This window comes from Oryctolagus cuniculus, chromosome 4 (genome assembly GCF_964237555.1).
Source record: "Oryctolagus cuniculus chromosome 4, mOryCun1.1, whole genome shotgun sequence".
Lineage (NCBI taxonomy): Eukaryota > Metazoa > Chordata > Mammalia > Lagomorpha > Leporidae > Oryctolagus > Oryctolagus cuniculus.
The window spans coordinates 24,535,722-24,607,810 of record NC_091435.1 but is presented as its reverse complement, the minus strand read 5'-3'; positions in this window follow the sequence as shown (position 1 = coordinate 24,607,810).

The window sequence follows — 72,089 nt, the reverse complement described above, 5'->3', positions numbered from 1 at the left end:
ATTAAGGCATTTCTCTTTTATTTTATATTTGTCTAGCATAAATTAACCTTTCAATGGATTTGCTACTATCCTTCTTAAGTCAATTTAGTTTCCAGATTTTGGTGGGCAAGTTATTACCGAATGAAAGTTATTTTGGGCATTTTTTTGAGGGGGGGAGTTCTTTTTGTGTTTTTGTTTGTTTGTTTTTAGATTTTTGTTTTTTTTTTTCTCTTTTCTTTTTCTATGCACATGCATTCATATAATGTATATTTTGCAGCATAATTATGGTTTTCCTCACTATACTAGAAGGAGCTTATGCAGTTGTGTCAGAGTTCCAGTCCTTAGAGGATACTGACACAGAGCATCCAGTGTAGGTGCATGCACGACTGCAGTATGCTTCATTCCACTTCATTGAGTGTCAGCTTTCTAGACCGAAACCCAGCCAGAACATCCACATCTACTTCTTTCAAAATAGGAAACCACTGTCATAGCTTGACTTCAAAAATCACAAAATATTACTCTTTGGGGATTTCTTTTCATCCCTGGGATCCCTAAAGAGGCCCCCTTTCCTTCTTTCACAGCTTGCTTGTTCCCAGGATCTGAAAGTAGCAGGTTGCATATTTAAACCTGATCAGAGCTTTGTGTTTGTATGCTGTTTGGCCGTGGATGTTTTTAGTGAACTTAGATTGCTCCTGAGTAATCTATTTTTATTTTTCTAATATTGTTGCTTAGGATGTGGTGAATGGGTGGTGGAGCTCCAATCATAACCCTTGATTCATTATTATTGACCGTTTTCTTTCTAAGTGAATAGCACATATATTGTGGGGAGCAACTGGGAGCAACTTGGACTAGACTAAGTTACTGGAATTAAGACTTATTCTATGCATCTGCTCTCCCACAATATGGCGCTGGGAGAGGAGTAAACAGCTTCTACACAGCTGCCTCCAGTTCAACCAATAAACAGCAGGACCTGCTCCTGATTGGAGGAGAGCAGCGTACTTGGCGTGTGGGTAGCAGAGTTGGGATTGGTGGAAGAGGACTATAAAGGAGGAGAGAGACAACATGCACCAGGAACATCTATCTGAAGGAACACCTGTGCAGCCCCCGAGAGAGCCGGCCGGCGGTGTGCCGCTCCCCCGAGGAAGTGGGGAAAGTGGCAAGGGGCACCGCCCTTCCACGGAGGTGGAGGGATGGCAGCCAACCCGGGAAGAACCAGCAGCAAACCCGGGAAGGGCAGAGCAGACGAAAGAACAGCGCAGGGTCCTGTGTCGTTCCTCCACGAAGAGGGGGAGCGACATATATGTGTGTGTACATATATAAATATGTATGTATATACATGTAATAGGCATATATAAATAGTTGTGTATAAAATAAAATTAAATGTCAGGCAACTTATGGAGAGAATTTGCTTTATTTTATAAATTTATTCAAAAAGCAGAGAGAGAGAGAGAGAGAGGAGAGAGATTAATTCCCCACCTGCTAGCTCATTCCCCAAAGACCCAAAATAGCCGAGGCTGGATCAGGAAAAAGCTAGCTGCACAGAACTCAGTCTGGTTCCCCGTGTGGGTGGCAGAGATCCAAGTACTTGAACCATCATATGCTGCCTCCTAAAGTGCACATTAGCAGGAAGCTGGAATAGCGAAAAGAACTGGGACTGATACTCCACTGCTCTGAAGTGGAAGTTACGAATGCTCCCATAAATTCTTAAGCTTCTTGCTTTAATTATTGCCATCATTCTGCCGATATTTCTAGAGATGAGCTGCTAAAGTGTGTCAGTGTTACTCTTAAATGTGTTTCATCAATAATTTAGCATAATATTCCAGGTGAGCATAACCAGGACATAATATGGCCCACTTATTATCTCCCTTGTTCTATATATTCAAATTTGTTTTAAAAATGGAGATTTTTAAACATTTCCTACTGTGAGGATTCAGAATTTTCATCACTTGTTTTCCCAAGTAACTGATATTAAGTTATGGAATATTGGATATGATCAGAATGACGCTGTATATAGTTCAGAGAGTAAAGCTTCTTTGAAACATGCAGTCCTTTTTCACATTTTTAGTTGGCTTCCCATATTGTCTCATAGATATTTGAAATAAGTTTAATGAACTCATCTTGGAGTTTGTTCAGTGCCTGAGATGTCATTTGTCTGAACCAGGAGTCTTAAGCACATGTAGTAAACTAGTCTACCTACAGCTGTTCTCAACACATTTGATTCATTGTGTTAATTTTTCTTATCAATTGACTTTAATCTCATTCCCAAATTACAGAGAAAATGGGAGTAAATCAATTGAGAACCTTATCTTGCTTCAGTTCGGTTTTGGGCCATCTCTTTCAATTTCTACCTCAAGATAGCCTATTCCTTCCCTCTGCACTTTTTTAAGGAGGAATTATATTTTCAACTTAAAACTTTAGGTCTTTGGGGTGGGAATTTGGTCTCACAATGGAGACACCACTTGGGACACCTGCCTCTCATTTTGGAGTGCCTGGAATAAATTCCCAACGCTAGCGCACAATTCCAGGTTCTTGCTATTTTGCAACATTGGAGGCAGTAGATGACGGCTCAAAGAGGTGGGTATCTGCCACCCACTTGGGAAAGCTGGTTTGACTTCCAGGCTCCTGACTTCAGTGCGGTACAGTTCGGGCTGTTGCAGGTATTTGAGGATTGAATCAGTGGACGGGAGCTCTTGGTTTGCCTGTCCCTCTAATTTTTAAATAAATAATTAGAAACAAACCTTAGGGCCCTGTATTAAAGCATTTTTCTCTTTTTCCATTAGGTTGTACTGCTAATTCTAATATTCTGTCTCTCCCCTGCCCCGGTCTCTGCACTTCCCAGATACCTATTTGTGGGAGCATAATTGTTTTGGGGAGATGATAAGGAGACTGAAGGATGGGGGACACAAATCTGCATCTAACAGAATTAACATCCTTGGATTTCTGTTTTCTATCATTTTTATTTTTCTGCTTAAGTATCATCTGCTCAATCTTCAGTATTGTATCTAACACAATTTTTAAATTCATTGTAAGTTTTGTTTATTTACTTTGATTTTCTTGGTCGACAGCCATAATTTCATTCAAGACCTGTAGAATGGCAGATGCTGTTTCCTAGTGTGTTTCAGGTTCCAAAGGAATGAAGAGACATACAGTCTCCATAAAACCTTGCTTATGACTGGATGTAGACTCTAGCATGTTATGGCAATGCTTGGAAGATCATATCTTCCACTTAAAAATTAATTTTATTCTACATATTAATTAATTTTTAACTTTTATTTAATGAATATAAATTTCCAAAGTACAGTTTATGGATCACAATGGCGACCCCCATAACTTCCCTCCCACCAGCAACCCTCCCCTTTCCCACTCCCTCTCCCCTTTCATTCACATAAAGATTCATTTTCAATTCTCTATATACAGAAGATCAGTTTAGCATATAGTAAGTAAAGATTTCAACAGTTTGCACCCACACAGAAACACAAAGTGAAAAATACTATTTGAGTACTAGTTATAGCATTAAATCTCAATGGACAGCACATTAAGGACAAAGATCCTACATGAGGAGTAAGTGCACAGTGACTCCTGTTGTTGACTTAACAAATGGACACTCTTGTTTATGGCATCAGTAATCACCCTAGGCTCTTGTTATGAGTTGCCAAGGCTATGGAAGCCCCCTGAGTTCACCAGCTCTGATAATATTTAGACAAGGCCATGGTCAAAGTGGAAGTTCTCTCCTCCCTTCAGAGAAAGGTACCTCCTTCTTTGATGACCTGATCTTTCCACTGAGATCTCACTCACAGAGATCTTTCATTTAGGTCTTCTTCTTTTTTTTTTTTTTTTTTTTTGCCACAGTGTCTTGGCTTTCCATGCCTGAAATACTCTCATGGGCTTTTCAGCCAGATCTGAATGCCTTAAGGGCTGATTCTGAGGCCAGAGTGCTGTTTAGGACATCTGCCATTCTATGGGTCTGCTGTGTATCCCACTTCCCATGTTGGATCGTTCTCTCCCTTTTTGATTCTATCAGCTAGTATTTTTAGACACTATTCTTGTTTATGTGTTCCCTTTGGCTCTTAGTCCTATCATTATGATCAGTTGTGAACAGATTGATCACTGGGACTAGTGAGATGGCATTGGTATATGACACCTTGATGGGATTGAATTGGAGTCCCCTGGTATGTTTCTAACTCTACCGTTTGGGGCAAGTCAGCTTCAGCATGTCCCGAACTGCACATCTCTTCCCTCTCTTATTCCCACTCTTATATTTAACAGATATCACTTTACAGTTAACTTTCAACACTTAAGAATAACTGTGTATTAATTACAGTATTCAACCAAAAGTATAAAGTAGAACAAACAAAAAAATACTAAGAGGGATAACATATTAAGTTGTTCATCAACAGTCAGGGCAAGGGCTGATCAAGTCACTGATTCTCATAGTGTTCATTTCACTTCAACAGTTTTCCTTTTTGGTGCTCAGATGGTTGTCACCGATCAGGGAGAACATATCATATTTGTCCCTTTGGGATTGGCTTACTTCACTCAGCATAATGTTTTCCAAATACCTAACAGGGATCACTTTTCAGTTAAAATTTAAACCCCTAAGAATAATTGTGTGTTAATTACAGAGTTCAACCAATAATACAAGAACAAAAAAATACTAAAGTGGATAAAGTATTACATTGTACATCAACCGTCAGGACAAGAGCTGATCAAGTCACTGCTTCTCATAGTGTCCATTTAACTTCAACAGGTTTCCTTTTTGGTACTCAGTTAGTTGTCGCCAATCAGGGAGAACATATGATATTTGTCCCTTTGGGACTGGCTTAATTCATTCAGCATGATGTTTTCCAAATTCCTCCATCTTGTTGCAAATGACGGGGTTTCATTGTTTTTGACTGCTGTATAGTATTCTATAGAGTACATGTCCCATAATTTCTTTATCCAGTCTACTTGATAGGCATTTGGGTTGGTTCGAAATCCTAGCTATGGTGAATTGAGCTGCAATAAACATTAATGTGCAGACAGCTTGTTTGTTTGCCTATTTAATTTCCTTTGGGTAAATTCCAAGGAGTGGGATGGCTGGGTTGAATGGTAAGGTTATCTTCAGGTTTCTGAGGAATCTCCAGACTGACTTCCATAGTGGCTTTACCAGCTTGCATTCCCACAAACAGTGGGTTAGTGTCCCTTTTTCCCCACATCCTCGCCAGCATCTGTTGTTGGTAGATTTCTGAATGTGAGCCATTCTAACTGGGGTGAGGTGAAACCTCATTGTGGTTTTGATTTGCATTTCCCTGATTGCTAGTCATCTTGAACATTTGTTCATGTGTCTGTTGGCCATTTGGATTTCCTCTTTGGAAAAATGTCTATTGAGGTCCTTGGCCCATCTATTAAGTGGGTTGTTTGTTTTGATGTTTGGAGTTTCTTGATTTCTTTGTAGATTCTCGATATCAACCCTTTATCTGTTACATAGTTTGCAAATATTTTTCCCATTCTGTCGGTTGCCTCTTCACTTTCCTGACTGTTTCTTTTGAAGTACAGAAACTTCTCAATTTGATGCAATCCCAAATGTTAATTTTGGCTTTGACTGCCTGTGCTTCTGGGGTATTTTCAAAGAAGTCTTTGCTGGTACCTATATCTTTCAGGGTTTTTCCAATGCTCTCTAATAATTTGATGGTGTCAGGTCGTAGATTTAAGTCTTTAATCCATGTTGAGTGGACTTTTGTGTAAGGTGAAAGGTAGGGGTCTTGCTTCATGATTCTGCACGTGGAAATCCAATTTTCCCAGCACCATTTATTGAATAGACTGTCCTTACTCCAGGGATTGGTTTTGTATCCTTGATCAAGTATAAGTTGGTTGTAGATGTTTGGATTGATTTCTGGTGTTTCAATTCTGTTCCATTGGTCTATCCATCTGTTTCTGTACCAATACCATGCTGTTTTGATTACAACTGCCCTGTAGTATGTCCTGAAATCTGATATTGTGATGCCTCCAGCTTTTTTTTTGTCGTACAAGATTGCTTTAGCTATTCGAGGTCTCCTGTGTCTCCATATGAATTTCAGCATCATATTTTCCATATCTGAGAAAAAGGTCTTTAGTATCCTGATTGGTATTGCATTGATTGTATAAATTGCTTTTGAGAGAATGGACATTTTGATGATATTGATTCTTCCAATCCATGAGCATGGAAGATTTTTCCATTTCTTGGTATCCTCTTCTATTTCTTTCTTTAAGATTTTGTAATTTTCATCGTAGAGATCTTTAACGTCCTTGGTTAAGTTTATTCCAAGGTATTTGATTGTTTTTGTAGCTATTGTGAATGGGATTGATCTTAGAAGTTCTTCCTCAGCCGTGGCATTGTCTGTGTATACAAAGGCTGTTGATTTTTGTGCATTGATTTTATACCCTGCTACTTTGCCAAACTCTTCTATGAGTTCCAATAGTCTGTTAGTAGAATTCTTTGGGTCCCCTAAGTAAAGAATCACATCATCTGCACAGAGGGATAGTTTGAGTTCTTCCTTCCCAATTTGTATCCCTTTAATTTCTTTTTCTTGCCTAATAGCTCTGGCTAGAACTTCCAGAACTATCTTGAATAGCAGTGGTGAGAGTGGACATCCCTGTCTGGTCCCAGATCTCAGTGGAAATGCTTCCAACTTTTCCCCATTCAATAGGATGTTGGCCGTGGGTTTTTCATAAATTGCTTTGATTGTACTGAGGAATGTTCCTTCCATACCCAGTTTGCTTAGAGTTTTCATCATGAAAGGGTGTTGTATTTTATCAAATGCTTTTTCTGCATCTATTGAGATAATCGCATGGTTCTTCTTCTGCAGTCTGTTAATGTGGTGTATCACATTGATTGTTTTGCACACATTGAACCGTCCCTGCATACTAGGGATAAATCCAACTTGGTGTGGTGGATGATCTTTCTGATGTATTGTTGCATTCTATTGGTCAGAATTTTATTGAGGATTTTGCATCTATGTTCACCAGGGATATTGGTCTGTAATTCTCTTTCAGTGCTGCATCTTTTTCTGGCTTAGGAATTAAAGTGATGCTGGCTTCATAGAAAGAATTTGGGAGGACTCCCTCTTTTTTGATTGTTCTGAATAGTTTGAGATGAATTGGCGTTAGTTCTTCTTTAAATGTCTGGTAGAATTCAGCAGTGAATCCATCTGGTCCTGGGCTTTTCTTTGTTGGGAGGGCCTTTATTGCTGTTTCAATTTCTGTCTCAGTTATGGGTCTGTTGAGGTTTTCTATGTCTTCCTGTTTCAATTTTGGTAGGTTGCATGTGTCCAGGAATCTATCCATTTCTGATAGGTTTCCCTGTTTGCTGGCATACAAGTCCTTGTAGTAATTTCTGATGATTCTTTTTATTTCTGTAGTGTCTGTTGTTACATTTCCTTTTTCATCTCTGATCTAATTGATTTGGGTCTTCTCTCTTTTTTTTCATTAGTTGGGCCAATGGGGTGTCAATTTTGTTTATTTTTTCAAAAAACCAGCTCCTCGTTTGGCTGATTTTTTGTAAGTTTTTTTTTTTTTTTTGATTCAATCCTGTTGATTTCTTCTCTGATTTTAATTATTTTTCTTCTCCTACTAGATTTGGGTCTGGTTTGCTGCAGATTTTCTAGATCCTTGAGATGCATTGAAAGCTCATCTATTTGGTGCCTTTCCAATTTCTTGATGTAGGCACCTATTGTTATAAACTTTCCTCTTAACATTGCTTTTGCTGTATCCCATAATTTTTTGGTAGGTTGTGCAGTTATCCTCATTTACTTTCAGAAAGTTTTTGATTTCTCTTTTAATTTCTTCTATGACTCATTGTTCGTTCAGGAGCATGTTGTTCAATCTCCATGTGTTTGCATATGCTCTAGGGATTCCTGAGTTGCTAATTTCCAACTTCATTTCCTTATGGTCTGAGAAGCTGCATGGTATGATTCTAATTCTTTTGAATTTGCTGAGACTTGCTTTATGGCCTAGTATGTGGTCAATTCTAGAGAAGGTTCCATGTACTGCTGAGAAGAATGTAAATGTTTTATGTGTAGGATGAAAAGTTCTGTAGATATCTGTTAGATCCATTTGGGCTACAGTGTTGTTTAAATCTACTGCCTCCTTGTTGCTCTTCTGTCTTGTTGATCTGTCAATTTCTGAGTTGGAGTATTGAAGTCCCCCAGTACTATTGTATTGGGGTCTAAGTTTCCCTTTAAGTCCCTTAACAAATCTTTTAAATAAACTGATGCCCTGCAATTAGGTGCATATACATTGATAATGTATATCTTCCTGTTGAATTGATCCCTTAATCATTATATAGTGCCTCTCTTTGTCACTCTTAACAGTTTTTGTGGTAAAGTTGATGTTGTCGGATATTAAGATGGCTACGCCCACTTTTTTTTTTTCATTTCTGTTGGCATGGTATATCTTTTTCCAGCCTTTAACTTTCAGTCTGTATGCATCTTCGTTGGAAAGATGTGTTTCTTGTAAGCAGCAAATAGATGGGTTTTTTTCCTTAAGTCAATTAGCCAATCGGTGTCTTTTAACTGGACAGTTCAGGCCATTAACCTTCAATGTGACTATTGATAAGTAGTAACTTAGCCCTGCCATTTGCCAAAGATATTTTGTAATATATGCTTTGAACTTCCTGTGATCTTTTGCAGTGAGGTTTCCTTCATTTATCTGCTTTCATATTGATAACCGTGTTTCTGTGTTTCTGTGTGCAACACATCTTTAAGCATCTTTTGCAGGGCTGGACATGTGGCGACAAATTTCTGTTTGCTATGAAAGGTCTTTATTAAACCTTCATTTACAAATGAGAGCTTTGCAGGGTATAATATTCCGGGCTGGCAGCTTTTCTCTCTTAGTACCTGGGCTATATCTCGCCATTCCCTCCTAGCTTGTAAGGTTTCTGATGAGAAGTCAGCTGTGAATCTGATTGGAGATCCTCTGAGAGTAATCTGACGTTTCTCTCTTGCACATTTTAGGATCTTTTCTTTATGTTTCACTGTGGTGAGTTTAATTACAATGTGTCTTGGTGAGGATCTCTTTTGGTCATGTTTATTAGGGGTTCTATGAGCTTTCTGTACTAGGATGTCTCTGTCCTTCTCCAATCCTTTCTCCCTCTCCATGCCTTGAGGAACTCCTAGAACTCAAATGTTGGTTTTTTAAATAGTATCCTGAAGATTCCTAACAATATTTTTTAGATTTCTAATTTCCTCTTCTTTTCTTTGGTGTGACTGTATATTTTCCTGTGCGATATTCTCTCTTCTGCTTCACCCATTCTGTTTTTAAGGCTCTCTAATGTGTTTGTCATTTGATCTACTGAATTCTTCATTTCATTATGATTTCTCATCACTATCACAGTTTCATGTTCTGCTAGTTGTTTCATTTCATTTTGATTCCTCCTTAATGTTTCATTTTCACGAGAGAGATTTTCTATCTTGTTCATTAAGGATTTCTGTAGTTCAATAATTTGTTTTTGATACTTCTTAATGTTCTTATCAATTTTTTGAGATGCACTTCTTGCATTTCTTCTATCTCATCATCTTCATAATCTTGAATTTGGGTGTCTATTTCATTTGGGGGTGTCATAGTGTCTTCCTTGTTCTTGTTACCTCGGTTTTTGCATTTGTTGTTTGGCATATTGGAGATATTCTTTGGTTTCTTTGCTGTGGTGTTTTTTTCTCATTATACTGTGACTCTAGATTAAGTGGACTGTCTGCTTTTGATTGTTCTCTTGCTAGCTCTCTCTCTCTCTCTCTCTCTCTTTTCTTTTTTACTCAGTTGGGAAGTGATTCCACACTGCTGAGTGGAATTGAGAGTAGTCTATGTATGAAATCTGGCCCCTGTGGGTATTTGTCTGCTTACTGCTGGGACCACACAAAGAGTTTATGCAGCCCTCAGTGTGGTCTCAAATTTCTCTACAATCTCTCACCGTGTTTCCAAGGTTACCGAGTTTGTGTACTTGGTGAGTTCGCTTGCCCCCCCCCTCAGTTTTTCACAGTCTCAGTTGGTTAGCTCCACACTTTCATTAGATGTTAACCGCCTGATATTTCTCCTCACCATAGTCAGGTTTTTCTGCTTGGCTAATGAGGGGCACCCGCTTTACATATGCAAAATGGGGTGAGCAGCTTTACATAAGTAAAATGGTGCCTGCCCTTTGTCTTGCTCAGCTTTGTAAGGTGAGTGGAGAGAGAGGCTAATGTCAGTGCCATTTCCCCTTATTTATTCGATTTTTTCTCTCCTCCAGTCAGCCTGGTGAACTTTCCCCAGTGGGGTTTCAGGCCTCGTTCTCTGCAGGCTCTTTCTGCCTTTCCCTGCCAATGTCTTTGTCTCACCTCCCCTTCCAGCGCTGGTGTGTAGACTCTGCGGTTCCCTCAGCTTGGCTTCCACGCTATATTAATTTAATAATACTTTATGCACCAATTAGAGCTAAGTATATTATGATCTGGATTGCAATTACTTTCTTTTTACAAATAAATTCAAGGTTTATATTGATGTGATGGAGTGAAGAGACAGAGAGAGGAAGCGACAAGGACATAGCTATCTTTTCTCTCTCTGATATGAACGAAATCTTCCCTGAGAAGGGGGCGTTTCCTAGTATACAGTCCTTCAGTTCTGGTCTCACACCACATCTCTTCAGAGGAAAACACTGTCCTCTGGTTGTCTCTATCTGTTCAAGCACCCTTTAACTTGTTCCTTAGCACAGGTTTTTACTAAAACTTTTCTTGGCAATTCCAGATTATTCAGATTTCCATAACTTTAGGATTAATTTGAAAATTTCTAAAAAGGTAAAATAAAAAAAAAATGGAAATGTTATGGTTAAAGGAATTTGATATAGAACCCCAAAGCAGGGCCCACTCACTGAATGCATACTAAATCAGTCACTGACCAGTGGGTAGTAGAAGAAAATAGGAGACTGATTTGCAATATGCAGAGCAAAGAGTTGATCAGCTAGGTTTCAATTCCTCAAGTTTCCAAGGAATTAATCGTAGTGAATTTTAATCACTCAAGTGGGGATTCCTTTTCATGGCATCATTCTTCTGGTCCTCCCTCTTCAGTCTTCTCTTCTATTGAAGGGTACCCCTTGATTACATTGTATATACATGGATAACCTCATCTCAAGATCAATGGATTAACAATTTTAATTTCATTTGCAACCTCAATTCCCCTTTCCCCATGTGAGGTAACATACTCATATCCTTAGGTGTCAGGGGTTATCATCAGGTAGGTAATTTGCAAGACAAAGTTATTGTTCTATTCAGTATTTCATTCTAAAGTCCTTCATGCTGCTAACCTTACTAGTTTTTATCTGAACACTATAATTACCAAATTATATCAGTTTTTTTTTTTGCCTGGAACTATTTGTTTTATTTTCTATTTTAGCATATCAATATGATTAATTATATTCACTGACTTCAAAAGAAAAACTGAATTTGCATTTCCAAGATACTGATCATGGTGAAATATTTTTTCATGTTTTTGTGTTCTTGTTGCTAAACTTTGTTATACTTTTTTGCATTTATGTTCATAAAAAATGCTGAGATGTAATTTTCTTTGCTTATAATATGTTTGTTTAGATTTGGAGTTAGAGTAATTTCCTAATAGAATGACTGATTGATCTTCTGTAACCTGAGTTTCTATCAAATTATGATTTCTTCCTTAAACGTTTGGAATAATTCTCCAGTGGAGGAATTCAGACAATTTATATAACAGTTATAAAACTAAACTTCTAGTATTTTAACAGATACAAAATATCCAGGCTATTTATTTCTATTTCAGTAAAATTTTGTATTGTGTATTATTCAAATGATTTGATGTTTCAAGGTTAATTTTTTGAATTTTTAAAAATATTTACTTATTTATTTTGAGAATCAGAGTTACAGAGAAAGAGGGAGAAATAGAGAGAGAGGGGTATTCCATCTAGTGAATCACTTTCTGGCTGAAGCCAGGAGTGTCTTCCTGGTTTCCCACTTGGGTGGTGGGGACTGAGGTACTTCAGCCATATTCTGATGCTTTTCCAGGCCATTAGCAGGGAGCTGGATTGGAAGTGGAGTAACTGGGACTTGAACTGGCACCCATATGAGAGGATGGCATTGCACGCAGTTGATTAACCCACTACAACACAACACAGACCCTTGTTGAATTTATTTGAATTAAATTGTTCATGATATTCATGATAGTCTCTAACTGTCTGTAGGGAAGCTAGCTAGAGATTTACTTTTTGATTTGCTTGCTTGGAGGATTTTTAAAATTACTTTTAAAAAAATTGTTTACTTTTTACAATTACTGATTTTAAAATTACTGATTCCGTATAGTGGTGATTTGTGACTTCCGCCTTTTTTCCTGAGAATCCTGGCTTAGAAATTTATGATTCTTTTAAAAAATATTTATTTATTTGAAAGTCAGAGTTGCAGAGAGGAGAGGTAGACACAGAGAGGAAGACATAGATCTTCTATCCACTGATTCACTCCCCATGTGGCCTCAATGGCCAGGGCTGTGCCAGGCCAGAGTCAGCAGCAAGGATCTACATCTGTGTTTCCCAAATGGATGCAGGCGTTCCAAACACTTACGCCATCTTCTGCTGATTTCCTAGGCCATTAGAAGGAAAGTAGATTAGAAGTGGAACAGCTAGGACTTGAACTGGGGCCCATATGGAATGCCAACATTGCAGAAAGCAGCTTTACCTACTACGCCACAGCACTGGCCCCAAGATTTATCAATTTTATTGATTTTAAAAATCAGATTCCACACATTCTATTCAAAATATTTCCAATTTCACTTTTGATTGCTTTGACACATTGGATTACTAAGAATTTGTTACTTTTCTCCATAGATCTTTCTACTATTTGCTTTTAACAATTTTGCTGTAGTCAGAAATACTTCCCATGATTACAATCCTATTCAACTTAATATGAATTGACTTATAAACAAGGAAATGAGGACTCTTTGGGAGTAATACGGCTGAGAAGGCATCCTTATAATGTGGGAATCTTGCTGTCCTTTGAGGTCAAGATCTGCAATGGATTTCAGAGTTGGAGCAGACAGTGAAAAAAACTAATGGAAATTATGGCTGGTGCTATGACTTAGATAAAGCTGACACAAATGAAATAGACTAAGGCAGATACAGCTATGTATCAAAAAATCTGGAACTCTACTTTTATGTATGCTATGTATAATCATTTAATATTCTACATTTCCTAGCTTTTACTTTAATTTCCTGTGTTTTGTGCATTTGTGCAGTACTTTATAGAAGTACATAATTTTAGCTTAGTCTTTCAGTTCATGAATTTTCAATTAAGTTTTGTTTAATGAACTCTTTTACCAATTCACTAACTTTTAGTATCAAATATATAAATATGTACACATATTAATATATGCACAGGCATAGAAATGGATACACACATTTTACCATTTAGATAAAGATTCTAGTTGTAAAGGTGATGTTTCTTTTTTATTTATAGTAAATTACATATTAGTTTTGAGTTGTAGTTTATGCTTGTTTTCAATAGAAAATTATAAATTAAAAATGGCATCTTGTTTTGTTACAAAACATTCCCAAAGCTGGTTGGAGACATTGCTATAGAGCCCATAAAACTGGATTTACTCAACCAACACGCAGCAAGCCAATCAATGATAGTGGGGTGGTGGAAGTAAGTTTTTATTGCAAAGTTCACAGCAAGAAGCTGGGCAACTTCTGCTTAATTCACAGGTTTCTGGAGAGGTTAGGAGTAGATATTCTTAATATCGTGAAGGGGGGCTGAGAAGTTTGGGTTCTACTCATGTTCAAGTTCCTGGTAGGTCTTTAGGACTTGTGGTCCTCCTTTAATTGATCAGTGATACTGGGTTCTTTATGTAACTTTGGTGATGGTAAAGTGGGCTCCAGTCAGTGTAGGGGCTACATGCAGGACATAGCTACTTCTTGCACAGGCCCTAGTGTTCCTTGAAGAGAAACTTCTCAAGAAAAGATTGAACATCAGATGGTTGTCTGTAGTAGAGACAAATGGCATCGTGAGTCTGTGTTCAGCGAAACTATTGGACCAGCTGTACCAGTCCTCAATTCAGTGAGCTAATTTTAGTAAAATGTTAATTTCCTATCATTAAGAGCATGACATGGGGATTTTAAGCTAAGAAAAAAAGTTTGGAAGATCATGGGAGATTGGGGCATAATAGAATTTAACATCTACCTGAATACTCAGTTTCAGTCATACAGTCAGACTTTGGTAAAGAGATCTATGCTTTTATTCATAAAAAATGTTTAAAGATGCATTATCTTATTAAAATGCCCTGATTTTCAATTAATAATTGTGTATTTTATTTATTGACATTGCAATGTTTAGTACATCTGTAAACTTTGAAATTCCTTTCTATTTGACAGAAGGAATAAAGGAGTAGAGTGACATAAACATAGGTTTTTATTTCTTGGGAAACAAAATTAAACAATACTTAAACCAGTAACTTGAATGGAGAATGAATACAAAGTCTTTTTAAGTAAGTAAAATGTTTTTTAAATCAACATGAAATAGTATGACTTGGATAAATTACAAAGTAAGGCTGTATAAATTATATAATGGATTATTCAGCCCTAAAATATCGAGTGGGAATGTGAGAGGGAGGAAGAAGAAAGGTTGGGGCTTGGGCGGGAGGAAGGATGGGGGGGGGAATGTCACTATGTCCCTAAATCTGTATATATGTAAGTCTTGAGACTTGTATAACTTAAATAAAATATAAAAAAAAGAAAAAAAAAAAAAACACTGCCCCATTCTCAAAAAAAAAAAATACAAACACTGAAGAATGTGGATACTCATCTGTATCAGAATATGATTTTTTTTGCCAATTGTTCATTATTCTCATATCTTCCAAAAGAGTTAAGTGCAGTATTTGGTGTGAAGAGTGGCAATGTAAACTATTTTGACTAACAGTCTGTGGATGAGCGTTACAATTTCTACATCTGTGTTAATCCATTTTTTGTTGCTATAATGAAATATCTGAGTTTGGACAATGTATAAAGAAAAGCGATTTATTTAGCTCATAGTTTTCGTAGCCCAAAGTCAACAGTTTGGCCAGTTTACTTGTTTACCCTGTGGTGAAGGTAAAAATCTCATGGTGGAAGGCAGCAGGATGACAGGAGTACATGGGGAGAAAAAAATATCACAAGGACAGCAAGGGGGCCAGAGAGAGCTGTAGAGGTCAGCCTCATTCTTTAATAAGAACTCAGCTTCATAGGACCTAACAGAGGTCCAGGGAGAATAATGTGAACCCCTTCTAAGGGCAATACACCCCAATGATCTAATCACATCCCACTAGGTCCTGCCTCTGTTTAAAAAATAAATTATTCATTGTCAATTTATTTGAAAGACATAGACAGTCATAGATCTTCTACCTGCTGACCCTCTCCTCAGAAGCCAGGGCTGTGTCAGGCCAAAGCCAGGAGCCTGGAACCCAATCTGAATTTCCTACGTGGGTAGTAGCAAGGAACCAACCATCTGAGCCATCACTTCCTGCCACTAAGGGTGCACATTATCAGGAAGCTGCACTGAGAGTAAAGGAGCCAATACTTAAACCAGGTACTGCAACAGGATGGTGGTATCACAGGCAGTTACTTAACCACTGGGCCACATGCCCACTCTGGCCAAGTCTCTTGTGGTTCTTACCACCTCTGAACACGTGAACCTCTGGGGACACACTTAAACAATATTCACATCATAGTAAGATCTAAGCAAAGTGTTTTACAGTTTCATGTGGGATGTCTTGGTTCCTTGAATCTCTGTCATATGCAGAAAGCTGTCTAAGTAGTCACTGCTCTTTATTACTGAATTTTAAAATGAAAAGGACAGAGAATTAGAGCCAAACCCAACTCACAAAATAGATAAAAGCACCCACAAGCAACCAGCGTTAGAAATCCAACATGGTGGATTAGGTATTAAGTGTGGTGGTTGTTTCTGCTCGGGACACCAGCATCCCATATTGGAATGCCTCATTTTAGTCCCAGCTACTCTGCTTCCATTCCAGATCCTTGCTAACACACATCCTGAAAAAGTAGAAGATGATGGCTGAAGGATTTGGGTCTCTGCCACCCGTGTGGGAGACCTGGATTGACTTCCCGGCTCCTGACTTTGGCCTGACACAGCCCTGACCTGTTGTGGGTATTTGAGTAGTGAACCAGCAGAGAGAAAATGAATCTTCTTCCCCTGTCCGTGTCTTTTTCTCTCTCTCTCTTTCTGTCTCTCTGTGTCCCTCACACTCTTACTCTATTTGCCTTTCAAATAAAATGAATAAATAATGTTATAAAAATATATGATGGCAATTTTAGTTAACTGAGACTTTCAGGCTGCTTGTTATGTTATAGTAGCACAACAAGAACTAACCAAAATCTTCTAAAAAACTGTCAAGGGGCCAAGAGACTTTCTTAATTCCAGTTTTATTAGCAAGAGGAAATTTAATGCATGAAAGATGTATCCAACTATTGCATATTAATTTTCTAAAACTTAATTGGTTACTTTTTATGATCTGATCATTAGCAATATACTGAATATTACTTGGCTACTAGAATAGTCTGCATACAATGAGTGATCTGGTTAATGATACACATACAAATATTCTGGCAAATATAAAGTTTTCCTATTTAAGATTAAATAAGTAAAATGACATCCTAACTTGGGTATAGCGTCCCACAATGAAACATTCATCTTCCTTAAGATGTGCATTGCCTCCTAGTGTGCTGATGTTCCTCTTGAGCTCACTATGTACCAAGTAAAGCTCCCTCAAATTATTACAAAATAAGTTATGTGTATTGAGGAAAGTATGACTTCCAGGCAATTATAATATTGAAGTATATATTGTTGCTAATAGTGATTATCTTATTCTCTGAAACTGTTTTTAAATATGTTGTTAACATGTACTATCTTTAAATAGAGTGACTTCAGAGCAAAGAGATCTGAAAGAAACTACTGTGGCTTGGTGATCAAGATTAACACAATCAGGGCTGGCTTTGTGGCACAATGGATTGAGAGGCTGCCTGCATTGCTGGCATCCCACATGGGGACCAGTTCCTGTCCCAGCTACTCCACTTCCAATCCAATTCTCTGCTAATACACCTGGGAAACAATGGAAGATGACCCAATTACTTAGGTCTTTGTATCCATGTAAGAAACTCAGATAAAGTTCCTGGCTCCTTTTGGCCTAGCCCTTTCCTGGCTGTTACCACCGTTTGATTTGAGAAGTCAACGAGTGGATGGACGATCTCTTTATCTCTCTCTCTCTCTCTCTCTCTGTAACTCTGCCTTTAAATTTTTTGTAAATTAACATTTATCTTTGATAAATTTCACTTTATCTGTGATCCCTCTCCCAATTCTGTAATGCCAGTTTAACCTTGAGAAAAAAAATCAATAAAACTAAATAGCTTGAAATTTGACCAAAAAATCAGACGTGCTTACTCAAAGCTGCCATTCTCATCACAAGCAGAGAAAATCTAAGGTATAGCCAAGAGGCTTCTAAAGACAACTAAGAACTAAACATAATGTGCTATCTTGGAATCCTGGAAAGGAAGAAGGACATTATGCTAAAACTATGGCAATAGAATCAGTAGAATAATTTATGAACTTCAGTTAATAAAAATATATTCACGTAGCTTATTAGATGTGACTGATGTACCACATTACAGTAAATGTCAACAGTATGATACGTGTAATCCAGAGTATATGGGAACTGTATATTGGAATTGTCTTTGCAATCTTTATGTAAGTGTAAAAGTATTCAAAATGAAACATTACTATAAACAAAAAATATTTCTAAAGTAGAGAAGTATTTTTCATTTATGTGAAAAGAATATATCCTGTTTTGTATCAAACAATGTTTAAAAAAAAAAGACAGAGATGAACTATCAAGGCATTTACTTAAATAGGAAACAGGTTTGCAAATATGAACTTGGCATTCTTCCAAGCTTAGGATACCTTTCACAGGATAGATAATATTAAAATCAGATAAGTGTGTCTCATTTTCTTTATTTATTAAACTTGTACATGATAAGGACTTTTAGAAGACAAAGGGGGATGATTTCTTTCATTAAACAGGGGGCTAGTCTAATTTTATTGTGCTAGTTAGATAAATAGGAAATTCAAAAAAGTCAGATAAAGCTGAGGGATCATAATTTAATAATCTATGAAAAAGTAACAGATTGATTATGCCATCAGACTCAAAAATCAACCTTGAAAAATTTATTTGTGTACTTTTTTTAAAAGATTTATTTATTTATTTGAAAGTCAGTTACACAGAGAGAGGAGGGGCAGAGAGAGAGGGGTCTTCCATCCGACGGTTCACTTCCCAGTTGGCTGCAACCGCTGGACCTGTGCCAATCCGATGCCAGGAGCCAGGAGCTTCTTCTGGGTCTCCCACATGGGTGCAGAGGCCCAAGGGCTTGATCCATCTTCTACTGCTTTCCCAGGCTATAGCAGAGAGCTAGATCAGAAATGGAGCAACTGGGACCTGAACTGACAACCATATAGGATGCTGGCACTGCATGCAGCAGCTTTACCTGCTATGCCATAGGGCCAGCCCCATTTGTAGACTTTTATATAAAAATTTGAAGTACTAGGAGTAGGCATTTGGTTCAGTGGTGCAGACCCCGGTTGGGATACCAATACCCTACATAAGAGTACCTGAGTCTAGTGCCTGATTCTATTCTTGGTTCCAACTTCCTGCTGATGCAAACATGGTGAGTCAGTAGTGATGGGTGGCTGAGTCTCCATTACCCACATTAGACACCTGGATTGAGTTCCCAGCACAAGGCTTTGGCATAGCCCAGCTTCAGCCATTGTGGGCATTTGAGGACTACACCAGCAGATGGGGGCTCTCCCACTTTCTTACTCTGCGTGTCTTCCCTTTGACTCTCAAAATTAAGATTTTTTTCAAATGTTGAATCTCTGTAAAACACACAAAAATTGTAACATTCAGGTAAACTTGAATATATTTAGGACTAAGGTAGGGCTTTTCAATTATCAGTATACAATATAATACCAGGGGCTGGAGCTGTGGTGTAGTAGGTTAATCCTCTGCCTACAGCACCTGCATCCCATACGGGTGCCCATCTGTTTCCTGGCTGCTCTTCTTCCAATCCAGCTCTCTGTTATGGCCGGGAAAGCAGTAGAAGATGGCCCAAGTCCTTAGGCCCCTGTACTGCATGGGAGACTGAGAAGCTCTTGGCTCCTGACCCGGATTGGCCAAGCTCCAGCCATTGTGGCCATTTGGTGAGTGAACCATCAGATGGAAGACCTTTCTCTCTGTCTCTCCCTCTCTCTGTCTGTAACTCTACCACTCGGATAAATAAATGAAACCTTTATATATATATATATATATATATATATATATATATATATAAAGGAACACAATCCCAGTAATATTCAAGATGTGTACACAGATACTTGAAAGAAAAAAACTGATCAGTTGCATTAAACATTAATCAATCGTTTGGTTTATTTCTTGTTTTTTTGTTTTTTTGGTTTTTTTTTTGTAGAAAACAAAGAATTTTTAAAAAGATTTATTTATTGATTTATTGGAAAGACTGAGTGACAGAGAGTGGAGGTGGGGAGAGAGACAGAAAGAGAAATCATTTCGTCTTCTGGTTTGATCCTCAAATGCCCACAACGACCAGGGCTGAACCAGGCAAAAGACAGGAGCCTGAAACTCCATCAGGGTCTCCATTTCGCTGGCAGGGATCCAGCAAATTGAGCCCATCATCAGCTGCCTCCCAGATGTCTTAGCGGGAAGTTGGAACAGAAGTGAAGGTGGATGTCAATCCCAGGCACTCTGATTTGTGGTGTGAGTGTCCTAACTGGTGCCTTAAACCATTGAGCCACAACATCTGCCTGTAATGTACAATCAGGGTAAATATACTTTTATTTATTTATTCATACATTTAACATTTCTTCATTTTGAAAATGTCCTGAAACCTACCTTTTTTTTTTCAAACAGAAATATGTGGTATGTCATCATTACCTATAGTCAATGCAGCATGTGAGGAAACCCCAGAATTTCTTACTCCTATCTAGCTTTGAATATGGCTACAACCTGCTTTGAATATTACTCCAACCTGCTTTGAATATGGATAAAATTTCCATAAGTACTTTATTAATTGGTGCTTAATAATGTAAACAGTCAGCTTTCAGTTTCGGCACAGAGTTTTCTGTAACAGAGTTTTAAAACACATATATGGTGGATTTAGTTTGAAGTAATGATATAGAAATAAAATGTCTAATATATTTGATAATAATTTCATATAAAAACAAAATAAGTTTGCAAGCCACTTTAAGCAAAAAATGCCAATTATGCAAACAAATTTATTAAATTCTACTCTGTCTTCCTCTCTCTCTCTCTTTCTCTCCCCCTCCCCCATTCTTTCACATAAATAAGTAAATAAAACTAAAGGAAATATAGTTGATATTGTGGCATAGCGGATTAAGACCCCACTTGCTATGCCTGTATCTCATATCCGAACAACTCCACAAGTCTGGCTGTTTCACTTCTAGCCCAGATCCCTGCTAATGTGCCTGAGAATGCAGCAGATGGTGGCCTAATTATCTGGGTCCCTGACACCTTCTTGTGAGACCTGGATGCTGTTCCTATAACCTGATTTTGAAGTACTCCCGCCCCAGCCAACACTGCTGCAGACATTTGAGGTGTGAACCAGGTGAGGGAAGATCCCTCTCTTGCTCATCTTTCCTTGTCTCCGACACTATGGCTTTCAAATAAATAAATCTTAAAAAGTTTATAAAAATATTTTATAAAATTGATTTTGAAAAAATTTGTTGAAGTTGTCAGTAGAAAATTCAGAATGATTATGAAACTATTACATGATAAGAAGCTATAATGAGGTGACAGGGCAGGGTGTGGCAGCTTTGGCAGGGAGCTGTTTGACATATCACAGCCCACAGTGCCTCTCACGCTGGTAGCATGATCATGAGCTTCTTTAGTTTCCTTTTGCTCTGATTCATCCCTGAGCATCCTAAATGTAAGGTATCATCACCATGTTGTCTACTCATTCAGTTTGCTGCTATCTCTTTTCATTGATTGCAATTCTGCCCAAACACAACCTTCTCTTTGGATGGCAGTTGTTAAATGAAACCATGTGGGATCTGAAGTACCATTGCCCCTGAGTAGAAAACATGTTCTGCTATGCTCAGTCATTGAGGTCACAGAATGCATGCCTTCTACATACAAAATCACTTCCTTTGGGCCAGCATTGTGGCAGAGCTGGTTAAGCCAGCATCCCGCATGGGCTCTAATTCGAGCCCTGGCTGCTCCACTTTCAATCCAACTTCCTGCTAATGGTCTGGGAAGGCAGCAGAGAATTATGGCAAACCTGGATAAAGCTCCTGGCTCCTGGATTTGGCCTAGTCCAGCCCTGGCCATGGCAACAGTTTGGGGAATGGGCAACCAGGCCAAAGACCTCCCTCCCTCCCTGTTTCCCTGTCTCCCTCCCTCTCTCTCTCTCTCTCAAATCCTTTTTTTGGTCTCTCTAACTCTGCCTTTCAAATAAATAAAATAAGTCTTTAAAAATTCACTTCCAAATCCAGACCGTCTTCTCTGACAGGGTATTTTGAGCATCAGCTACCTTAGAAGTTCATCCCACCTTGGAATATCCTACTGTACAATGCAGTATTTTTCCTTCACATTTTTTACACTTTGATGGATTATATGCCTACTCAACCTAAACAGGGCTGATTCCACAAGATGTTTACCCACACTTCTGAGATGACAGATGCTGTTCTGCTTGAGAATTCCAGCACTCCTTCCATGAATCTGTGGATATGAGTGTTCCTGCCAGCTCACCACTTGGGAACCAGCAAAGTGCTTAAAAACTGCTGTAAGATAAATAAGACTCCAGTGACACAGACAGGATGAGATGTTCTGAAGGAACATCTGTCCCCATATTTTTATATCCAACTATACTTTGAGGATAAAGTTATTTCTGCCATCTTTGGGAATAAATTATTTTTCTACTCTATAAAAAAGAAGCTACAGTATCATATCAAGAATTACATTTGTTTCTTACATTTTATTTCATTTATAAATGGCATAGCATGATTTTATAAAGGAAACTATTCATTAAGCTACTATTCATTGAAACAATGAATAAAACATAGCCTTGATTTCATACCCTATCATACTGATACAAGATTTTTCTACTTCACAATGTTACAGAATAATTTGGGCTTACAATCTTATTTAGTTACTTATTTTACATCTTCTATCTTGCTTGGTTAATTTCAATTATTGGTTATTCTTGAGTGTTTTGAAATCTTTTGTAAAAGGTGACTTCTTCTTTGGCCTGCATTTTGGCATAGTGGGAAAAACTGCCATTGGTGATGCCTGCCAATAGTATGGGTCCCAGTTCCTATCTCGGCTGCTCCACTTCCTATCCACCTTTCTGTTAACACGTCTGGGAAGGCAGCGGAAGAGAGAGTAATTGCTTTGACCCCACTACCCATATGGAGAACCGCATGATGCTTCGGGCTCCTGGCTTTGACTTGGCCAATTCTGGCTTTCGCAGCCATCTTGGGAGATAATTAATGGGTGGAAAATCTCTCTCTTTCTGTTTCTCCTACTCTCTGTAACTCTGACTTTCAAATAAAGGCATAAATATTTTTTTAAAAATGACATCTTCTCTCAAATTATGTACTAATATAACTGTCAAAACAGCCCATCTAAAACATATTGTGTTTTTTCTCAGAATAATAGCACTAACTCTACAGATTTTGCCTGGGAAATAGGCAGGATTTAGTCATACCATTCCTGCCATTGGCTCTTATTATATCTTCTATCATATTGGAAAGAAGACCCCCAAGATGATAATAGACTATAGCATGATTGGACCTTTACTTGGGTGATACCAAGTTGCCAAGAGAGCTCTGCCTGGGATGTTTTTTCACAAGGTCTGTCGTAAGGCTCATCTCTTTCTTCTGTCCATGTTACTGCTTACGTTTGGTGGTGTCAGCAAACAGGATTTTCCACAGCCATCATCCTAAAATACATATCACACACTCTATCTTTTTCTGTTCCTACCTGCAAATTGTAAAATAACATTTGTTGTTTTAAATTAGAATAAACTCTATTTATTTATATATTTATTATTTATTTTTATATTATTTTTTGACAGGCAGAGTTAGACAGTGAGAGAGAGAGAGAGAGAGAGAGAGAGAGAGAAAGGTCTTCCTTTTCCATTGGCTCACCCCCCAAGTGGCTGCTACAGCTGGTGCATTGCAGCCAGCGTGCTGCGCCGATCCGAAGTCAAGAGCCAGGTGCTTCCTCCTGGTCTCCCATGAGGGTGCAGGGCCCAAGGACCTGGGCCATCCTCTACTGCCTTCCCGGGACACAGCAGAGAGCTGGACTGGAAGAGGAGCAACCGGGACAGAATCCGGCGCCCTAACCGGGACTAGAACCTGGGGTGCCAGCGCCGCAGGTGGAGGATTAGCCTATTGAGCCATGGCACTGGCTATATATTTATTTATTTTTGTTCTTAGTATCAAGATATTTGTCTGGCTTACTTTGAGACCCTGATATTCTTACAAGATAAATGTGCTTTTTTGTTAATGTACATATCTTCAGATTTTAAAACGAAACCACCGCAGAATGGAGAACATCCGTTTGAATTACTTGGAAAACATGGATACATTATTGGGCTGAAAGAACCACCTCAAGATGTTTACTTCCTCAGATTGTTCAAAAGTTCAAAAACTTATCAGGGGCAATTTTGAAAAAAGTAATATAAAGCCAATCTTTCTCTTACAGTGCTGAAGACCTTCCCAAGATAAAGTAAAAACTTCAATTTCAGTTTGTGCTAGATTCACTCAGCAAAAATAAGAGCAAGGGGCAGACAGCATGTCAGAGAGTGAAATGAGAATTTTTGTCTTATCTAAAGAGGTAGCAGTGTTTGGGAAGCAGTACCTGAGTACTATGCAGGAATTTACTCTATTTTAGTTTTGGAAAGAAATTTAAAATACAGATATCAATTAGAGACTCTGAAGATTCAAATTCAGGAAATTCATTCTACATCTTTTAAGTAGGCAAAATACTTTTTGAAAATGACCAAAACCCGCAGGTCATAGGATTTTAGCCATAGAACTATGTGGTCTCATTATTCTATTTAGTTCTTTTAGAATGATTTTTACTCTTGAATACATTTTGAGTAGTATCTGAAGAAGTTTTATTTGACATTCACTTTCGTGCTTATTATTGGGATAAATAACATTGCACATAGCCTTAATGATAGTGAAAAATAATAATTTATGCAGGTCATCACTGGAAAGTCAAGTTGTCAGAGGTAAGAGTTGAAGCAAGGAAATCAGGCTTATTGAAGAGCTAGCAATTGGGAGAGAAGGAGATTTTTTTCTCAGAAGTAACTTTTCCCAATTTGCAAGCTAGTGGACTTTTAAAAAAGTCTTTAAAAGTGGACTTTTCTAAAAATTGCTTTTCTATACTCACACTATTCTCAATGCACGTCTATATGCATAAAGAGTGAAATCTAGCTGTGACAGAAAGTATCTGTTTTTATCATATTTCATGACACTCAGAGAAGTGCCTGGCCCAAAAGTACTTAATTTTGTTAATTAATTAATTATTGTTAATATTAATAACAATAATAATTAATAATATTGTTAATTAATTTTTAGATTGCATGCCTACTTATGCTAAAATCATGATAACTATCTTAGATGATCATTTAATAAATGATCATTTAATGAGTGATCATTTGAGTTGTTGATGTATGTGTGCTAATCCTCCTTTTAAAAATTATGAACTGAGAGCCAAAGAAGTTATAAAATTTTTACATTGTCACATGTGTAGGAGAATAAAAGTCAATGCTATTTCCATTACTATATAATTTATAAAATGATTTTAAACCACATGCATCTCATAATTGTGAAAGTTATTAATAGTGTCGTAAATTTTTTCTGCAAAGTGAAGTCTAAAATATAAATATTAGGTAGGAAAGATGGCATTAGCCTTTGTGTGTGAAGGGGGCCATGGGGAAATGACAAAAAGCTCTTGAAAGAGGGAATGTAGCAGCCTTAAAGCTAGGCTTTGGAAGCTGCCCACCATTTGCACAGGGAAGTCCTGCCCATGTCCTGATAAATTTACATTTAGACCCAGGCTCCCAGTTGCCTCTCATATGCCACGGGAATCTCCCTGGTCGATGCCAACAAGGCTATATTCTGGCTACCCAGTCTGATAGCATTAGATAATAAAATATTGGGAGGAATTTCACAAGCAGAAAGTCCTTTGTCCTGTAATATCCCAGAAGAGGGAGGGGGAGAAAGGAGAAATGGCAGAAAGAAGTGGTTACAAGCCCACATAAATCTATCTAAATACACTGGGCATGCTATGCGACACTTCTGAATAGTTGCCCTTTCAGCCTTCACATGCATTATTTTATTCAACTTCATTTCCTTGCTAACTGCTAGTCTGTCTCACACATGAAATTCCTTTTTTTTAATGGGAATTCAAGGACCTTTATTACAACCTTCTATGCTAACATAAAGAAAAGAGAAGGGGCCTGCATTGTGGCATAGCGGGTAAAGATGCCACCTGTGGTGCTGGCATCCCATATGGGTGTCGATGCATGCCCCGGTTGCTCCACTTCCGATACAGCTCTCTGCTATGGCCGGGAAAGCAGTGGAAGATGGCCCAAGTCCTTGGGCCCCTGCACCTATCTGGGAGACCCAGAAGAAGTTTCTAGCTCCTGGCTTCAGATGGGCGTAGCTCCGGCCATTGTAACGAGTTGGGGAGTGAACCAGCAGAAAAACAGAATTGCAGCTATACATCTTATTTTTCAGCAAACAATGTATTTGTGACAATTTGATTGGTGCTGGTATTGTGACTAGCAATCAGGTAAAGCCACTGCCTGTGATAAAGGACTAATTTGTGTCCCAGCTCCTGCATTTCTGATCCATCTCTCTGCTAATGGCCTTGGAAAATCTGTGGAAGATTGTCCAAGTACTTGGGTCCTTGCTACCCATATGGGAGTTCCACATGAATCTCTTTGCTCCTGGTTTTGGCCTGGCACAATGCCTGCTTTTGTGGCAATCTGGGAGGTGAATCAATGGCTGGAATAATCTCTCTTTCTCTTTCTCTCCCTCCCCTCTTTTATCTCTTCCTTTCAGTATATAACTCTTTCAAATGAAATAAATATATCTTTGAAAAAAGCTGATCAAGTGTTCAGTTTATTGGAAAACATTATGTTGAGTGAAATAAGCCAATCCCAAAGGGACAAATACCACTAGTTCTCCTTGATAGGTGACAACTAACTGAGCACCAAAAAGGACCTGTTAAAGTGAAATGAACACTATGAGAAACGGTGACTTGATCAGCCCTCCCCCTGACTGTTGATGAGCAGCTTAATATGTTATCCCTCTTAGTATTTTTTTTGTTTGTTCTACTTAATACTTTTGGTTGAATACTGTAATCAATACACAATTCTTCCTAAGTGCTGAAACTTAACTGAAAAGTGATCGCTATTAAATATAAGAGTGGGAATAAGAGAGGGAAGAGATGTGCAATTCGGGACATGTTCAAGCTGACTTGCCTCAAACGGTGGAGTTAGAAACATACCAGGGGATTCCAATTCAATCCCATCAAGGTGGCATGTACCAATGTCATCTCACTAGTCCCAGTGATCAATTTCTGTTCACAATTGATCGTAATGATAGGACTAAGAACCAAAGGGATCACAGAAACAAGAATAGTGTCTGCAAATACTAGCTGATAGAATCAAAAAGGGAGAGAATGATCCAACATGGGAAGTGAGATGCAGAGCAGACCCATAGAATGGCAGATGTCCTAAACAGCACTCTGGCCTCATAATCAGCCCTTAAGGCATGCGGATCCGGCTGAAAAGCCCATGAGAGTATTTCAGGCATGGAAAGCCAATACACTTTGGGGGGGGGGGTCTAAATGAAAGATCTCCATGAGTGAGATCCCAGTGGAAAGAATGGGTCACCAAAGAAGGAGGTACCTTTCTCTGAAGGGAGGAGAGAACTTCCACTTTGGCCATGGCCTTGTCTAAATGTGATCAGAGTTAGTGAACTCAGGGGGGCTTCCATAGCCTTGGCAGCTCATGACAAGAGCCTAGGGTGATTACTGATGCCATAAACAAGAGTGTCAATTTGTTAAGTCAACAACAGGAGTCACTGTGCACTTACTGCTCATGGAGGATCTTTGTCCTTAGTGTGCTGTACATTGAGATCTAATGCTATAACTAGTACTCAAACAGTATTTTTCACTTTATGTTTTTGTGTGGGAGCAAACTGTTGAAATCTTTACTTAATGTATGCTAAACTGATCTTCTGTATATAAAGAGAAACGAAAATGAATCTTGATGTGAATGGAAGGGTAGAGGGAGTGGATAAGGGTAGGGTTGTGTGTTGGAGGGATGTTATGAGGGGGAAGCCATTGTAATCCATATTTGTACTTTGGAAATTTATATTCATTAAATAAAAGTTAAAAAAAAAGCAAGAAGATTATTATTTGTTATTTTCTTCCACATTCCCAGTGCTTACAAAATGCTTCTTTACAAACAAAATAATAAATATGGTATATAGTTATGAAATACAACATACACTTTCATATATATCATATATATACATGTATATATAATATATGTATATGTATCTACATATATATACATATTTATTTATATACATCATGGGAGGGCTAATTCAAGTAATTTAACATATAAATCATATAACTATATTTTGGAAGGAAAACAGAAAATCATAATACTTTTGTTGTTAGAATACAGTTACCATGATATATAATAATAAACTTACTCCTTTGTCTAAACTAAATGTGTATTTTAACCAGCAACTCCTAATTATTTAACTTAATGTCCTCCAAGTTCATCCATATTGTTACATAGAACAGGATTTCCTACTTTTATAAAGCTTAGTAGTATTCTATTGTGTATGTACATCACAATAGAATCATCACACAATGATGGACACTGAGGTTGATTCAATATTTTAGCTATTGTGAGTAATGCTACAATCAACATGGGTGTACAGGTGTCCCTGAAACACGCTGATTTCATTTTCTTCAGATATGTACACAGAAGTGAGTTTTGGAATCATATAGAATTTCTCTTTTTAATATTTTGAAGACTTCATTCCATATGGATGTACTGATTTACATTATAAACAGCAATGTAGAGTGTAATGTTCCTATTCTCCCCATCCTTGCTAACTCTTAATTTCCATCTTTTTTAGTAATAACCATCCTTACATCTATGAGGTACTATGTCATCATCACTTTAAAGTAAATTGCCATGATAATTAGTAATATTGAGCATTTTTCACAAATCTATTAGTCATTTGTATGTCTTCTTTTAAAAAATGTCCATTCAAGCCCTTTGCCCAATTATAAATTAATTTCTTCTTTTCTTACTAATGAGATATTTGAATTCCTTTTATGATTTGAATATTAATTTTTGTTGGATGGATAATTTGCAAAAACATCCCTTTGTTATGTGTTTCATTTTTCATGTTGAAATTTTCTAATTTGATGTAATACCATGTGTCTATTTCTGCTTTTCATGTGTGTGCTTTGGGATCATACATAAAAAGTTGATTCCCTGCCCAGTGCCATTAAGCTTTCTTCCTATATTTTTTCCTAGAAGTGTTAAAGTTCCTGATATTAAACTTAAGTATTTCATCCAGCTCAGCTAAGTTTGGATATGGTTTGAGAAGAAGAATTAATTTCAATAGTCTATTTATAGAGGTCTAGTTTTTCAGCACCACTTAATAAAGAGAATGGCCTTTCACCATTGAGCAGCGTTGGCAAGTCAAAAATAAATCAACCGTAAACATGGAAATTTATTTATATGCATTTTTTTCTGTCCAATGGATCTCTGTGTCTACTTTTTGTGCCAGCACTTCACTATTTTGATTACCATAGCTTTGCAGTATATTTTAAAGTTAGGTGGTATGATGCCTCCTTCTTTGTTTTTAAGATTGCTTCTTCTATTTAGGCTCTTTTGTGGTTCTTAGTGAATTTTTTCTATTTCTGTCAAATGTATTCTGTGGAATTCTGAAAAGCATTGCAATGAGCCTGCACATTACTTGGAGTATGATCAATTAATGCAATAATTTTTTTTCAGTATGTGAACTCTGAATATCTTTTCATTTATCTGTGTCTTTTATCTACTTGGTTAATTTGAGTCCTATGTATATGATTTTCCATAGCTATTTTTGAAAAGAAGAGAGAACAATAGAGAGTCACAGAGAGAGACAGACACAGAAAAAGAGCTCCCATCAACTGGCCCACTCTGCAAACGTGCACAGTGGCTGAGGCTAGGCTGGGGTTGAAGCCAGGGACTGGGAACATAATCTAGTTTTTCCTCATGGGTGACAGGACCACAATTACTTGAGTCATCACCACTGTCTCACAGGGTCTGAATTAGCAAGGGAGAATAATCAGGTGGCAGAACCGGGAATCTAACACATGTAGAACACAAATGATTTAACCACAAGCCCAGATGTTTGCTCCCGTAGATATTGTAAATGAAATTGCTTTTCTGATTTCTTTTTCAGATAGTTCATTGTTCATGTATAGAAACACTACTGATTGTTGTATGCTAACTGTGCATACTGTAATTTTACTGTGTTTTTTCTTTGGCTCTAACAGTTTCTTGGTGGAAAATTTAGGGTTTTCTATATATAAGATCATGACTTCGGCCAGAGCCACGGCTCACTGGGCTAATCCTCTGCCTTGCGGCGCCGGCACACCAGGTTCTAGTCCCGGTCAGGGCGCCAGATTCTGTCCCAGTTGCCCCTCTTCCAGGCCGGCTCTCTGCTGTGGCCCGGGAGTGCAGTGGAGGATGGCCGAAGTGCTTGGGCCCTGCACCCCATGGGAGACCAGGAGAAGCACCTGGCTCCTGCCATCGGATCAGCGTGGTGCGCCGGCTGCGGCAGCCATTGGAGGGTGAACCAATGGCAAAAGGATGACCTTTCTCTGTCTCTCTCTCCCTGTCCACTCTGCCTGTCCAAAAAAAAAAAAAAAAAGATCATGACTTCGGCACACAAAAGCAATTTATCTCTTTGTTTTCTGGTTTTGATGCCTTTTTATTTTCCTAATTCCTCTTAAATTTCCACTTTTGTCTCTTCATTCTTTTCTGCATATTGTTGAATTGTTTGTATTTTCTTGATGTTAGTTGATCTTCCTTAAGATAATGATATTGAACTTCTCATCAGGTAGCTTGTACATCTCTTTTTCTTTGGGGTCAGCTACTGAGAATCTATGATTTCTTTTGGTAGTGAAGTCTCCTTATTTTTAAAAACTATTTCTATTTGATGTCTGCACATTTATTGCATCATGTACCTCTTCTAGGCTTACATGCTAGTTTCAGTGTGGAATGATTTTCCCCCAAGGTCAGAATGATAGTCTTCCTGAGAGGAATCAGCAGTTCTAACACCAGAGGAGATGCAACTCTATTTCCCGTGCAGCTCTGTCAGCTAAGGTTGATGTAGATGATGAGTAGGGTACGCTCAGTAGACAATGTCATGGTTGACCTTTGTGGTGGTAAGGAGTCTTTGATCTTCAGTTATGATAACTGATAAGGTCTCCTGAGTTGTGGTTGAAGGGATCTCTCTTGATTCTCGATTTGACATGCAGACCTATTTTGGTGGTGGTAGCCACAGTATCTGTTAAATGGGACAATTCGGGTGATGTGGAAATGATGCCAGGGTCATGACAAGGGTGAAGGGATTACAGCTCTGGATCTGAGGAAGTAATGGCACTAGTGCCCACTGTGCAGCAGCCTGATGCTGTGTGGTTAGCCGCATGTTAGGAGCGGATGCTTGTAAGGCAGCCAAAAAGCCTCACATAGGAGAACAGGTGCCTGCAGAGTTACAGTGGCTCTGGGTTTGAGGAGGGGCCAACTTCTCTCTGGCAATGCAGTTGTTCCTCGAGCATGGGTGTGCAATGTAGTCACAGACCCCCACCTGGATTGTGATTATTTGAGAAGAAGCTGCAGCTCTTGGGTTGGGGAATAAGTAGGTTGGGAGAGGTGGTGGGTATTTTCTCAATGTGGTTCAACAATGATTGCTTCTTGGGGTAGGAGGAGAATCTACAGGCTCATTTCCTACCATTTTCTGAGATGGCTAAAAGGAAGAGATACCGCCTGTGGGGCAGACTGCTGAGGACTATGCTGGTTTCACCGACATCGACGGCTTCAGCTTTTCTTCTTCATTCCTAGCTGTATATTAGCGTCTCAGATGTGCTGATGTTCATGGAAATTCCTTCTGTGTGAATATTCCCCATTGTTGTTGTCCAATATGCTGCTAGAGTTTTTTAATGGGAGTCTGAGCACTCTCAAGAATGTTTTGATTTGTGAAAAGCTTATCCCAACATATAGAGTGTGTCAGTATTTCTTACTCTACTGAATTGATGATGATATCATCCTTTTTAAAGGATGGGATACAAATGTTCAACAAATGCATGAAAAAAATGCTCAGGATCAATATCCAACAAGGAGAAGCAAATAATATCCAAAAATCCAAAATGAATTTTCTCTTCACCCCAGTTAGAATTACCATCATTGAAAAACCAAAAAGTAACAAATGCTGGTGAGGATATGGAAAAAATTACCCAAAAGAAATTAAATCAATGCATGGAAGAATTATCTGTATCCCCAATATTTATGGCAGCTCAATTCATAATAGCTAAGTATGGAATCAGCCCAGATGTCTATCAACTCATGACTGGGTAAAGAAATTGTAGAGTATACATACAATGGAATACAGTCAGACATTAAAGAATGAAATCCTGTCTTTTGTAACCAAATGGATACAGCTTCAGACCATTACACTCAGTGAAATTAGCCAGTCCCCAAAAGACAAATACCATGTTTCCTCTGATTTTTGTAACTAATACAGAGGGTATAAAAAAGTACTGTATGTGAGTGAAATTGACATTTTGCAGTTTGATTATTGCTTATAGCACTTTTTTATACTCCTGAGGAATAGTGGTTTTGTTGATTACTACTGAATTATTTGTTTAGTGAGATTTAACTTTACAATCATAAAGTAAATAGAAAGTGAGTCATTGCAGAAATTAAAAGAAAAATAATAACTGAAAGAAGAGGGTGGATGAGGTTGAGGAGTGACTGGAGGGTAGAGTGGGAAGTATCATTATATTCTTTGATCTATATATATATATATATAAATACATAATTTTTCCCTTTATATATATATATGAGTTATATGTACCCCCAATGTTTATAGAGAATAAATTCATAATAGCTAAGATATGTAATCAACCTAGATATCCATCAATTCTTGACTGGATAAGTAAATATATATATGTAATAAATATACATATAAAACAAGTTTCTTTTCATAATTAAAGAAAATAATATTGTTTATAAATTCATTTATTTGAAACAAATATTAGGAATACACTTTAAAAGAATAGTTTTTCTTTTTTTTTTTTTGACAGGCAGAGTGGACAGTGAGAGAGAGAGACAGACAGAAAGGTCTTCCTTTGCTGTTGGTTCACCCTCCAATGGCCGCCGCGGCCTGCGTGCTGCGGCCGGCGCACCGCGCTGATCCGATGGCAGGAGCCAGGATCCAGGTGCTTTTCCTGGTCTCCCATGGGGTGCAGGGCCCAAGCACCTGGGCCATCCTCCACTGCACTCCTGGGCCACAGCAGAGAGCTGGCCTGGAAGAGGGGCAACCGGGACAGAATCCGGTGCCCCGACCGGGACTAGAACCCGGTGTGCCGGCGCCGCTAGGCGGAGGATTAGCCTAGTGAGCCGCGGCGCCGGCCTTGTTTGTTTGTTTTTAACAGGCAGAGTGGACAATGAGAGAGAGACAGAGAGAAAGGTCTCCCTTTTCTGTTGGTTCACCCCCCAATGGCGGCTGCGGCTGGCGCACCGCACTGATCCAAAGCCAGGAACCAGGTGCTTCTCCTGGTCTCCCATGCAGGTGCAGGGCCCAAGCACTTGGGCCATCCTCCACTGCACTCCCTGGCCATAGCAGAGAGCTGGACTGGAAGAAGAGCAGCCGGGACAGAATCTGCCGCCCTGACTGGGACTAGAACCTGGGGTGCCAGTGCCGCAAGGCGAAGGATTAGCCTATTGAGCTATGGCGGTGCCGAAAAGAATAGTTTTTCAAACATAAAATTACTTTGAGACAAAAAATAGGACAGATAAGTTTCTTACTTAATGTGGATGAATTCATCCTTTATCACAATACAATCATTTGAATTCATTTATTTTGCAAAAGAAACACTGCAGTAAACAGTAAATAGCTTGTTTTAACATTGAAAAGGTTACAAAAGCCATCAAGCTGTGACACAAAAAACATTTGGTTTAATGATAAAGCAAAACAGAAATCCTATTTAACAACAATAAGTGCAATTTTCATTGCTGTTTCAGAGTTTTATTTTTTTTTCAATAACTGTTTTTTAATAGGATAAATGCTTATCCCTGCAGAGGTTGGGCAGTGCAACGTAGTGTTATACAGAATAAAATCTATGGGTATTTTACTTATGGAGATAGACTCTTGATTTTAGAGAAATACAGCTGTAAAATTCTAAAGTAAATGAGTTAGAGAAAATTCTCCCTCTATCCTTCATAGATAAGTTGGAGGCAGATTCAATTGCAGTTTGAATCATTTATAACTGGCCATTGTCATGATGTAATATACCACTGCAATTATACTCAGCTTTTTTCATTGGATTTTTAGATTTAATTTCAGAAAACAAATTCATATTTAAAGCCCAGGGCACCTGGTCTATGACTAAGCCTTCATCAATACAAACAATTGGACTATTTGATGAGAGGAATACTCTTTTAGTTTAGTTGGAATTTTGTGACTATGGCAGCTAATTGCTAAATGGCTTGGCTGGTTTGACACATTGACAATGCTTCTGTGTATAAACTCTCTTTTTAGCTATACATAGCTTAATCTGTTTTGAACATGAGTTTCAAAGCCTAAATAGCATAGAAATTCAGAAAAACTTAGAATAGTTTCATGAGCAAAATGTGAGTTTTCAAAAATTATTTTAAAGTCATACTACTACTTTTTCCTTTTCACATTCTAACTTTGCAGCTAACTGCCTTATTGTGATTGTAAAAAGTACATCCTTCTTTCCTTTTTGTGAAAGCAGGTGGATAGATATTAGCCTTTGTGTGTAAGAGGGGCTGAATAAAACAAGAAGTTTTAAAGAAAGTAAATTTGTGTGTCATGGAATGAAGAAACAAGTCCTCAGAGCTGGACGTAGCCTCTGCTTGGTCTCTCAGCCCAAGGTGTTCTTGCCTGTCCTTTATCAAAAACAATACACTTATTTGAGAGATTGATAGAGCTGGTTTGGCAAGCTTTTTTCTTCTTCTTTTTTTTTTTTTTAAATCCATTCATTTATTTGGGGTTCAGAGTAACAGAAAGAGGGAGAGGGAGAGAAAGAGAAAGATCTTCTATCTACTGATTCACTCCCCAAATGGCTGCAACAGCTGGAGTTGGGCCTTATCTGAAGGAAGAAGCCAGGATCTTCTTCTGGGTCTCCCATGTAGAGGCACAGGCCCAAGCACTTGAGCCATGTTGTGCTACTTTCCCAGGTCATTAGCAGGGAGCTGGATCAGAAGTGGAGCAGCTGGGACTTGAACAGGCACCCACATGGGATCCTGGTGTTGCGGGGGAGGCTTAACCTATGATGCTATTGTGCAGGCACCTTGGCAAGCTTCTGGATTAAATCACTGGATTAAAGGACTCGTTGCTTCTCTTAGATAAGAACTTTGATGATCAGTATTTTTTAGAGGAGTTTGTTTAGGGGAATTTCACATACAAAAGTCCCCCACTCATACTTTCCCAAAGAAAGAGAAGGAAAGAAGAAACGAGACCCATACTCATGTGCATAACAACACAGCTCTGAATGCAGACTGAGCTATCAGTCCTTTATCAAGTGTAGGAATTTCTGTCTCTTTACTTGTTCCAATAAATTCTGATAAATTCACCTTCTGGTTTTCCTATTCTTAGGCCACAAACTTCCTATTGGATAAAACAAGATCCCTGGGTTCTAATCAGAGGTAACACTTTCATCTTCTAATTAACCAATTGCTAGTTGCTAAGTTTGCATCTGGTCACAATATGTGTTGAAGCAGTTGGGAATGTAAGAATTTCAGAAGCTGATTGCAGTGAGAGAGATGGCCAGAACGGTAGACCTATGATAAGGAAGAAATTCATGACCACTACCCCCAAAATATCCCAGTTTTAAATTATAGAAGAGTCCACCCAAGCTCCATATCAAAGAAGCCTCCACTTAAGTGACGTCAGCACCAATTCAAAAACCTGTGGACAGTTTCCCCCAACACCCTTTGTCTTTTAGACCTGTTCCCTTACATCAAGTCTTTTCTCTGGTTTGTTGGCTGTCCAGCATTGAGAAGACTAGACCTAATTTTCACTGATAACATAAATAAGACAGAAATTTAAAGAATAACTTATGATGGTTTTAGGAATATAGTATATATATATATATATATATATATATATATATATACCACAGTTCAAAACTAAGTGTTCATATCTGTCTGGAATCTCAGATGTCAAAAATTAGACCATGTGAAAAGATCTGTAGGAGGTCTTAAAATAATGATAAAATACTATCTTTGCATGATTACAATTAATGATTTAAATGATTTATCAGCAACTTCAATGTTCACATTTTCATCATATATAATCTTAACTCTGTGAAGAACAATCCATACTCATTTTCACACAGATTTGTTGATTAACAAAATTACACAATTATGTTCCTAAAGTGCTTTCTTAGTCATAATCTAATTTATTATTTACAACAGCAATATGAAGTGGATACTATTATTAGTGTACTATTTATACATTAGGAAAAAATTCAATTTCCTTCTCCTCAGAGTTCTTTTACTCATTTACTTTCTACTCAAAATGTAGTAAAAGGGTGAGAAAGTTTATAGCAAGGGTAAGAAAGTTTATATATGTATCAAAGACTATTAAATCAGAGTCTGTATTTGTGAAAATTTAAATGATTTACTAGTTTTAAAGGTAGAGACAGAGGTGGAGGGAAGAATCAGAGCTCTCCCCTCTACTGGTTGACTACAAAAATGCCTGTTTGCACTAGGAGCAGGGCAGGCTGAAGTGAGGACCTGGGAACTCAGTCTGTGTCTCCCACACAGGTGACAGGGACCCAACTACTTGAACCATCACCTGCTGCCTCCCATGGTGTACATTACTAGGAAGTCAGATTGGGAACAGGGCCAGGACTCTAACCTAGACACTCCAACATGGATACAAGCATCCAAACTGGCATCTGAACCGCTATACCAAATGCCCACCCCAGAAACTACATTTTTAGAAAGGTTCTTCTGTGATTCATATGGACATGAAAGTTTGGATATATTGTAGATTACATAAAGATAATCTTTGTGTGTTCTGAAAATGCACATTGGTCTATGTGATTGACCTGGATCCTTTACACAATACTGCAGATCTGACTTACATAGAAATGTTTTTACCCACTGAGGAAAGTATCTGGGTCTTACTTCTCTACTGCGATTATCATATCCAGAGACTCATTAATAATGAGTATGCTAGTTTCTTATTCTTTATATGGCAGTTACCTAAATTCGTGCATTTTATTAGTGTATCTCAGCAGTCTGGGGACTATGCGTCATACAAGGAAGTGGTCACACAAGGAAGTGGGAGGCCATTAATTTCAGGAAGTATTTACTCAGTTTCATTTTCTGAGAATTGGGCCTTCCCGTCTTCCTGTCTTCCTGAAGTTTGTGAAGCCTGTCATGGACGTATAATTATCCCCCTTTTTTTATGCTGAGCATGCTGCATTAAGTCATTGAGCAAGCAGCACAGTACAGAAGCAAAAAAAGCAATTGATACTCAGCAGCAGTTAGTCCTAGATATTCTTTCATTTCAACAAAGTGATGACCACCATTTTCAAAGAAAATCTGGAATTGACTTAAGCCACTTTACAAACAATTGTAGACATTTAATAAACTTTTTAGAAATTGTTGGTATATATTTTATTTTTAAAAACAACAGATTTTATTTATACAATTTTAAGCCCATAATGATACTTCTCACAATCCCTCTTTCCTTTTTTTAATTTATTACTTCTTCCTTCCTTCCTTCCTCCCTCCCTCCCTCCCTCCCTTCCTTCCTTCCTCTCTCTCTTCTCTTTCTTTCTTTCTTTCTTTCTTTCTTTCTTTCTTTCTTTCTTTCTTTCTTTCTTTCTTCTTTCTCTCTCTCTCTCTTTCTTTCAATTTTACAACAATATGATTCCAATTTACTTCATATTCACAGTCTTAATCCTACACTAAAAAGAATTCAACCAGTAGAAAGTAGAAAGACACTGTTCTGCAGCAGGCCAGACAAGAGTTATAAACAATAATCAAATCTTGAAATATCAATTTAACTCACATACATTGCATTGTTTGTATTCTAGATATTAACTATGAATAAAGAAAATATGTGATGTTTATCTTTTTGGGAGTGGCTTATTTCACTAAGTGTAATGGTCTCCAGTTGCATTCATTTTATTGCAAAAGACAGAATTTCATTCTTTTTTATGGCTGAATAGTATTCTATTGTGTGTATGTATCATACTTTCTTTATCTAGTCTTCAAATGATGGACATCTGGGTTGATTCCATATCTTAGCTATTGTGAATTGAACTGCTATAAACATGAGAATGCAGATATCTCCTTTATTTGCGGATTTAACTCTTTTAGATATATTCCTATGAGTGCGACTGCCTGATCAAATAGCATATACATTTCCAGATTTTTGAGAAATCTCCGTACCTTCTTACATAATTTTTGCACTAGTTCACATTCCCACCAACAGTGTTAGTGCATCTAATTCTACACGTCCTTCTCAGCATTTGTTATTTTTTGTTTTTACATGACATTCATTCTAACTGGGGTGATATGAAATACCGTTGTGGTTTTTATTTGCATTTGCTGGCTGAATATGTGCTTGCTTGTATGCCTTCTCAGTTTCTGTGCTGGATTATTGTTTTGTGGTTTCTGAGTTGAGGGCCTTATATATTTCAGATGGTTATCTTTATCAGATGAATAGTTTGCAAATATTTTCTCCCATTCTGGAGGTTACCTCTTCACTTTGTTGACTGTTTACTTTGCTGTGCATAAGTTTTGTAGCTTGATATAATTACAATTGTCTATTTTTGCTTTTATTGTCTGTGTTTTTGAGAACTTTACCAAAATGTCTTAACCTATGCCTGTGTCTTACAGAGTTTCTTCTATGTTTTCCTCTACTAATTTGGTGATTGCACATCTTAAATTTACAACTTTGGTCCATCAGGAGTTCATTTTTGTATGGGGTGTAGGACAGGAGTCTTACTTCACACTTCTCTGCATGCAGAGATCCAGTTTTCCAAACACCATTTATTGAAGTGACTCTTTTCTACAAGGAGTGATTTTAGCTTGTTTGTCAAGGACTAGTTGGTTATCAATGTGTGCATTACTTTCTGGGGGTTCTGATTGATCCATTGATCCACATGTCTATTTTTGTGCCTGTAGCATTCCATTTTGATTATAACTGCCCTGTAATATGTCACAAAATCTGATATTGTGATGCTTTTGGCTTTGTTTTTATTGTTTACAATTGTGTTAGGGGGCTGACATTGTGACATATCAGGTTAAGACTCTGTCTTCAACATTGACATCCCATATCTAGTTCATGAACTGGCTGCACCATTTCTAATTTAAATCCCTGCTAATGCACCTGGGAAAACAGTGGAAGATAGCCCAAGTGCTTGAGCCTCTTCACACATGTGGGAGATTTGGAAGAAACTCCAGGCTCCTAGGTTTTCTCTGGCCTAGGCCAACCCACTGCATCCAATTGGGAAGTGAACCAATGGGTAGAAGATCTCTCTCGATCTCTCTCTCTCTCTCTCTCTCTCTCTCTCTCTTCATTTCTCTTCTCTCTGTAGCTCTATTTCCAAATACTTAAAAAATAAATCTTAAAAAAAGGTTGCTTTAGATATTCAGGGTTTCTTGTGTTTTCATACCCTGTCTGTTTTTGCTTTCCACTTGCATGAAATATATTTTTCAATCCTTTCACTTTCAGTCCATGTATTTTTGTTGGTGAGATCTGTTACTTGTATGAAGCATTTAGATGGGTTTTGATTTTTAATCCATTCAACTATTCTGTATCATTTAACTGTAGAATTTAGGCCATTTACATTCAATGTTATTATCGATAAGCAATGACTTGGTCCTGCCATTTTTCTATAAATATTCTTGTGGCTTTTGGATATATTTTACATTTTTACTAGGAGGTTTTCTGCATTTGCATTATTTCATATGATGATTGTCTTTCTCTGTTTCTGTGTATCGTACATCCTCATGAGTCATTTGTAAATTTGGCTGGATTGTGACAAATTCTTTCAATTTCTGTTTTATTTTTGGAAGGTCTTTGTTTCACCTTCATATATAAATGCAAGGTTTGTGGGGTAGAGTTTTCTGGGTTTACCGTTTTTTTTTTTTTTTTTTTTTTTTTGATTATTTTATAACATGGGCCTTGTCTCTTTACTATCCCAAAGCCTGTGTGATTTCTGGTAAGAAATTCACATCAATGTATTTGGAGTTCCCCTTATGGTAATCTGGTGTTTCTCTCTTGCAAGTTCTGGGATATTTTCTTTATTTTATTATGAACATAACATGTCATGGAGAAGATATTATTCGAGGTTGTCTTTTGGGGTTCTATTTGCTTCTCGTGTTTATGTCCATTTCTCCAAATTAGGGAATATTTTGGTTATTACTTCATTGACTAAATCTTATAAGCTATTTTATTTTTCTTTTCTTTCAGGAACTTCTAAGACATGTATATTTGGCCATTTGATTATTTCCTGTAGATCTTGAACTCTATTTTTTGTTTTTTTCTAATTCTTTCTTCTTCTTTTTTTATCTGAGATATTTCTAAAGATTTGTCTTTTAACTTAGGTATTCTTTCCTCTGCTCCAGCAAGTTTGTTGTCAAAACTTTCCACTGTACTTTTTACTTAACTTACTGAATTCTTCCTTCCTAATATTTCAGTTTGGTTTTTCTTTAACATCTCTATCTCTTAGCAAAATTTTCATTCATGTCATAAACATATTTTTTTCACTCATGTAATTACTTCATTGTGTTTTTTAGTAATCTTACGGTGGTTCTTTTGAATTTTTTTCATGTCCATTAATCTCATGTTTACAATCTAATGTGGAAGTATTATTGAGTTTCTTTTGAGTTTCTTTTGTTCATGTTTCTTATATTTCTATGCTTCTTTTAAGGGTCTAGGGAAACACTGTTGCTATCTCCTCTGAAGGCTTAATAACTGGAAATGTGCCTTTATGGCTTACTGGAATGCTGTACCTTAGGCAGATATCCAGGAGAGTGTGGTGGGTAGGATCAGGGAACTTTGGCCAGTGTTTGTGGGTAGGACAAGAAGCCAGAGTGGCATCCATGTTGGTTATTGTAGATCTCTATTATCAGTAGTGATGAGTGGATGACTGTGCTGACTTGTATGTTTAGAGCCTCAACTCTTCTCTTACAAATATGACCTAATAGCCTAGGGTAAACTCACAGTTCTGTGCACCCACTTCTTCAGGGACACAAATTGCCAAAAAGATTTATATATTTCTGGGGCCAGCGCTGTGGCGCAGTGGGTTAACACCCTGGCTTGAAGAGTCAGCATCCCATATGGGCGCCGGTTCGAGACTTTGCTGCTGCACTGCCTGTACAGCTCTCTGCTATGGCCTGGGATAGCAATGGAAGATGGCCCAGGTCCTTGGGCCCCTGAACCCACATGGGAGACTGGGAAGAAGCTCCTGGCTCCTGGCTTCGGATCAGCACAGCTCCAGCCATTGTGGCCAGTTGGGGAGTGAACCAGAGGATGGAAGACCTCTCTCTCTCTCTCTCTGCCTCTCCTCTCTCTGTGTAACTCTAACTTTCATATAAGTAAATAAAATTTTTAAAAAAAGATTTATATATTTCATAGTGTGAGCATGGCATCCATACTCAGGGAACTCTGAGCTTCTGGAGTTGCACCCAGTGATTACCCAAAAACCTACAGTTGTGCCATGCCCTCCTCAGTTTTCAGGCCTGCTACACAGTCACAGGATTGCTGCAGTGACAGGGTGTAAGGCTCCCACAGTCATAGAGTGAAGCAGATCCGCTCTCTGTTCTCTGAGCCTCCACGACCGAACAGAGCCATCCTAACCTCAGGGCCAACCACCTACCCAACAGAAGTCAGTCAGTGCTCTGCATCTAGAAGCTGAGTCTGGTTCTTGGGTGTGGCAAGGGAAGGGTGCAATGTGTGCTCCCTTCAAGGCACTGCTTTGGCCTCTGACCCATTGTCAACTCCCAGGCTAGATTCTAAGTCAGCAGGGACTGCAGATTTCTCACTCTGACAAAATCCATCAAAGGAGCATAGGAAGCAGCAGTCTTCACTCCCCTTATTCTAGGAAAATGGCACTTCCACCTGGCACCTTCCCAGTGTCAGTCACTGGCTTCCTTAGTGGAGCAGTGGAGAGGAAAGCAACGTGTCTTTGCTTCACAGAAATAAGTGGGTACCTCACTCTCCACCAATTCTTGAGGCAAAACTCAAAGTCGGTGAGTAGCACAAGATGTCTAACAGTATGTGGGCTGCTGCAGCCTCCACCCTCTTCACTCTAGAAGATGGTGTCCCCACCAGTTGCTAGGTTGGGGAGTCACTGGTACCACTTTGCAAGCTGATGTGTGTTTGTACAGTCTTTGCTGTTTCACGGTCTCTCTTTCTGTAGACTATTTACTGAAAACTCCTGTCCAACTCTCCCCCTGGGAATATGGTTCCTCCTCTGTTCTGGTATTTTCCTGTGGTCAAAATCAGCATTTCTTTTCACTATACAGTCATCTTAGATTTCCTCCTTAATTTTTTAATATTTCAAAATTTGGGCACTTTAGCATGTTTTGCCATTAAAGAAAAATTTCTTGATTTAAAATTTCCATGAAACCTATTCCCAGACTTCAAAATTTCATTTGAAAATCAAGTAATTTTGCAAGCTGAGCACTCTTTAGAATCAAATAAATATCTTTCATATACTAAAACCTAAGAAAAATTAGTATCGGAATTCCTGATTTTTCAAAGAATTTGTTTAACCTTAACTATCATAACATATTCAGAACTTTATTACAGAAATTTCAAATTTAGTTTACCCTATCTTTAAACATAATTTTATTTATGAGGGTTAGAGCAAGGGTGAGAGAGAGTGAGAGTGAGAGTGAGAGTGAGAGTGACAGAGTGAGATAAAGATTCTTTCCCCTGGTTCTCTCTTTAAACTTCCAAAATAGCCAATAGTGGACTGATCCAAAGCTGGGAACTGGAACTCATTCCATGTCTCCAACATGGAGGGCAGTGACCCAATTACTGGAGTCATCACCACTTCTGTACAGAATCTCCAATGCCAGTAAAGTGGAGACAGAAGTTGTAGCAGAATCTTTAACCTAGGCACTCTGACATAGAACACACACATGTTTGTTAACTGACATCTTAACTGCTAGTCCAAATGCCCACCCTTGCACTAGCTCTGTAAAAAATGACATTTGAAATTTTAAAAATAATATTAAAATTGTTAGACACAAGGAAATATCCCAATTCCCAGAGGATATAGAATACCATTTAGCAAGCATAGATGAGTCAGTTTTAGTGATGATTAATTAATGGAGGCCTCAGACAAATGCAACTGTGTTGTTACATATGCTGTCTCCATGACCCAATAACAGAATGAACTCTGTTGTGTTTAAAAAAGAGAGACATAAAGAAAATACTTGTCAGTGTCAGTTGTGAGCGAAAGAATTCAATTTCTCATTGGGATATGTATCCCACAACTGACCTTCTTCATCTGCCTGCTGGTCATGAGAACTGACAGGAGTTCTATAGAGAAAATAACTCAATGCCCTTGTTGGAAACCTGAGAATTTATGTGCGTCTCTCAGCTATACAACAGCAGATAAAGTATGAAAATTTACCATTCAAATATTTTATTGTTTTACTGGTCATAAGACCAGTGTAGCTGCTAGAGAATTCTATCACCAGAGTGGATTCCATACGTGCTAATAAAGAATTTTGATTGTTGACAATAGCTTTTCAAGCTTCACCATGGTGATACGTTTGTTGTTTTACAAAAAAAGCTGTATCACATCCCGTGATATGTTTGTGAACCAGATCTAAAAGAAATTTAATGTGTAAATATGGCAGCAGAGTTGAGAATACAGGATCTACCTTGTTCTTATTGTTAAGGATGCACAAAATGTAATGTCTTCATGTTTAATTCTATTATAATTTGTGAGGTTATATTTGCAGATTCAAATTTTATATTTCTACTTTTTATTATTAACATATAGAAGCAAGAGCGATTTTCTGCAGATATAATAACTTAGACTTTTAATACCTGCTTTCCTGATGAAGGTAGTTGTTATTTCAGAACATGACTAAAGTAGTCACCTTTTTTGTTGAATCATGAACACACAATATAATTTCTCTTAAAATTTTTATCAAGATCCTTTATGTACCGTATGTGCTTAATAACCCATAGTGTTATGTAAAAACACAAAAGGGCATTTTACCATAAACATATAAAGTTGTTCAACTAATTTCAAGGTCCATTAATAATTTATTTAAGTGAGTCTTCAGTAACTTAGTATATTAGAAACTGCTAGTATTGCTATGATTAGCACATTATGTAATTGTTATTTTAAAAGGGAAAACTCAGAATTTTTTATGAAAATAAGATTTATTTTTGAATAGTGTGATTATTGTACTCATGTTTTATAGTAATGCTAAGTCTTGTTCCTTATATACCTGAGAAGAGTTTCCAAATAAATGTATAGATATTTGTTATAATGCTGCAAATATTACCACAAAAGGGCATAAGAAAACATTCTTGATCACTCAAATATTTTGTGAATTGTCATAAATGACCATTAAGTTTGGAACTTCAATATAAGTCAATGATATTCAATAATTCCTTTTATAGTTCCATTGTGAATTCTAGTTTTTAAGGAAAATTTTTCAGGCAAGCCAGGACATTAAAATCATAGCAGTGTTGTGGGATAAGAGGTTAAGCTGCTGCCTGTGACACTGGGCATCCAGATGAGCACTTGTTCAAGTCCCGGATGCTCCCCTAACAATCAAGTTACATGCTAATGCAACTGGGAAAGCAGTGAAAAACGACCAAGTACTTGGGACCCTGCCACCCACCTGGAAAACCAGGATGGTGTTCCATAATCCTGGCAATTTGAGGAGTGAACCAGCAAGAAATTATTTTCTCTTTCTCTCTCTCTCTCTCTGCTCTCTCTCTCTCAATCTCTCTCTTTAATTCTGTTTTCCAATAGTTATATAAATCTTTAAAAAAATTAGTATTTCCTGAGGATAAAGAGATTAAATTATTTATTTATACATCAAAGCCTTACATAAGATAATAATTAGTAGTTCCAGTGCACAAATCAACTCAGAAAGCAATATAGGCTACTCTTAACAGAACCACTAGTATCACTTGAGTTGTAAATGTATTGCTGACTTGTGTTTTTAAAAAATTTCACATATGAAAACCTCAAACCCTTGGGCTTCCAACTGAAATGATAGTTGAACATAATCACTAGACGTTCAGGGAAATGTGGCAGAGTTCTCATGTCGGAACAGGTATGCTTTTCTTCCTTCTGCACCTACATGCTCTAGGGTTACCAGTGGAGTCTTTTGAATTTCCACTCTCCTTTGCTGCAATAAAATATCTCTCCTTCCATTCTGATTGTCAATGATGAATTTACCTCTTTCTTCCATTAAATGTCTCTCATATTCTATATAATGCAGATCTATTTTTTTCTAAATTACAATAAATATTATTTGTACCATCACTTTGCCAGATAATCTATCTGGTCTCACTGTTATTAACTACCCTAGAAACAGAGCTTGGGACCAGCAATGAGACAGAGACTTTAGATCGTTTCTCATATATACTACTAACCTAGGGATGGGGGAACACAGCAATGGGCAGGATCAACATCTGATCGCAATCGCAGGTATACAAGGCCTGCCTAAACCCTGAAACCATACACACACACACTCTTCAGTGTTGCCACCTATCTACAGGTGTGCTCAAGGAAACAGGTATAAAGGAAATCACACATGATCTTATACTAGGTATATGTGGGTTCTGTGATTGACGGACGGGTGTATAGGGATTGTTCTAATTAGCTCTGAGATAGCCTTTTCATATCCCACATATCCCACATATCCTAACAGAAAGCCTATTTAAAAGGAAGCTAGTTCTTCCCCAAGGCTGGCTGTTTAAAATCCCCTTCCAGTTAGAAACTTTTATGAGATAGTTAATTTTCAAAGCGCATTCATAGAGCTATCCCCCCAACTCCAAATCTTCCCTTGTCTCTTGATGACAGTTCAATTTTGCAGAAGTGAATTGATATGGATACCAACACTGGTTTTTAACATTTGTTTGCCTGTGCTGAATAATTTCATTCCTTAGGCAACACTGACCATTTGCTCTCCTCTAGGCTGTATTGTAGGCACTGAAAACTAAACAAAAAAGGAGGAAACAATGCACTACAGGGAGTTTAACTTTTTTTTTCCTCTGAGGGTTTGATAATTTTAGTTTATGAAATAATACATTTATATACAGCAATATTTTAACAGAGAAAAAGCAACAAATTTATTAATGTTGAAAAACATGGTGCCGGCGCTGTGGCACAGCAGGTTAATGCCCTGGCCTGAGGCACCAGCATCCCATATGGGAGCCAGTTCGGGACCCGGCTGCTCCACTTCCGATCCAGCTCTTTGCTATGGCCTGGGAAAGCAATAGAAGATGGCCCAAAGCCTTGGGCCCCTGCACCTGCATGGAAGACCTGGAAGAAGCTCCTGGCACCTGGCTTCAGATCGGCACAGCTCGACTGTTGTGGCCAATTGGGGAGTGAACCATCAGATGGAAGACCTCTCTCTCTCTCTCACTGTCTCTCTCTGCCTCTCCTCTCTCTGTGTAACTCTGACTTTCAAATAAATAATAAATCTTAAAAAAAAGAAAAACATGACAGCTATACACAAAAGTATGAGGCTCAAAGAAACAGCCAGAAGGTTGATGCTTAAAAAGTATTTTGAGATCCAAAAAGAAATTGGGGTTTGAAGCAGCTGGGAAGTAGATTACACAAATTATTAAAGGGTGAAAGATAAAACTGGGTAAAGGTTGTCTGGGTTCATTCCTCTGACGCCACCTGAGGTAATTTCTGTCTGACCGGATGTCAATCTTTTTTTCTTTTTTTTGAAAGCTCTGTTTTCCCTAATCTGTGGTAACTAATATAGTACCAAAAATGTAGGCGAGAAATTCACATTTGAAGTTCTATGACTGTTTCCAGCCATTGTCTGTACTGTTGAGGAACAATTTTTTTTTCTTCTTACTATTTGTTGAACTCTTTACTTAGTGTAATGTTAATATTATGAGTATAAAGTAAATTTAAAATAGACCTTTGTGAGAGTGAATAAGATAAGAAGGAGAGGAAGGGTGGGACTGTGCATAGGAGGGAGGGTAGTGTAGAAAATATTATTTCGTTCCTAAATCTGTCAATATGAAATGTATGACATTTGTGTACCTTAAATAAAATATAAAATTATAAAATCATTAAATCTCAATGTACAGCACACAAAGGACATTGAGATTTAATGCTATAACTAGTACTCAAACAGTATTTTTCACTTTATGTTTCTGTGTGGGAGCAAACTGCTGAAATCTTTACTTAATGTATGCTAAACTGATCTTCTGTATATAAAGAGAATCGAAAATGAATCTTGATGTGAATGGAAGGGGAGAGGGAGTGGATAAGGGGAGGGTTGCAGGTTGGAGGGACGTTATTGGGGGGGAAGCCATTGTAATCCATATTCTATACTTTGGAAATTTATATTCATTAAATAAAAGTTAAAAAAATCATAAAATCATAATTCCTAATTTTTAAATTTATTTTACAAACAGAGTTAGACAATGAGAGAGAGAGACAGAGAGAGAGAGAGAGAGGTCTTCCTTCCGTTGGTTCACCTCCCAAATGGCTGTTACAGCCAGAACTATGCCAATCCGAAGCCAGGAGCCAGGTGCTTCCTCCTGGTCTCCCATGCAGGTGCAGGGGCCCAAGCACTTGGCCATCCTCCACTGCCCTCCTGGGCCACAGCAGAGAGCTGGACTGGAAGAGGAGCAACCAGGACTAGAACCTGGTGCCCATATGGGATGCCAGCACCGCAGGTGGAGGATTAACCAAGTGAGCCATGGTGCCGACCCCATAATTCCTGATTTTTAAAAAAGGAAGTTCCTTCCTAGGTAGATAGGCAAATGTGAAACAGAAAACTCTTGCTTACAATTCTAGGTTTGTAAAGGTAAACTTCTTTTATTTTAAGATTTTTAAAATTTATTTATTTGACAGGTAGAGTTACAGACAATGAGAGGGAGAGGCAGAGAGAAAGGTTTTCCTTCCGTTGGTTCACCCCCAAATGGCCGTTACAGCTGGAGCTATGCCAATCCGAAGCCAGGATCCAGGTGCTTCCTCCTGGTATCCCACACGGGTGCAGATGCCCAAGCACTTGGGCCATCCTCCACTGCCTTCCCGGGCCACATCAGACAGCTGGACTGAAGAGGAGCAACCAGGACTAGAACCCGGAGCCCATGTGGGATTCTGGCGCCGAATGCGGAGGATTAGCCAAGTGAGCCACGGTGCCGGTCCCTCTAAGGGTAAACTTCTAATTCAAAAAGGCACCTTTTCCTAGCCATTCTTATGCTCAGTACTTCTGAATAGCCATTGGTAAATATGTTAGATGTTTATATTTTATTGTGGCCTATTTTGAAATCCTTTACCTCTTTGATCTTAGAAACAAACAAAAAGTAGCTCTTGAATAAATATTGTATTGGATAATGGTAAGGGCTATGGCAAGACACTATGATGTGCATATGTGTGAGTATGTAGAACTGAAATTTTAGACAGAGTATTCAAATAAGACAAACTTTGGAAGAGAGTTTGAGTAAATATCTTAGGTGATGGGTACATGCTGATATTAGGTAAGATCTTTTCAGACAACTTATCACCTGTTAAATGTGTCTTTAAATAAGAGCATTCTTGCATGTCTGAGGAATTACGTGGAAATAAGTGCAACAGAATAGATTGAATTGACTTAAGAAGATTGAAAGGAATAGGATGGTGATGGCAGAGAAAGACTACATGCCACTGGTAAGACGTGTGGTGTCTACAAAAACTCTTGAATTTTTACTCCAATGAGCTAAGAAATCATTGGGGTCTTTTGAGCAAAGAATGGTAATGAACTTGCTAATTATACTTTAAAGTGGCCCTTGTAATGCTGTATTGAATATATTCTGCGAAGGGCAAGGACAGGAATGTAGAAGCACTAGATCCAGCATCAATCCTGGTGAGAGGAAGTGTGACTTTACTAGGAGGATGTAAAATGAAAGTGATGAGAAGTTGTTCAGTTGGCTATGCATTTTCAAGGTGGAGCCAGTCCAGTTCACTGAAAACTAGAAATGTATGGAGAAAGAAAAGCAAATAGAATAGTGTAGGGACTTCTAAGGAGTGAGACCACAGGGACAGGCCTGGGAGGAGGACAGCCGGGATTCATGTAAATTTTGAGATGATGCAGATTATATACATATTGGCAGGTTTCAGTTATGGTGTTAAATATGCATCTGAATGTCAGTGAGTAAATCAGCTCCTCAAATGCTCCTCATCCAGTCTCAGTTCTACAACCAAAATAGAGAACAGTGACCCTCAATGTTTTAATCTGATGCCTTTCCATGTGTGTTGCCTCATTTAATCCTAACGTAAAATGAGTTTAAGGCTTATATTGTTTCCCCAATTTAGCCAATTAGGAGAAAGAGATTCTAAAACTTGTTAGAAATTTTGTCCTTCCAGATAACAGATAAAATTTCTTAATATACGTCTCTTATTGAGAGCACAAATGGTTAAAATGAAAGTGCTAGTTGTGGCAAGTCATTCCCATGTCCAGGGTCAAAGAATTTTTGAAGAGTGAAGCTGTTTTTCTAACAATTCTCTTTCTTAAGGTGCATTTTCTGTATCTGGGTAACAAACAATTTTTTAAAGAAATTGTTTTTTTTTTTTTTTCTAATTTCACAGGACAGAAAGAGAAACCTAGAGGGTATGCCTGCAAGAGAAAGAAATCACCCATCTGCTGGTTTGCTCCCTGAGTGAATGTAAAGGTCAGACTGGGCCAGATTAAAGCTAGAAGCCTGGAACTCAACCCAGGGATCCCATGTAACTTGCAGGGACTCACCTACTTGAGCCTTCAACTATTGCTCTGTAGGATAAAGATTAGAAGGAAACTGGAATTTGGAGCATACCTGGGATTTGAAAGCAGACATTCTGAAATAGAATGCAGGCCACTGTGCCAAACAGTATTCCAGAAATTTTGTTGATATGGATTAAAACTAATTCGATAGCTTCACCCAATGGCCACAGAATTTTTTAAAATAGGTTTTTGGTTTTTTATTTTAACTTGTAAATTACTTTCTTTTTTTCATATTATAAAATGAATATGTAAGAATATCATTACGATTAGATTCTATATTATTAAGCTTGAAAATCAACAAACATTTTAAACACAGATTTCACTACATTGTTTTATTTTAAAAGTATTTATTTACTATAAAGGCAGAATTAGAGAAACACAGAAACAGAGATAGAGCTTTCTGCCGTTGGTTAACTCCCCAGATGTCCACAATAGCTAGGACTGCACCAGGGAGAAGCCAGGATTCTGGCACACCATCCAGATTGTTCACATGGTTATTATGGGGACCCATTAATGCTTTAATGGGCATATTTTTATTTTTTCACAGATCTGGAAACTAAAGCTCCATAATAAAGCTTCCTGCAGTATTTGTTTCTGGTGAGGACTCTCTTCCTGGCTTGCAAGTAGCCATCTTCTGTGTCCTCACAAAGGCCTTTGTTGTATATAAATGTGGACTGAGAGCTTTGGTGACTCTTCCTCTTATAATGACATCAGTCCTTTGAGATTGGGTCTTATGGAAATGGCTTCCAATTCTATGGCCTCATTTAACTTCCATTACTGAAATGAAGTCACAGCAAACAAATTTTAGTAGGACATCATTCAGTCCGTGGCAGGTCATGTGGCTGAATGCTGCCTGATAGAAAACTCAGAACATGAATTTCCAGTGAAATTCTGTCATGAGAAGGACATACTCTTTGATACACCGAACTTTACAAATACAGGAAGCATTTTGAAACATTTTGGACCATCAAAAGTATGAAAAATTTCATTTGCACTGTATAAAGCAGAAATAAAATATTTCCTGTATATTATGGACAGTTACAAATGAGGTTTCACAATCCAGAAGGCTATAACAAAAGAAAGTCTCAATATGAGGTACCAAAACATAACATAGCAAAGTATATTTATTTGGCTAGAAGATTTAAATATTGGATATATTGTTACATATTTTCATAGATATTTTCAGGAATTCATTCTAGTTAATGATTTATGTAAAATAATGGGAGCCAGTCTAATTTAACATATGAAGAATACAATATATTTTCCCGATGACATATATTATGTCATCCTAAATTACATAATACATCTGCCAAAGCACGGTAATTCAGTTTCTCTGAGAAATATATAACAAATGACAATAATAATATGATTGAAAATGTTTACTCCTTTTTTACAAATAACAATGTTTTAGAAGTCTGTGAAGACATTTGATAGCTTTAATGACAGCTAATTTGGAGATAACAAGGTATTGATTATAAATATAACATAATGAAAGCATATTACAGATTATTATGAATTCTCAATGTTGCTCTAAAGTTTCTAAAATTGACCTATTGACTAATATAAAAGATGGGTAGTTGACATGTGATAAAAATTTTAATAATCCTATCATACTAAGCTTTAGATCTCTACATATACAAAATGGGCATAATAAAAGAAAGGCATTTTATAATGCTAAATTTTAAAAGCAAAGAACATTCATTTTTATGTAGTAGATAAAAATAAATAAACTCAGGATCCCTCAGCACATGTAAATTCATTTCTGGAAATGAAATATTTATAAACATGGTTGTTTACCACAGGACAATAGAATTTCATAGTAAAATAAAAGGGACACTGAGGATGGAATAAGTCAGATTGTCTTTAGCAAGAAATATATGCAACTGGAAACCATTATACTTAGTGAAATAAGCCAGTCCCAGAAAGACAAATATTATATATTTTCCCTGATCTAGGGTAACTAATAGAGTATATAAAACATAATGTGTTAGAATGAAATTGACATTTTGAGATTCAATGATTGTTTAAATCCATTCTCATAAAATTTTCATATATCTTTCTAAGTCTGTCCAAGTTAAAGATTCCTAGTGTTAAAGTTTCTTGATCCTTTTGAAAGCCCCATGTACATCTCCTGTAGAGAAAAGTGGTTCTACGCTGGGACCCTTTAAAACTTCATATGAAGCTTTGATTATCAACACAAACTTAGATCCATACTTCGGCTGGCGCCGCGGCTTAATAGGCTAATCCTCTGCCTGCGGCGCCGGTACACCGGGTTCTAGTCCCAGCCGGGGCGCCGGATTCTGTCCCAGTTGCCCTTCTTCCAGGCCAGCTCTCTGCTGTGGCCTGGGAGTGCAGCGGAGGATGGCCTGAGTTCTTGGGCCCTGCACCTGCATGGGAGACCAGGAGAAGCACCTGGCTCCTGGCTTCGGATCAGTGCCGTGCGCCAGCGACAGTGCGCTGGCCGCAGTGGCCATTGGAGGGTGAACCAATGGCAAAAAAAAAAACCTCTGTCTCTCTCTCTCTCTCTCTCTCTCTCTCACTGTCCACTCTGCCTGTAAAAAAAAAAAAAAAAAAAAAAAAAAGAGAGAGAGAGAGAGAGAGATCCATACTTCACAAAAATTCTGCCATTCCCAAGAATGCCCTTAGCTGTATCTTTGTTTTGGACCTATTCATAAGATATCTTCTTTTCTCTTGGGTGAAAGAGTTTTATTTCCAGTGGTTAGAACATATCTTAAGTATTTACCTCTTGTTTTGAAATATGAGCATTGGTTGGGGAAATGGAACCCCCAATTCCCTAAAAAAAAAAATTAAGACACAGATGGTATTTTTATCTGCATCCCACTTGGAAGAACTGCAAGTGAAAAGATCATCTACATACTTCTGAATGTTTCCAGTCTTTAATTGAAACACTCAGTTCCTTCAGAATTGCCAAACAAATGAGGACTATGTTTCAAACAATGAGGAAGAACTGTCCAAGTATAACACCATAGTTGAAGTCTCATCAAGTTTCTGGTTTTATGCAGGTACTGACACCAGTGAAGATATGTAGGCTCAACCTTTAAGATGACTCAGACAGTCACAGCATGTGTAGCCTGTACTGGTGTTCCCTGCTCCCAGACTTGAGATTCTATTTTTATTTTATTTCAATAGGAAGATCATCCAGAATGGGATCTGCCTTGGTGCCATTAACATCATGCAAAATGGCTTAAACATAGCAGCATTATTTTAAAAGTAGTTATTTATTTGAAAGCTGAGTTACAGAGAGAGAGAGAAAGGGAGAAAGAGAGAGAGAGAAAGAGAGAGAGAGGATGGTCTTTCATACACTAGTGCACTCTCCAAGTGGCTATATTGGCCAGGGCTGGACTAGGCCTAATCCTGGATCCAGGAGATTCATGTGTCACCCATATGGGTGCATGGTCCCAAATACTTTGTCATCCTTTGCTGCTTTCCCAAGCAAATGAGCAGGGATCTGTATCAGAAGTGGAACAGCTAGGACTCAGAATCTGCACCTATATGGAATACCAGTACTGCAGGCAGTGACTAAACCTGCTGTTCCATAGCACTCTCTCTAAACCTAGGAGCATTTAACTTGAAAGAAATACCAAAAAGTGATCACAAATCTCTCTAAGCAAAGTAGTCGGATATTCAGACATCTCCAAAAACAGGTGAAAGAGAATATCCTCTATTCAGGGGCATTGCTGTGGTACTGTGGGTTAAATTGTTGCCTGTGATGTCAGCATCCCCTATGAGAACTGGTTCAAGAACTGGCTGCTCCATTTCCAATCCAATTCCATGGCAATGTACCTGCTAAAGCAGCAGAAGATAGTCCAAAGTGCTTTGTTCCTACATCCTATGTGGGAGACCCAGGTGGAGTTCTGAGGTCCGAGTCTAGCCCTGGTCATTGCAGTAATTTATATAGTAACTAGAAAATAGAATATCTATCTATCTGTCTATCTATTTTTTGCCAGTCAATTAAATAAATCTCTTTCGTTGAAGAAAGTGTATCCTCCATTTGATACACTAAAGGTAAAGTACATCTTTTGAGCTAGGTTTACCATCAACAATTTTTTGAAGATTGAGTTTCTTCATGGTAAGTTAACACAATGTACGTGGTGCCAGTGTCAACCAGAAAATTAATATTCTTGCCTGAATTGTGAAAAATCACCTGGGGCTTTTGGCATGAGATAGTAATTTCCTGAGGAGCACCTGAGTCCCCAGATCACATCAGTTTTCAGACAATTAAGTTGCCTGCCTGGACTGTTTCCTATGTTGGAATGCCCTTCCCTCTTTATTTTTGTCACCTGGCTCTCAGGAGTTTGGGGTCCCATAGCATGTTTCTGAAACTTCCCTTAGGACTGAGTACATATGAATTAATGCAGAATAACCCATGGCTGAAAAGTCTTTCTGCATCCTGGAATGACAAAATCAGACTTGACTTTCCACAAGACTAGTTACGTTTAACATATGACGGGGTCTGGAGTCTGGGGAAAACATCCTTTTTTTAACCCATAGGCGGAGTTTCCTTTCTCAGCCCACTTCAGAGCTCCCTGTAGGTTGATGTAGTTATGAGGTGCTTTCTCAGACTTGAGATACTACTGCTCAGTATACAAATATTTTGGTGGACCTTGATCACTATGCCTAGGGTTCCTGGCTTCTAGAAGGCACCATTATCTGAAAGTACAAGTAAACGATAGGAAACATTCTTATGTTGCATACCTCAGAGATTTTCCTGGTGCCCCAAGTATTTTTGGGAACTCTTACCACAACATCTAAGGCTTTGAACCCTAGGGATATTGAATCCCATGCCTGGAGTCTGCTCCAGGATAAAACCAGTGGTAAGCTAAAAATCTGTAGCAGTTGTCAAAATTGTTGGAGGTATGGGACCAGAACTGCCTTGCACCATAATATAGAGGGAGTATAGAGGGAGGACTATACATTTTCTAAAAAAAAAAAAAAAAAAAAAAAACCATAATCCATCCTCCACAGCCAGATGTGGAACCTCTACCACCTGGAAGGTGGACAGAAAAACAAGTGTTTTCATCCTTGCCTCTTTCATAAGGTTAAGCTCTTGAATTACAAAGGTTGTGTTATGATTTGAATATATTATGAAGAAAACCAAGTCCGAATGTGAAACAAAACTTGAAGCAGCCACGTGGAGTGAATCCATGAGGGTTCAGGTCTATGAGCTGTCCTATCTCATAGTAGACACTGACTCCAAAGAAGCATACTTTAGGCAGACTGCAGTGCTCATGCATCATCAATGGGTAGCCAAGATCTGGCTTATTTTCTCTCTGTGTTACCATCAGCATCCCCTTAATGCCAGCAGCCTATAAGTCTTGTTCCCCTGCTATTAGTATTAAAAATATGAGTACACAGATTTCAATTGTATAAGATCTGCCTGAAAGTATGAATAGAGACAGTGAGAGGAGCGCGAGATTTTTTAACATTTTCTACAAGCAACTAGGAATTGCTTGTAGCTGAGAGAGATTTAAATCACATACCAACTGTAGTGGTTGGGAATCACAATCTGCTGGATCACCAATAGGATGGGAAAGGGGTAACAACCTTTCTCTAGGCTTCTTAGACAAAAATAAGGTAACTAAATACATACACATATAAGGTTCCCAAAGTGATAGCAAAATTTATTCAAAGTTGAGAACATCAACACATACTTGCATGAGCATGAGTTTCCTCATATGGATAAGTTCCTGTTATGAGTGGGCCAGAGGATTGTCTGATGGGAGGAGAGGTGGAGAAGAGGAGACAGAGAGAGCACCTGTGCACACTTCAGTCATAGTCAGCAGTAAAAAAGAGAGCTTTCTCCCTCAGTTGTTGAACCCGTTTATGAGATAGAGGGTATTGCCTCTATAGGCATGAATACACCTGAGCATTTTATGATACCCATACAATTTTTACATGAAACTTAATATCCATAATTTCATGACATTCCCTCAAAAGTCTTGGATGAATCAGTTGCATCATGGGAAAGGGGGCATTTTTATTTACAAGTAAGAGGATGGAATATTTGGAGGGCTTCTTCAGACTTCTAGCTCATATAAATCTTAACTAGTTACATCACATCAGAACCCGAGCTCTGATGTGGAATCTCTTCATTGCAAGACATGCTTAAGCTGGTATGCCACAGTGCCAACCACTTCCTGCTACTGTCCTTTTGACATTTATTTGAAAGAAACTAAAAACATTCATTAATGGCAAGTTTATACTTAAGTAGTTGAGTATAGGAATATGTACTGTTGGCATTGAAAGCAGTACTTTTGTTAGGAAATTATCATGAAACACCATTTTGGTCAATGAGAATGGGAATGTAGAATTGGCAAAGAGATAATTAAATAAAAATAGTACCATACTGCTGTACATATGACAATATGACTGTTAATGAAACTGAGGACTGCAAGGGTGGTTCAGAGAAGAGAAAATGGTTAGGAGAAAAGATGTCACAAAAAAAAATTTGAATACAGACCTACCATATGATCCAGCAATCCCATTCCAAAAGAGATCAGTATAGGAAAGAGTTATCTGTACCTCCATGTTTATTGCATCACAATTCACAGTAACTATGATATGGAATAAACCTAGATGTCCATTGACTATTGACTGTTGAGTGGATAAGAAAATCATGGTGTATATATATATATATATATATATATACACACACACACACGCACACACACTATGGAATACTACTCAGCTATAAAAAAAAAAAGTAAAATCCTGTCTTTTGCAATAAGATGATTGCAACTGGAAACCATTATATGTAGTGAAATAAGCCAGTCCCCAAAAGAGAGATATCATGTTTTCCCTGACCGGAGGTAACTAATAGCATACCTGAAATGTGATGTATCGGAGTGAAATAGACATTTTGAGAACTGATGACTGTGTATAGCCCTTGTCTTTTCCATTAAGGAAGTGTTTTGCTTGTTTTGTTTTCTTTCTCTTTATACTATTTGTTGAACTCTTTTACTTAGAGTAGGGTTAACAATGCAATCATTAAGTATACTGAAAATAGATCATTATGAAGATTAAGAGTTGGAATCTGAGAGGGAGGGAGAATGGGAGGAAAGCTTCATTATGTTCCTAAATCTGTATATATGAAATGTATGGAACTTGTATAACTTAAATACAATTTTAAAATATACATGTGTGGATGCATTTTAAAAAAGTGAACTTTTTCTCCTATCCTAGGATTAATATTATAGTGAAAATGAAGAGTGGCCTTTTTACTTTCCAGTTACAATTGCCATGATTCTATGGTGCTAGTTAGTACATTTTATTTTTACAAGATACATTTAAACTAATCAATATTTGATGAGTTTATATAGAAATAAATCTAATAGATCAATGTATGTGTGTGTATATCGAAATTAACTTGGTAATATTTTGTGTGTATATATATATATATATTAGTTGAAGAACTGTTTTTAGCAACTTTTATTCTCCACTGAAATCCTAACAGTCATTTTATTTTTTATATGTATTTATTTACTTAAGAGAACTTGACAGATAATGCCCTTAATGTGAGCTCTTTGAATTTATGAAATAAAATTAGCAAAAAAAGTTTAACTTATATTCCAATCATATTGACATATTTTCGGAATGAACAAATCAATGTATTAAAGTTTTATGTTCTCAGAAAATATTTCTGCATGATTAAATTTGATATTGGTAACTAATGTCTAGGATCACATTTCCACAGACTTCTTACTTTGCTTAAATTTATCAGGCTGTTTTAGAGACAGAATTGATGGTGTATTTCTTCAGTTAATGTCTGAATAAAAGCTCTTAATATGTTGAAAGATATCTATTTACACTAGAAAAGGAAGAAATTGGCCACCAAAAGAGATCTCCCTCTCCCCAGCAGAGAAAGCTGTTTTAAGGGAGTAGATTATAAGAAGCTGTGAGAAGAACATAATTTAATTATTCACTGAATTTTATAATCTATAAGTTATAGCTCACATATTAGATATAGAGCAGAGCTCTTGGAAAGAAAGAAAAACCATACTGGTGGGAACTGAAATGTTTGCAAATTAAGAAGACCGTGGAAAACTGGACATTTATAATTATTTTATGCAAATATACCAAATCTTTCCCCTATTTAAAACTCAGTTCAACATTTTGAATAACCTTTGCACAAAATCTTTTCTATGGCAGGTGTATCATTTTCTCTCCCAACAACTGTGTATAAGGCTACAAATATATCCACATTCTCCCAAACATATATTATCCCTTTTTCTCTTTGATAATTGCCATTTTAATTGATATGAAGTAGCATCTCATTGTTGTTTTGGTTTGTGTTTCTCTGATAATCAGCATATTTTCCACATATGTGTTGGAAATTATTGTGTCTTCATTGGAGAAATGTCTATTATATATATTGCTGCAATCCTACTTGAATATTTATACCTAGAATTTAAATCAAGCTCTTGAACACATATTTACATTCACATGTTCAATTCAACACTATTCACAATAGATAAATAATGGATACCACCTGAAATGTTCATCAAAATAATGAATGAATAAAAAGAGGTATACACATAAAAAGGAATATTATTCAACTTTAGAAAAAATGTAATCTTGCCACATGTAGCAATATGGATGAACCTGGAAAATATTATCTTACGTGAAAGAGCCAGTCATAGAAGGATATAATGCATGATATGATATATTTCAGAAGTTAAACTCACATAAACAGAGAATGATATTGCTAAGATTAGGTCACAGAGGAGACCTGGTTTCTATTTGACTTATATGAAGTTTCAATTATGCAAAATGAGTAAGTTCTAGCTATTTTTTTGTGTAACAAAATTTTAAGATGGTAGAGATCTAGTAAATATTCTTACCATAATAAAACATCAATTCTCTGAGAAGAATTAATATCATCAAAATGTTCAAACTACCAAAAATGATTTACAGATTCAATTAAATTCCAATCAAAATACCAAACAATCTTCTCAGATTTAAGAGAAATGATGCTAAAATTCCTATGGAAACACAAAAGACCATGAAGAGCTAAAGCAATATTATACAACAAAAACAACACCAGAGGAATCACAATACAAGATTTCAAGAAACACTACAGGGCAACTGTCATCAAAATAGCCTGGTACTGGCGAGAAACAAACAAACATAAAAACAGACAAGTAGACCAATGGAACAGAATAGAAACTCCAGAAAAGAATTCATGCATCTGTCCCGTCCCGCGGGACAGCAACTGGGGCCGAGCACCTAGAAGGAGAAATGAAAGAGACAGGAGACACAAAGATGGCAGCAAGACAGGTGCCGATCAAGCTGCGACTTTATTTTTCAACCACACACTTATATATCATCGAGGCAGGGTATCGGGCGGGGGAAGGAGGGGGGGGCTTATCTTGTAGCTGCAATGCTAGTGCAAGTAGGGGAAAGGTTACAAGGCCTTAAGGCACAAGGTCACACAAGGTTGCGTTATCAGTACTATCTGGTCTGGCCTGTCTAGCTCTGTCTCTCCACTAAGAGGTCACATGCTGCGTGGTCCCCGACATGCATCTATAATCAATTATATTTGACAAAGGAGATATAATCAATCTCTGGAGAAAGGAGAGCCTATTCAACAAATGGTGCTGAGGAAACTGGATCTCCACCTGTGGAAGTGTGAAACAAGATTACTACCTTATACCTTACATAAAAATCAGCTCAAAATGGATGAAAGAACTAAATCTATGACCTGATACCAACAAATTAGTAGAAAACATTAATGAAACTCTGAAAGACATTCGCATTGGCAAACACTTCTTGGAAAAGACAAAAAAGGCACAGGCAATCAAAGACAAAATTGACAAATGGCATTACATCAAGCTGAGGAGCAAAAGAAAAGCTCAGCAAAGTGAAGAGGCAACTGAAAAAAAAAATGGGAGAAAATATTTGTAAACTATGCAACTGATAAAGGGTTGACACCAAGAATCTATGAAGAGCTCAAGAATTTCAACAGTAATGAAACAAACAATCCAGTTAAGAAATGGACAAAGGACTTGAACAGAAATTTTTCAAAAGAGGGAATTCAAAAGGCCAACAGACACTTGAAAAAATGCTCAAGATCACTAGTCATCAGGGAAATGCAAATCAAAACCATAATGACGTTCCACCTAACTCCAGTTTGAATAACTGTATGGTGAGGATGTGGGGAAAAAGGTACCCTAATCCACTGTTCGTGGGAATGTAAACTAGTCCAGCCACTGTGTAAGAAATATGGAGCTATCTCAGAAATCTGAATACAAACCTACCACATTATCGAGCCATTCCACTCCTGAGAATTAATCCAAATGAAAATAAATCTGCATATGAAAGAGTTATCTGTACCCCCATGTTTATTGCAGCACAATTCACAGTAACTAAGATATGCACTCAACCCAGATGCCCATCAACTGTTGGCTGGCCAAGAAATTATGGTATATACACATTTTGGTGCACTACTGAACTGTAAAAAAAAAAAAAAAAAAGAAACCCTATCTTTTGCAACAAAATGGATACAACTGGAAACCATTATATTTAGTGAAATAATCAAGCACCAAAAAGAAAGGTATCATATGTTTTCCCTGATTTAAAGTAACTAATAGAGTACCTAAAATGTGATGTATTGGAGTGAAATGGACATTCTGAGATTTGAGGATTGTTTATTGCCCTTGTTTATACTGCTGAGGAACAGTGTTTTTTCTTCATACTAATTGTGAACTCTTATACTTAGTGTAGAGTTAACCTTAGATAAAATATACTGAAAATAGATGTTTGTAAAAACTTAAGAGTGGGAATGGGAGACGGAGGAGGAAGAGGGTTGGAGCATGGGCAGGAGGGATGGTAGGGTGGGAAGTATCATTGTGTTCCTAAATCTGTATATATGAAATACATGAAACTTATATAACTTAAATGAAATTAAAAAGACTCATTTTCTGAAAGAGAATAAAACAGCTTCTAGAAGTTTCATGTATTATATGTTACATTCTGCATTAGTGGAGAAAGGAAAATGTGAAGAAGAGATAGACTAAATGTGTTTCATGGAATGTCTTGTCATTCGTGTACTTTTTTAAGATTTATTTATTTATTCAGAACTACACAGAGAGAAGGAGAGGCAGAGAGAGAGAGAGAGAGAGAGAGAGAGAGAGAGGTCTTTCAAACCCCAATTGGTCACAACAGCTGGAGTTGTTTCAATCTGAAGCCAGGGTCCAGGAGCTTCCTCCAGATCTTGCCACACAGGTGCAGTGACCCACAGACTTAGCCTATGTTCTATTGCTTTCCTAGGCCATATTAAAGAACTGGATCGGAAGTGGAGCAGCTGGGACATGAACCGGCACCCATATAAGATACCGGCACTGAAGGTGGAGACTTTACCTGTTACAACACAGCACCAGCCCCCATTCTTCTATTAATATTGAGTAATAAAAGGTTTTTAAGCAAAAAAATTTTAAAAAGTATACGTGTTTAATTTAACTGAAAAGTGATCCCTGTTAAATGTAAGAGTGGGAATAAGAGAGGGAGGAGATGTACAGTTCAGCACATGCTCACTCAGACTTACTTCTAATGGTAAAGTTAGAAACATGTCAGGGGAATCCAATTCAGTCCCATCAAGGTGGTATGCACCAATGCCATCTCACTAGCCAAAGTGATCAGTTTCAGTTCATAACTGATCATAATGATAGGATTAATTGTTAAAGGGATCACATAAATAAGACTAATGTCTTCTAATACTGATAGAATTAAAAAGGAGAGAACAATCCAACATGGGAAAGGGGATACACAGTAGACTCATCGAATGACAGATGTCCTAAACAGCATTCTGGCCTCAGAATCAAACCTTAAGGCTGATATTGCTTGTTGTTTGTTATTACTTATATTATTCTCACTTTCAGCTAAATATTCAGATGGTGTTCATACAATTCAGGTCATAACATTGTTGTTTACTGATACAAATTTTAGTTAGTATTGGCTTTGGCATTATTGTCACATATAATTTTATTTATTAAATATTTTAAGAGATAAAAATTATGTGAGTCATCCCATAAATACTGACAGATACTCTAATGTTACCTTCCTTATCTTAAATATAGCAATCCCAATGGTGAATTTTATTTGCCAGGAGGTTATAGTGTTTTAGATCCCTTCTGTCCACCAAATATTGCTAAACATTTAGAACAGGGACAAGCATGATATTAAGTGTTGAGAAAACAGGGACAAATAGAATATTAACACAGCCCTTCAGGAATTATTCATTTGTTTGGGAGGAAGAATTGCAATTCCAAGGAATTACTAATTCATAATGCTGATTATTTCACTCTTACTTCTACTGTAGCCTATTTCAATACCACCTTAACTGTTATGAAGTTGATAGAAAGGCCTTCTGGTTGCCTAGACTACAGGACTGTTTTATATGTTAGCAGAAATATTTCTTTGTTTCTGGTATCTCCAACAGATCATCAGTGACCTACTTTGGTCTCCTTCCATGTTGTAAATCCTGTGCAGTTATACAGAGTATGCCTAAAAGTAGAAGTCATCAGATTGTAAATGATAATGCAGACTTCATCTGTTTTACTTACACCACTTTAAACAAGTACCTTTTAAATATATACTTTCTAAACATAGCAAATCAATAAATGCACTCATTCTTTAAATACACTAAAATTCAAGAATGTTGTATTTTACAAAATATAAAATTCAACATGTTTCCATAAAATTAAAAACTGTAAGGTTTCTTTGTATAAAAATTGATTAAAGAATCATATTTCTTACTGTTTGTGTTTTGTTACAAATATTTCCTTACAAATAGAATAGAGATCAAGGTCACGATACACAAGTGATACGCAAGCGATATGAACGACATACAAATGATATAAAAATATCAATTTATATACAAAGCATGTAACATCCTTCAGTTTTGGAGCATGATAATACCATCAACTGAATTCTTAATTATGTATAATTGACTTTAGAATAACAAACCTATATTCAAGTCAGGAAAAATACTCATTTTTTGACCCCGAATATATCTATTACACTTTCCACACAAGGATTACTGCTCATGGTATTTTTTATGAAAACAACTTAGTGATATAGCAGAACTGAGTCCATATACACATAAATAATTAGGGATATTTCCAGTGACAGATATTACAAAAACTACATATTTTTTTCATCTAAGATATCGACGTAAAATCAGTATTCTTTTTTTACTTCATTTGCAAATGATTTTTCAATATTATATTTGGCATATATGGTCATGATCTTAATCAGCTTTATTGTATTTAGTTTCAAATATCAGCACTTTTAGACATAATAATTAAATATGGTTGATGAAACCTTTTCTGGCATTAATATGGTACATTGGAGTGCACAATTCACAATAAAACACTGAAAATTAAGGTGACAATTGGTAGCCAGATGGCTTTTCTGAAGTTCTCAAATACACATGAAAGCTTTTATTAATTTAATCACCATATGGCATACAGTTGAAATTAGCAGCCATTGGCAGGTAAATCTAGTTATAACCCGGATGTAACATTATGTTCTACTCCAGCTTCTGCTGTTTTCCTCTCTGATGACACTACATAAAATCATTTTAGTCCTTCTTTCTCATGTGCATAAAGGAAAACAATATTTATCTTCTGTCCTGGTGATATTTAAAATACTTGAAAATGAAAGTGGTTACTGATTTTCACACAAATCCTAGATCACTACTCCCCAATGCCTATTAAGTTACATGTTTTAAAAATTAATATAAATTTATTTCATCTTTATTGGCTTCTAAATTTTTGAATATAAAGCAAAATTTTCAAATAATAAAAATGTAAGTGACGATTTTCTTTTTTTCAATTTTATTTACATTATACAAATTTAATGTATTTCATATATGCAGATTTAGGAACATACTGATACTTCCTACCCAACCCTCCCTCCTGCCCATGCTCTAAACCTTCTTCCTCCTCCCTATCCCATTCCCAGTAATTTTTATAACGATCTACTTTCAGTTTACTTAATGATCATAAAGTTAACCCTACGCTAAGCATAAGAATTCAACAAATAATATTAAGAAAAAAATACACTGTTCCTCAACAGAAGAGACAAAAGCTATAAACAATCATCAAATGTCAAAATGTTCATTTCACTCCAATACATTACATTTTCAGTACTCTATTAGTTACTTCAGATCAGAGAAAGCATATGGTATATGTCTTTTTGGGACTTGCTTATTTCACCAAGTATAAGGGTTTCTAGTTGCATCCGTTATGTTGCAAAAATAGGACTTCATTTTTTTTTTTGCAACTGAGTAGTACTCCATAGTGTTATATACCGTTTCTTTATACAGTCAACAGTTGATGGACATCTGAGTTGATTCCATAGCTTACCTATTGTGAATTGTGCCACAATGAACATGGGGGTACAGATAAAACTTTCAGATGCTTTCTTTTGGTTTGGATAAATTCCCAGAAGTGGGATAGCTGGGTCATATGATAGGTCTATATTCAGATTTCTTAGATATCTCCATACTGTCTTCAACAATGGCTGCATCAGTTTACATTTCTGCCAACAGTGGATTAGGGTACCTTTTTTCCCTGCATCCTTGCCAGTATTTTTTTGTTGATTTCTGTATGACAGCTATTCTAACTGCAGTTAGCTATAACCTAATTTTGGTTTTCATTTGCATTTACCTGATGGCTAGTGATCCTGAGATTTTTTTCAAATGTATATTGGCCATATGAATTTCCTTTTTTGAAAAATTCCTCTTCAAGTCATTTGCCCATTACTTAACTGGATTGTTTTATTGTTGTTGAAATTCTTAAGCTCTTTATAGATTCTAAATATTAACCCTTTACCAGTTGCATAGTCTGCAAATGTTTTCTCCCATTCTATTGGTTGTTTCTTCACTTTGCTGATTGTTTATTTTGTAGTGTAGAAGCTTCTCAGGATGATGTAATCTCATTTGTCAGTTTTGGCTTTGATTGCCTGACGGTCTTTTCAAAGAAGTTTCTGCCAATGCCATTTTCTTACAGAGTTTCTCTAAATTTCTCCAGTAATTTTATGGTATTTAAGTCTTCTATCCATTTGGAGTGGTTTTTATGTGTAAGGTATATATAAGGGATCTAGTTTCATAGTTTTGCCCACGGAGATACAGTTGCCCCAGCACCATTCATTTGTTGAAAAGACTGTCCTTGCTCCAGGGATAGATTATAGCTCCTTTGCCAAAGATAAATTTGTTTTAGAACATGTGAATTGATTTCTGGAGTTTCTATTCTGTTCCATTGGTCTGTGCAGCTTTTTTGTGCTACTACAAGCCTATTTTGATGACAATTGCCTTGTAGTGTGTTGAAAAATAATATTGTGATATGTCTATTTTTTGTATAAGATTGTTTTATCTATTCAGAATGTCTTGTGTTTCCATGTGAATTTCTGCATCTTTTCTAGATATGACAAGAATGTTGTTGATATTTTGGTTGGGATTTCATTAAATCTGTAAATTACTTTTGATAGTATAGATATTTTGATGATATTAATACTTTCAATCCATGAACATGGAAGATTTTTCCATTTTTAATGTCTTCTTCTAACCTTTCTTTTTTTTTTTTTTTGCTTTCAAACTTTTATTTAATTAATATAAATTTCCAAAGTACAGCTTATGGATTACAATGGCTTCCCCCCCATAACATCCCTCCAACCCGCAACCCTCCCCTTTCCCACTCCCTCTCCCCTTCCATTCACATCAAGATTCATTTTTGATTCTCTTTATATACAGAAGATCAGTTTAGCATACACCAAGTAAAGATTTCAACAGTTTGCTCCCACACAGAAACACAAAGGGAAAAATACTGTTTGAGTACTAGTTATAGCATTAAATCTCAATGTACAGCACACTAAGGACAAAGATCCTACATGAGGAGTAAGTGCACAGTGACTCCTGTTGTTGACTTAACAAATTGACACTCTTGTTTATGGCCTCAGTAATCACCCTAGGCTCTTGTCATGAGCTGCCAAGGCTATGGAAGCCCCCTGAGTTCAGTGACTCTGATCATATTTAGACAAGGCCATGGTCAAAGTGGAAGTTCTCTCCTCCCTTCAGAGAAAGGTACCTCCTTATTTGATGACCCATTCTTTCCACTGGGATCTCACTCGTGGAGATCTTTCATTTAGGTTTTTTTTTTTTTTTTGCCAGAGTGTCTTGGCTTTCCATGCCTGAAATACTCTCATGGGCTTTTCAGCCAGATCGGAATGCCTTTAGGTCTGATTCTGAGGCCAGAGTGTTGTTTAGGACATCTGCCATTCTATGGGTCTGCTGTGTATCTCACTTCCCATGTTGGATCATTCTCTCCCTTTTTGATTCTATCAGCTAGTATTTGCAGACACTATTCTTGTTTATGTGATCCCTTTGGTTCTTAGTCCTATCATTACAATCAATTGTGAACAGAAATTGATCACTGGGACTAGTGAGATGGCATTGGTACATGCCACCTTAATGGGATTGAATTGGAATCCCCTGGTATGTTTCTAACTCTACCGTTTGAGGTAAGTCAGCTTGAGCATGTCCCGAATTGCACATCTCTTCCCTGTCTTATTCCCACTCTTACATTTAACAGCGATCACTTTTCAGTTAAGTTTCAGCAGTTAAGAAGAATTGTGTATTGATTACAGTATTCAACCAAAAGTATTAAGTAGAACAAACAAAAAAAAAATACTAAGAGGGATAACATATCAAGTTGCTCATCAACAGTCAGGGTGAGGGCTGATCAAGTCACCATTTCTCCTACTGTTCATTTCACTTTAACAGGTTTCCTTTTTGGTGCTCAGTTAGTTGTCACCTATCAAGGAGAACAAGTGGTATTTGTCCCTTTGGGATTGGCTTATTACACTCAGCATAATGTTTTCCAAATTTCTAACAGGGATCACTTTTCAGTTAAAATTTAAACACCTAAGAATAATTGTGTGTTAATTACAGAGTTCAACCAATGGTACTAGAACAAAAAAAATACTAAAATGGATAAAGTATTACATTGTACATCAACCATCTTCTACCCTTTCTTTAGTGTTTTATAATTTTCTTCAGAGAGATTTTGACAATCTTAGTTAAATTTATGCCAAGGTATTTAGTACTTTTTGTAGGTATTCTAAATGAGATTGATCTTAAAAAGTTCTTTCTCATCAATGGTGTTGTCTGTATATAACAAAGCTATTGAATTTTGTGTCTTTATTTTATATTCTGTCAGATTACCAAAAACGTTTATTGGTTTCAATAGTCTCTCAGTGGAACCTTGAATCTCCTGTATAGTGATTCATGTCATCTGCAAACAGCAGTTGTTTAACTTCTTCCTTTCCAATTTGTATCCCTTTGATTTCTTTTTCTTGCTTAATGACTCTGGCTACAACTGCTAGGACAATATTGAATAGCAGTGATGACAGTGGGCATCCTTGTCAGGTTCCAGATTTTAAAGGGAGACTCTTTCCACTTTTAAGTCACATGCTTTAACAGTGAACATTAATTAATTTCACATTCACTGGCTCCTGAAATTTTTTTATATGAAGCAAAATTTTCAAATAATAAAATTGAAAGTTACACTTTTCTAAAATGAGTATAAACTTGCAAACTGGATAAGATCTGATTTTTCTAATGCCATTCTGTCCTTGGGTAAGCAAATTCAGCCTTCCTCAAGTGTGATCCAATTTCTCATCTGTTAACTTAGAGAGATATAGCTGTAAATGGCAGTAGACCAGGCCCTGGTAAATTGACTCATAAGACAAACCCTCCTTGCTCTATGTTTTTGCACTGCCTGGTGTTCTATCTTTGTATGTTAAAGATGTGTGGGAAAAAAACAATGACTATTAATGATAATAGTATGCAACAGGGACTATATACTTAAGCTTAAGAAGCTCAGATTATTTAATATCTGGCCTCTGACAGGAAGATTCTAACTCTTCTAGTAGATTACAAAATGTTGAAAGATTTACATCTGTTGAAGTCAATACAGACATTAAACATTAATGATTTGACTAATATAAAAAATACACAATAGAAATCACCCTACACAAATATGGTAGAGTTTTAAGTTGAAAGGTATTAAGAGAGATTTAAGTTGAAAGTTACTAAAAGTTCCTGAATGTGATAATAAACACTGCTGCAATAACTCTGTGTGTTGTAAAATATATTCCTCTGAAGGGCTTCATTTGATATTTGCAGATACCACATATTTATATATGAGATTTAATATTAAGTTATACAGTGATTTAGTGAAAAAAATCTTGAGCTCTTGAGGATAATTAATTCAAGTTTTCTGTCTCTAAGCCCATACATTTTACTTAACATGAAGTTATGTTATATCAAGCAAAACAAATAAACAAACATAGTGAAAGAAGAAATTGTAAAATAGCTTAATTAATCTTATTAAGGGAAGTAACAATTCAAATGCATATATTTATTAGCACAACAATCTCAAGTGAAAAGTTATTTATAAGCTTAAATAAATAATGAAATCATTTTTTATTTATTAAAAGCTCCATTTTTCAGTTAATATAGATGAATAGAACAAAATAGAATGAAAATACATAACTTCTATGGTATAGAATATCTATTCATTTTTAAAAAAGCATAAGTCACCTCTCATAAAATCAGGTCATAGACATCTCTACTCACAAATGAGGAAATTTGACAATGCTTTATCATGCCCTAATTGAGGTAATTGGAAGAGTACAAATAGTGTATTTGCTTAGCTCATATATTTTGTAAACCACAAAATGCAGAGTAAAAATATGTGATAAAATATTTACGTTTTCCTTTAATTTTTTGGTTAAATATCTTTCATACAAATGAAATATGAACAGATCATGTAATTCAGGATCATTAATATCATATGTTTCAGTAAAGTAAAGGGTATGAGAAAAGATTTCCTCACTGCTATTCATTAACCTAATGTAAAGTAAAAGTTACGGTTTGTCTGAGTCATGTAGATTTCTTTTTGCCACAACCATTAGGGTTGGTTTGAAAAACTAAAGCTTTATTACTCCACTAAAATCTTTTATACAGCATTATATAATATGGAGCACTCTAGCTTTCCCTGTGGTGTATAATCTTCCTCACTTTTAGGCATTTATAAACTTAACAAATAAAATGCTATCCAATTTACTGATTTTTTAATATATAACTTTAAGTCTCAATAGCAAACACATTTGGTGAAATAACCAGGTTTTTCAACAGGCTTTCGTAGCTTCACTGTGTAGCCTCAGTTTCAAACCATGTTTCCTAAAATTTGAGGTAAGTTTCATCTTTTAGACTTGCAGCTAAGGGATGAGGTCTCTACCACAGTTTGTTTTTAGCCTGTTGTCTAAAGGCATTCATTATCAGTTTCCTACTAGGTAAATGTATGATTGTATGTTTCATCTTCACATTAAAAAACAAAAAGTAAAAATTATATTTCATAAGCTTTGGGTAGTTTTCATGGTCCAAACTTTACACAGTATTTTAAACATTATCAAACACTTCACATATGCAACCAAACAAAATATTGATTTTGAAAAAAAGACGCTAATCAATTCCTAAACAAATTCAAGTATGTTTACTGAGTTCTGACTCATTTGACCCATAAAGAACTTCCTACTTTTGCTTAGCAGAATTCTTATGTTGATTTTCCTACTATCAACTCAGTGGAGGATTTAATGAAGACATTGTTCTATCTAGCTATTCGTGTAACAATATCCAAGAGTCAATTCTGTTTATTTGTTTTTTGCAGCTTTACAGTCCTTTTGTGGGTAACAGTTCTGCTCCTGCACATGCCATTGTCTTAATTTTCTAACTTTTAAAAAGAGAAAGTCATGGCCTAAATAAAGAGCAAATATCCTTAAAGGACTTAGTTTCTCAGGGAAAATACAATGCCAAATAAATATATTTAAGTATAACTTGGTCATCTCTAAACTATGATGATTTTAGAAAATTATTTAATCTTCAGGATATTATGGGGAAAAGAAATGAACACAATGAAATTCCAAATAATCCCAATACATAAAGTAAAATACTCCTCTGGAGAGATGAGAAATTTAGCAACTCAGAAAGATGGGTATATAAACAATTTATAAATTCAATTTTATTAAATATATTTTCACAAAAATTCTTACAGGGTATTCAAGAAGTCTCCAGTTGCATAGCTTTCCATCTGTTTTTTTTTTTTTTCTCTCTAAAGCAATATGAATTTCCTTCTAATAGTAACAGGTGAGTCAATCTCTCCAGCATCTGAACATCTAAGGTGCATCCTCTGGGTCATTTCAGCCTCTAGTATCAGGACAAGTATGTTCACAGAACATTCCTGCCACTTACATAATCTCAGATAGATCTTATATATGAGGCCTAGTTGGGTCCTATATAAATGCATTTGAAAATATAACATTGATAGGGATTAAATAAAATGATACATGTGAAATATTTAGGGTAGCAATTGTTACATATTGTTATCACATCACTATTTCCCATTATAGTTAGTTTTCTGTCATTTAGGGTTCATGTCTCTACATGTGGATGTATGTACATTTAAATTAGCATAAGAATGCTCATTTACTATAATTACAATAATTATTAATTTGACAGTCAGTGTCACAGAGAGGTGGAAAGACAGAGAAGATCTTCCATCCACAGGTTCCCCAAGTGGCCAGGAGTCTTTTCCAGGTCTCCCACGTGGGTCCTGGGGTCCAAACACCTGGGCTATCATTTGCTGCTTTTCCCAGACCACTATCAGGGAACTGAATTAGAAGTGGAGCAGCCAGAACTTGAACCATGGGATGCTGGGGTTGTAGGAGGAGGCTTAACCTGATACTCCACAATGCCTGTCCCAGCATGCTCACTTTTACACAATGTTGAATTGTCAACACATAAGCCTTACTTACTCAACATGTTAGGCTTTGCTTTTACTCCCTGTGGATACATATGTTCCATTATAATATAATCTAAGTATTCATTATAATAGTTTAGATGTTGTTCTGTTTTGTTCATTTTTGTTCATTTTGTCACTGAGCACCTATCAAGCAATGTGTTGAGTGAATACATAAACACTAATTTAATTAAAATTTAAATTTTAGAGCCAGATTTTAAACTTTGGGGCAACTAACACCCTACTTCTAAGTTATCTACTCAATAAACATTGCACAGTGGAAATAATGTGTGTACAATACCCTGGTATATGTGCCTTTATGAATTATACAAATAATGTAGTTAATTAAAACAGTATTTAAATTAAATTGAGTGTCTTCTTCAGTTACTGGTGCATAATTGTTGAAAACATTACATTAGTCTAAAATAATACAAAATACAGTATCATTTTTATTACAAATGTTCAACTTATGTTTCCAATAGATAAAATACAGAGTATATATGTTTTTCACATTTCATACTGATCGTCCCTTCATGGAAGATAACTGAATTCCTGACACTGCCAATATTATAATTTTAAAAGAGGAACCTGATATATTCTATGTTACAATGAGAAGTTGAATAAAAGAGTGAGCAGAACAAATTTCTTTTCAAATTCTAAGTTGAAAATAATCTTACATGAAGTATTCATCTCTTCCCACATTAGATGCTGAGGATTTATAGCTTTGAGATTGGTTCACTTACCCAAGGAGTGTAAAGTATGGAAATGATGAGACAAAAATTAGAGATAAAATCATTGTGTGATCTAAATAATATTCATATTGAAATTATCTAAATGGCATATTAATGAATAAATCCTGATAAGACAAATGGAAGTAGAATCCTTGTAAGCACAGATACTGATTGTCAATGGTATAGTTTTGGAAGAACCTAATTTCTTATTTCTAATGCATAATTTAAAATTATTACAAGCAAGCATTCTTCCAGTTTTTCATTAAGATTTTATACATTTAATCATTCACTTTTTTAGAATAAAAATAAAGCTCCTACGATAATAGCAGCTGGCTTTTCTTAAATCCTTATTTTACTAGTCATCAGCTAAGATGTTACATTCAATCCTCACAAAAATCTCATCTCAATCAGAAATATTTTGATCTCCATCTTGTTTAGATTGAATCTGAGGCTTAGACAAAAGAAGAAATATGTTCCAAATGTCATTTAGCTTCAGAAAGCCAGGTTTTCTTTTTTGGAGGGCAATTCTCTGATAAAACACTTTTTTCTGGCTTTCATTGTTTAGAAGGTTGTATTTTAAATCAATAAACATGCTCAGTGCAAAAATCCTATGGAGGCATAAAATGTGGTTACATGAGGGAAAAAAAAACTCATAGAGATATATAAAATCTATCCCCTCCCTCCGAAATTCTTGGAATTGAAATTTGACATCACTGTTACTACATTTTGTTAAAATGTGATTTTTTTTAAATATGACTATTTTAAACTGATAAGTCCTGGGTCATGTGTTTCACCTTCACAGAAATTGGAGAACGAATTTAGAATTACAGACTATTTTTCCTTATATTGATATCTTCTTTTCTTGAAGAATACCCAAATTTTAAAAAGGAAAGTAGTGGGGGCAGCACTGTTGCGTATGGATTAAAGCTGCCATCTCCAATGCTGTTATCTCAGGTGGGTGCTGGTTCAAGTCCTGACTGCTTCACTTCTAATCCAACTCCCTGCTAATGGCCTGCAAACACAATGGAAAATGGTCCAAGTGCATAGGCAGTGGCATCCACATGAGACACACATGAAGGTCCTGGCCCTGGTTGTTTCAGCCATTTGGGGAACAAACAAATGGATGGGAATCTCTCTCTGCCTTTG